At 40.7% G+C, this 72,089-nt stretch overlaps 1 protein-coding gene across 3 annotated transcripts; it reads left to right on the top strand.

Moving 5' to 3' along the window:
* Nucleotides 1-33,418: 33,418 nt before the first annotated feature.
* On the top strand, nucleotides 33,419-62,293 carry LOC131229146 (protein RER1A-like). 3 transcript variants are annotated; one of them, XR_009163188.1, is made up of 4 exons: nucleotides 33,419-33,877; nucleotides 61,377-61,557; nucleotides 61,665-61,799; nucleotides 61,924-62,293. XR_009163188.1 is itself a non-coding variant. In XM_058225030.1 (4 exons), exons 1-3 carry the CDS (start codon nucleotides 33,495-33,497, stop codon nucleotides 61,719-61,721), a joined length of 621 nt encoding a protein of 206 aa, XP_058081013.1. In that variant the 5' UTR covers nucleotides 33,419-33,494; the 3' UTR covers nucleotides 61,722-61,729; nucleotides 61,861-62,293. The 3 variants fall into 3 exon arrangements, 2 of the variants coding, with proteins under 2 accessions (XP_058081013.1, XP_058081012.1); XM_058225030.1 differs by having other exon boundaries at nucleotides 61,665-61,729; nucleotides 61,861-62,293; XM_058225029.1 differs by having other exon boundaries at nucleotides 61,665-61,733; nucleotides 61,861-62,293.
* Nucleotides 62,294-72,089: the final 9,796 nt, after the last annotated feature.

Raw genomic sequence — 72,089 nt, 5'->3', positions numbered from 1 at the left:
TACGGGCACACATCTCCTGGCCTAGGAATCGCCTTGGCACGCAAGACGCGGCATTAGGACCGCAGCAACAGCGTGGTCGCAATGATACAAGTCTTGGGTTGAGCCGACTCTAGAATACGGGACACGACTCAAGGTTACACGCAGCTGCCGATAATAGATCGCGAGTTGCCGAAATTTGACTGGGAGAATCGCAAACCTACGGAACAGTACAAGATAGGATACGGACCTTACAAAAATAACCTTGCTTTCACAGTAACACTGTGGCCACCGTGATATCCACGATGCCACCATGGGACTCTATTTTCTCCACGCTGGCACTGTCCACAACTAGAAAAAGGGCTAAAGGCCGTAACTAAAGACATATGGCTATGGATTATAACCGTAGCAAGGTCGTAGTCATGGATAGCATATCTATTGCATCATTAGACTCATAGCCACTAATCCGTAGCCATTGCTTCGGTAGTGAAAAGTACATACAACTACGGATAATTGAGCGAGCTTAACATGAAATTGAGCGAGCTTCAAATAAAATTGAACGAGCCTAACATGAAATTGAGTGAGCTTCAAAAGAAATTGAGAGAGCCTAACATAAAATTCAACGAGCCTAAAATGAAATTGAGCGAGCTTCACATGAAATTCAACGAGCATCACATGAAATTGAGCAAGCCTGACATGAAATTCAACCAGCCTCAAATGAAATTAAGTGATCTTCACATGAAATTCAACAAGCTTCAAATGAAATTCAACGAGCATCACTTGAAATTGAGTGAGCGTAACATAAAATTCAACGAGCCTCAAATGAAATTGAGCGAGCTTCACATGAAATTCAACGAGCTTAAAATGAAATTGAGTGAGCTTCACATGAAATTCAATGAGCATCACATGAAATTAGCAAGCTTCACATGAAATTTAACGAGCATCACATGAAATTCAACAAGCTTCAAATGAAATTGAGCGAGCTTCAAATGGAATTGGGTGAGCCTAACAAGAAATTAAGCAAGCCTAACATGAAATTGAGCGAGCTTCAAATGAAATTTATTGCCACCATGTTAAGGAAACCCCGCTCGATTTCATTTAAAGCTTGTTCAATTTCATGTTAGCCTCGCTCAATTTTTTGTTAGGCTCATTCAATTTTTTTTGAAGCTTACTCAATTCCATGTTAGGCTCGCTCAATTTCATTTAAAACATGCTCAATTTCATGTTAGGCTCGCTCAATTATCCATAGTTGTATGTACTTTTCGCTACAAAAGCAATGGGTACGGATTAGATTCGTAGTCATATAACTAATGGCTACGAATCTAATGAAGCAATGGCTACACACCAATGGCTACGGTCTTGCTACAATTATAATCTGTAGCCATATGTCTTTAGCTACAACCTTTGGCACTTTTACTGGTAGTGGATGGTGCCACCATGGAGAAGATAGAGTCCCACGGTGGAACCATGGATATCAAGGTGCCACTGTGAAAGCAATGGTATTTTCGTCTACAAATAGTGGGTCTGTACATAATGGTTTCGTCTTAGAAAGTAAAGTTTGGGAGCATTCAGAAAAGCCAGTGGGTAAAAGGTGAGATTTACAGTGATAAAAATCTATTTTTGGTGGTGTGTTTATCGGAAGTGGATTGTCTGGTGTGCACGCCACTGACCTAGATTGTGTATTTAGGTCACCAAGTTCTATGAGTCCCACCATAAGATATGTGTTATATCTAAATTGTCCGTTCAGTTGGTGCGCTTGTTTTAATGCTTGAGCCAAAAAATATGACAGATCTAAAGATTAAGTAGACCACACTGCAAAAAGCAGTGGAAGATTGGACATCTACTATTGAAACCTTTTTAAGGGTCACAGAAGTTTTGGATCAGTATGATATTTGTTTTTCCTTTTCATCCAGGTTTATGTGACCTTATGAACATATTGGAAGAAAAATAAACATTATGATGGGCCCTACAAATGTTTTAACGGTGAAAATCATTATCCCCACTTGCATTTGTGGTATGGTCCACTTGAGCTTTGGATATGACTCATTTTTGGAATCAAGATCTAAAATAACCTATCCAAATGGATGAATTGTGAGGATATAATAAATACATCATCATGGGGTCCCTTTAACTCTAATCTCCTTTGAACTGTTGGCACAGCCCAAAGTTCAAGGAGTGTATGCGCTTGTCTTTGCACCACATGGTGGTGTGTGGTACACCAGCCAATCTGGAAGCTTGTACCGATCCGGAAGCAAATTGGTTGGTGTACCACACACCACCAACCTGGCTAGTGTGCTAACATCATTAAGTTCTGTGGGTCCCATCTTGAGGTATAAGATATATCCAAACTGTTTGTCCACTTAAAGAGCCTGTCTTAAGGCTTGAGTCGAAAAATAAGACAAATCCAAAGATCAAGTGGACCACACTACAAAAAGTAGTAGGGAATTTAACGTTTACCATTGAAACCCTTCTGGGGGTCACATAAATTTTGGATCAATATGATATATTCTTTCCTCTTCATCTAGGTCTATATGACCTTATGAACAAATTGGATGGAAAATAAATATTATGGTGGGCCCTATAAATTTTTTAACAATGAGAATCATTGTCCCACTGCTATTTGTGGTGTGGTCCACTTGAGCTTTTGATATGACTTATTTTTTGGATTAAGATCTAAAATGATGTGTCCAAATGGATGAATTGTGTGATATAATAAATAGATCATTGTGGGGCCATGTAACTTTGATCTCCTTTGAACCATTCGTACAACTCGGAGCTCGAGGAGCGTCACCACTCGTCTTCACACGACACGTACCACACCAGCTAGGTTGGTGGTGTGTGGTACACCTATTGCTGTACATGAATTGAACCGAGTCAAGCTTGGTACAGCTTGGCCAGTAGCTAACCTTAGCTCGGTCCTTGAGCATATCTTACTAGCTCAGCTCGGTTCAATCAGCAGCTCGAGCCAGTTCGAGCCGAGTTTGAGCCTGTTGGGCATTTTCTCAAACAGGTAGAATGCATCTTCAATTTCTCACATATAGTAAAATAGTAACAATACTTCACAGGTATTTCATCAAACACCTAGAGAGCAGCATCAAAATCAAACACCCGAGCGAGCAGCATCAAAATCAAACAGCCGACATATCCATTCCTTCCTCGCCAACACTTCATTGAGTCATTTCATCAAACACTCGGTGAGTAGCATTCATATCAAAATAACCGAGTCACCGAGGTGATTCAATCTGAGTCAGTTCGAGTTGAGGTTCAATCTGAGTAAAGTCGAGATTTTTCAAGTAGAATCGAGCAAGTTGACCAAGCTAACTCGACTTGTGTACAACTCTAGGTACACTAGCCAATCGGCTTCCAAGTTTATCTCACATGACTTAGGGATGTGGATTAGCTACTAAACTCGACACTAGCAAGTTTCGTTGCTACTAAAGTGACGTCACCACGTGATGTAGGCCTTACTGTGATGTATTTGTTGTATCCACATCGTCCATCCATTTGGAGAGATCATTTTAAGACACGAGCCAAAGAATGAGGCTTATTCAAAGCTCAAGCAGACCCACTACGGAAAATAGTGGGGATCGAACGACTACCATTAAAAACTTCTTTGGGCCACAGAAGTTTTCAATCAAGTTGATATTTTTGTTTTCCCTCGTTCCATGTCTATGTTAACTTATAAACAAGTTAGATCTCAAATAAAAATCATGGTGAGCCATAGGAAGGTTTCAATGTTGGGCGTCACTATCCCTACTATTTTCTATGGTGGAGTCCACTTGAACTTTGGATGCCTCATCATTTGGGTCAAGCCCTAAAATCATCTCTCCAAATGAATGGATGGTGTGGATACAACACATACATAATGGTGGGGCCCAAAGAACGCGGTGACGTCACTTCAATAGCGAGAGTAGCGGGACTCACTACTACTGGGTTTAGTAGCTAATCCACTTACAAGATTGGGGTCTACTGTCATTTTCAAGTAATTGATTTTTGAGTCTTTTACATATACCATCCTTTCTTTATTGTATTTTTTAAATAACTCCCTTCCTTTTGAATATTTATAAATAAACCCTTTCTTTATACTCTCTGTGTATAACACTCCCTTCCCTTGTTACAGTAAGGATTTTAATTAATCTTAATCAAGTTAATTTCTTAAAATAATAATTTTACCCCTACCTAGTGATGTAGAGTGGGTCGCAGACACTTTTATGGGCAAGATGGACCAAAGAAGGCCCGATTTGAGGCAGAAGTGATTAGGACTATGATAACCCTAATGCAAGCATATCTTGCAAATCAGAATGAGTTATTTGGCATACAATATATGATTTTGGGGGTGGGAGAAGCCACTTTAACCAACCAACCCACTATGCCAAGTTGCCCAAGCTGAATTTGCGAGATTCTATTAGATCAACGGTTGCAAGTCCATTTTAATTTCATTTTTATTATTTATAGTAAGTTTTAGTTCGATAGTAACTCTTGATCCTTTGAGCTTTAGAAGTCATGCCCAACATGAAAAGGGCTTAGAAAATTTAGGAGAATAACGTGGTTAAGCCAAAATGGACACTATTTTTGGCCAAAAACCATGAAATCTAGTAGAAATCATGACCATCTATAAATAGTAAGTTCATTATTTATAGTAATTCACTATTTTTAGGGAGTTTGAGTAGGAGTTTGACTCTGAAACTTCTTCCTATATTTGATATCACTATTTAAAGGATTGTAAATTCATTTTTATCATCAATCAATTTATTTTCGAATTTATTAGAATGTATTTCTATTTTCCCTCGTGGTTTTGAGAAATCTCTATAAGGAGTCTAGAGAAACTCCGTGAATTCGAAGTAATTAACCCCTAAGGAAGACGGTGCTCGACCTCTTCACATCCTTCCCTGCCTCACCTAGAAAGTATCAATTTTCCTACATATCTCTCTCTTCAATGGAATATATGGGATAGGCATTTGTTATTGTTGTAGGAAATCCATGCAATAAAAGGATATGTGAGGGCCACTATGATAAGGTGAGAGAAGGAAGGAGGAAAGAGGGTGGGTGTTGATAATTTGTGTTTAGAGTCGCGCCCTGAGTTAAGCATCCATTCTCACTCCCATATTAACCTCTCACAACCCCATGATTATTCGGTCTAAGGCAACCATGGTGAATTAGGAAGAATAGCCTGAAAGTACCCTAGTTTGTCAAATTACATGAGTGTTGAGTCAGTCTTACAAGTGAGCCCCAAGCTGAAGATTACAAGACTATGAACTTAACTAAAAAGAAGTTCGAGCGCTCTGCATAGGTATACAAAATCTCACTTCTCTAACCAAACCCTAGAGGTATATGACCCCATTAAACTTAGTCTTACCTACAACGATTGTCAAAATATTCTTGGTAAGCTTAGCTTTGATCACCTAGAGTATTAGAGTTAAAAACATGAACTAAACAAGAAAAATCATGACTGCATTGATATGCAATCGAGGACATTTTCAATACTATCGAACATGATTCGATTGCATCGAAAAATAGGCCCATACAGTCCAGCAACAAAATTATCCGATTACATCGAATAGAGTTCGATGACATCGAAGTTCAAATTTCGATAACATCAAACCCACTTCGATTCAATTGACTAAGGGCACTCCCTCTACGAAGAAAATACTCTCTAAGTGATCATCGGTGTAATCGAAGCTTCTTCGATCACATCCAGAGTAAGTTATCGATGGCATCGAAGACTGTTTGATTACATCGAAATATACTCCAGTTTTGTCTAACAAGCTATCAAGGAATATCTAATTTTTTCGATTATAACGAAGACTCTTCGATGTCATCGAACTTCAAAATTCAATAGCATCAAAGGCTAATCTATTACATCAAAAAATGAGATAAAACCTTCCAAAAACCAAAGGGGAATTTCTCTAAAGAAAATCTGATGGATCGAAACACCCTTGATAACATTAAAGTGCGCATTGATGGAATCGAAGAGCGCTCGATAAGATTGAACAAAATTTGTTCTACATACAAATGAATCTCTTAGTGTAGGTAGTCGATGCAATCGAAGAAGGTCCAATAACATCGAACTTCAAATTTTGATGGAATCGAAGACCATTCGATAGCATCAACAATGTTAGATTTCTGCCCTTTTTTTACCGTTGGGATTCTAATTTATAAATAACCATGGGTTTCTTCTTGGTAAAGATAGCAAGAATTGAAGAGAATTTGAGAGAGTTATTGTGATTGTTAATACCCTCATCCTCACGCCCTCTTTCTCATAAGAGTTCATCATTCAATCCACAGCACTGGCATTTATTATTATCTTCTTTACTTGGATTGAATTATGAACTCTGGCATTCATTGAGTTTCCAGTAGCACTCTTTAAAGGTAAATCTTTGTGCTGATACTCTTAAATGCTAAGCTCATGGGAATTTTCTCTAAACTCTAAGGATAAATCATTTATTAGAGAAGATCAAACCTAACCCTAAACCAACAACCTCGGAGCATCGATTGAAGCATCAAGCGGGTGGTTGTAGTTCAAGGGAGCTGAAAACTCTTCACCAACAGGAAGATCATCTTCAACATGTGCTGACAAGAGGCTCACTCACTTACAAGTATAAGATTCCAAAGAATCTGAAGCATCTTCCTTATGTAGGATTTGGTTTCAAAGTTTCTTTTCAAACTCACTGAGACCTTTTATAGGCCTCCAACGGGAGAATACGTATAGTGTCCTTGTATAGGACATATTACCTTGTATAGGCATGTGTGTTTGCCTTGTGTAAGCATAGTAAGTAGCCTTGTGTAGGATCCTAAGGTTGTCTTGTGTAGACTCCTTAACTAACCTTGTGTAGGTTGTAAACGTTTGTGGTTAACACGATTTAAAACCATTGCATAGTGAAATCTGGCACACTCTAGGATAGAGTACGTAAGCCAGGAGTGGAGTAGGCAAGTAATCGAACTACTATATATTGTTACATTTGTGATGATTGATCTTGCTTATATGTATTGACTGTTTAAATGTTTATATTATGCACAATATATATTTGATCTAAGGAAGCATTTAGCTTTTCACTATCATAAAAGTTGAATATGTTTAATCTTTAGATAATCCTACTTAACTCAAACTAAAGATTGGTAGAACTTTCAGTTAAGAAGGATTAAAGTTTTAAAAGTCCTATTCACCCCCCTCCAGGACACTTAGACATATATTCATACTTCAAAAATAGTGGTTCTACAGCAATTTCAGAGCCCATAGCCTAGGCAACCCCCAAATTGCCAGAACCTACACCAAAGAATCTTATAGTCACTCTATCCATGGCCGATGTGGCCCAAGACCTCAAGATGTTGAAAGACTTGGCAAACCATCTTATGTAAGGTGGAGTTGCACAAATTGCGTAGACACGATCACATAATGCCCAAACCAGTTCAATCCCTTAGCACCTTCTTGCTTTCGCTCTCCCTCCTGTAGTAATTTCAGTTTCTTCCTTTACTTTGGGGCCTGCACAGGACACCCAACATCCTCCCATGAAGGAGAGTACTTTTCTAGTACAAGGCCGAGAACTTTAGTCAATTTCTAATATAGACTTCCCTTAATATAAGCCATAAATAAGAACCAGTGAATACCCATAGAGGGAGCCAATTTCAAGTCCAGTATACTCCCCCAAACGAGAGCTACGAACTGGTCTTAACTGATACCCCAAGTAGGAGCTATTCCTGAGTCTCTCAACATCCCCTTAACAGGAGCAATAGTCAATTCCAACAACCTCTTGAGATTTGTGGTTTTTTGAAAAAATTAAATATTCAAAACTTTGGGATTTTGCCGCCAAAATGCTTTTTGGGAATTTCAAATCGAAAAGTGTGGTGTGTGATTTTGTTCCACATCGGAAATGTAAAGAAGGAAATTATGGTTTATATGAAGATGTTCGTGTAGTATTCTTACTTGGAGCTTTGAAGATTGTGATGCTCGGGTTGTGTGTTCCAGTGTGTAGTACTGAAACACACGCACGCGCCCGCGCTCGGGCATGGGTGTGGGCGTGGGCAGTGTGGCTGTAATGGCGCTAGTTGGCGCACTTTGCACATGCGTATCGTGTGGTAGAGGGGTCGCTCCCTTGCTATCTTTCGCAAACCGTCGAGAGACAGTGCGATCACAGTACGAGTGGTCTAGTATGAGCCTAGGTGCGATGGTTCTGAAATGCGTCAGGGCTTTATAAGAGACTGAGAATGGTCAAATTAATAATCCGAAACAGTCAGCCGTTTTTTTTAAATGGTTAGTTGCCTTGAAAGCCACAACAGTCTGAAAACGGACGGTACAGAATGATCCAACGGTCAGATCTTCCGATCTGATGACCAGAAACGGATGAAATTAATGATCAACGGTCAAAAATATTTTTCAAACATTCTGAACCATTAATAGCCACCTAGCAACGGTCCACTCCCTGGTGCCTATATAAACTGGACCATTCCGGTTCAAATTTCATCATCTCAAACTCACATCTCTCCTCATACATAATATCCTCAGGATTACATCTCCATTCTAGAATACTGCTAACACATCCTCATTTTGATTCTGTCAGAAGATCTGTTGCGTTGAAATTGTTCCTAGGTAGATCCTTCGTGATTGCTGAACGCATGATCCAAACAGGCTTATCTTATCCTGAAAGCAATTCACCTGTTACCCATCAGCAATTTGATAAGAGGGCGAATAATGCTTTAAGGACAGCGTATATTTTATGTGATTTAGCCTAGTGAAAGAAAATAATTTATTTTATTTCATTTTATTTTATTTTATTTTATTTTATTTTTCAGTATTTCCAACACATTTTTCCAATAACAACCTCCCATAGTTGCGAGTCCAATTTCTTTCCAGTAGCCTACCCCTCACGAAAGCTATAAGGTTGACAAAATAGACCACAAGGGTAAATCCGTTTCAAATGAGTTGATGAGAAATTACTGAGTTACAAGGACAACTCCAATTAATGAAGAATAAGCTGCAAAGGAAGTAGGGCATAGATTTTCTATCCCCCAAATTCAAGGACTTGTGTTCCCTTTCAGATGTCAGGTACCTTAGAACTTTGAGGTAACTAAGTTTAAGGGGGTGTTTAATTTTTTAATTTCCATATATAAGTGATGGTAAATAAGCAATTATGATATTTTTCCCACGTTTGGTAGAGAGTGAAATGCCCGTTTAAATATACACCTTGAAAAATGTGATTGCATGCAAGAAATTGATTGGGGATTGTGGACCACACAATAAAGAATAGCGGACAAAATGACATCCATCCATATTGAAAGTTAAAACCTTCCTAAGGCCCATATGGTTGTGTATCTTACATCCAACATGTTCATGGGATCACACAAACATGGATGAAGGAATACACAAATATTAGCTTGATTTGAAACTTTTGTTGCCTCTGTTGAGGTGTGAAAAGTCATACTTTCGAAGTTGCTGAAAATTAAATAGCACATGTAGCCCGTGTTCGAGTCAACGGAAAGAGAGGCAAATGGCGTCCCAGCGATGTAATTTCTATACTATTAGAAATATCATCGACTCTAATTTCATTCAAAATTCGTTTCACTACAATCTGAGTTATAACGAAGGAGAATCGTTCTGAACAATGAAAATATATGCTACAGATCGAACTACAGAAAGTGATGGTGTTTCATTTGTGTTGTGAACTCCATTTGATGGACCAAATAATATTTAATTAACTTGATGTCAATATTGAACTGTGGCCTTTCTATTTAGCTCTTCGACGAGTACAAAATTGCTCCGAAGCAACCATCAGTGGCGAGATTCAGCTTTTTTACCAAAACCACTCCGTGTAAAAGAAAACAGAGCACGTCGATTAAGGAAATTATAAACAGAGCATGCCTGTTTAAATACAGTTCTCACCCCCAAATGTCAACAAGTGCCTATGCAAAACAACGAGCGAATGCCGCGCGTCTGTTCTCTCAGACACATTCAAAAGGAAGGTCTTCCTCCACATTTCCCTCTCCTTTTCATATCCATTCCCTCCAAATCTCTCTCCTTTCTGCTTCTTCCTTTTCTTCTTCTTCCTTTAGTTCCAGAATCTGAAAAGTCAGTACAGTTGCAGATTGCCAAATCCTAGCCGTCTATTATCAATTGCCCGCTTCCCTCCCCAATTTCCAGCAAGAGATCTTCAAGTTGCAGAAGATGCAGATCATCAGCTTGATCAGATCTTCATCTGATTCACCTCCAACACGTCATCCTAATCAAATCTTCATCTGATTCATCTCCGATGCGTCAGCTTGATCAGATCTTCTTCTACTTCATTAAAATTACATCGGTTTCATCAAATCAGCAGCTTCTTCGAATTAGCTCTTCCTCTTCTCCAATCACTCCACCTGCTGATCTACTTTTCTTTCTTTACCAAACTCTCTTTTCACATCTGGACCTGATCAGGTCAGATTCTCGATCATGGACAGATCAATGGTTGTTCGTTCAGATCATTGCTTATCCACAAACAACTGCGATTTCTAATGAGTTCGTGATCGAGATCTGATCGATTTTACAGATCTGATCAGATCTCAAGTCGAATTTGATAATTACTTAGAGAAGTAGCCTTTTTTAATAAAATTATAGCTGAAATTAGATGACAATTCGATTTGAATCTCTGTTTGCATCAGATTTCATTTCAATTTATAGCAGATCGACTACATGTTTTCCAGACCGTACATCAGAGGGCCAGATCAGAGATCCTCATCGTCATCACATGACCCTCATCACCACCATTCCACCATTACAGTACATCAGACGATCTGCACTTACACCTGGATTATCAATACAGCGGCTGAGATCGTTCATCAGTTGCACGTCATGCGAAGAATGTGAAGAAGTTACTCTGTGTTCATAGCATCAGCTGTCCAGATTCTTCAAAGCCCAACCTTATGAACGTCATGGGCTGTTTTAGTAGTTTGTGGCCCAGCTTGAGCTACGGTCCACCGATGGATTGGCCTACGGCCCGTTGGACTGACCCAAGGCCCATTTGAAGAATCTGGGCCCACTCAGGTAATCTAATGCCCAAAATATCGGCCGTACATTAAGGCCCAGTTACTATACACACCGTCTAAGGATACAGTGCTTAATGACGGTGATCATCAATCAGAAACCCACTCATTACTCTCCAATGATGTATGTGTTTTATCCACGCCGTCCATCAATTTTTCCAACTTATTTTAGGGCGTGAGCTCAAAAATGAGACCGATAAAAAATCACAGTTGGACCACACCACAAGAAAATAGCGTTGATTGAACATCCACCATTAAAAACGTCCTAGGGCCCACTGTGCTGTTTATTTTCCATCTAACTCGTTAATAAGTTCACAAAGATATAGATGAAGGAAAAACAAGAATATAAGCTTGATCCGAAACTTCTGTGGCCCCTAGAAAGTTTTCAACAGTAACCGTTCAATCCCCACGGTTTCTTGTGGTGTGGTCCAACTGAGAGTTTGAACTACCTAATTTTTGGGCTCATAGCCTAAAATGAACCGGAAAAATGAATGGACGGCGTGGATAAAACAGATACATCATGGTGCAGCCAACGGAGCTTCGACACCGACTAGTAGGTGGGTGCCGCGTCAGTCATGCATCAAACGGTTGTTTCGCCTTTGTAATGAACGTCCAACAGCCGTCCAGCTACATGTACACAGTCATCTATGACGTCTCCATGTCTAACCAGACGTGCAGATCTTCTCCACTAGGCCTGAGATCAAGTCCAATCGTATGGCCTTTGGCCAGTCCATTTCATACGCCATTTGGCCCACTCGCAGTCATAACACTCCACATGGTCAATTTCTTTGTCCATGGTCCGCCTCATATAGCCCTTGGCCCACTCACAGTCATAATACTCCACACGCCCACGGTCCACGGTTCTCAGCCCACTTGAGAGGCCAATGACCCATTTATACATGCTCACAGCTTAAGGCCCATTTAGACGACACAAGATCCCCGTTCTATTAGCTCATGGCTCATTCTATTAGCCCACGCCCGCGACTCATTTGATTAATCTACTGTCACGCCTCGGAATTCGGTGTTCGAGTTAGCTAGGCCAAATCTAAATTTTCAGACTATGAGTTAATCTAAACAAAATAATCACACGTTATTTTTATACATTTTCAAGGCAATCTGAGCAACTAAAAGAATAATAATTATTGTCATCAAATAACGTCCACTAATCAATCCTTGAATCTTTAATTAAATCAATATTCAAGTGTGTGTGTAACAAAATACATTGAATATTAATTACTTTTTAAATAAACAAAAGAAAAAGTCTTCAATCTTTCTCTTCTAGCTCTTCATACACAAATACTGCAAAACAATTTATACAGGTGTGAGCGCGATGGCTTGTAGGGTTACATCATTCTCAAAATTGAAATTTCTATGTTAGCACTAATATAATTCAATAAAATAAACATGATCAATTATGAATATTGAATCGGCATTATAATTGACAATAATAATAATTTGGTATTCATAATAACAAAATAAGATAAGATAATCATCTAAAATCTTCTTTTTTTGTTCTATCCAGGGTAAAGCACCAGTGTGTGCTAATCCTTTCAGGGGATGACCCTCAGCAAAGCACCAGTGTGTTGATCCTTTTAGGGAATGACCCTCGGTAGAGCACTGATGAATAAACTTTTAAGGTAAATACCTGGGGCAGAGCACCGGCGCCGATCCTTTCGGGAATGACCCTGAGCAGAGCACTCGTACCATGCCGATCCTTTCGGAAATAACCCTGTGTAAAACGCATATAACAGAATAAGACAGTGATCCTTTTCGACAGAGCACCCGTAACAAAATAATATTATGATCATTATATGGTAGAGCACCCATAACAAATAAATAAATGAAAACAATTTGCAACTCATAACAAAATTTTAATAAATGTAATATACAATATGTAAACAATAATAAAAAAAAAGATACAATCTGCAATGCATGACAAAATCAAACAGACTTAATATAAAATGAAATCATTATATGTCTCAACTTAATCTACAATAAGTAACAAATAATTAAATGAAACCAAATCAACATTTAATGAAAAAAAATTAAACGGGAAGATCACCTACCTGATTTAATGTGTTAGAATTTGATGTATGACTGGTCTTAACATTTTGACGATCCGATGTTGCTCCAGTTCAACTCAGTTGAATGCATTAAACGCTAAGCAACTTAGTGCGACTCTTTACAGTTTCTACGTAAGTCAATGAAGGCATCCGTCAGGGAATTACAATTGTTGGTCATACATATATTAAACTAGGGTTTCTATTCTCCAGCTGAAATTTAATTACCAACCTAATTACTCATTGAGTTGACTCAATGAGTCGATGAAATTGCGGTAAAGACCGCTTTAGTTGAAGTAGGAATATGTCAATATGTCCTAGAGGGGGGTGAATAGGACTTTTTAATAATTTTATGATAATTTAAAATATTATCACTCTAATCCTAACAACAAGCATATTTTAGGATTACTCAAGAGTAACTCTACTGGCTTCCAAGCCCAGTAGAGGATCCAATCACAAACTATTTGAGAGATGAACAATATGCAAACTAGTTTATGATGGATATGACTGTGCGTATGTGTGAAGTGTGATCTCAGATAATCAGATATGAATGTATTTAAGGAAATCACATAAATAAATGAAAGACAATAACAATCTCAAACACAGTCATTTTTATAGTGGTTCGACTACTTGTCTACTTCACTTCCGGTAACCGCACTCAACCCTTGAGTGTACTAGATTTCACTAAGGAGGTTTCACACGGTTCACCCCAAACCTAAGGTTTTAAATCAGGTTCACCTTTAACCTTTACAACCTACACCTAGGTTGATTGTTTATGCTTTCATAAGCAAGGGTCAACACAACGCACCCACTTTTAGACACACTGGCCAAGGATTTTCCATAAGACCCTAACTGTTTATGCTCTCCACAGAGCAAGGGTCAACACAACGCACCCACCACGTACACTCCCGTCGAAGGCCTCCTAGAAGACTTGCAAGGGGTGAGAAACACCTTAGACCCAATCCTACAAAGGAATGATCACAAGGGTCCTCTGGACTCTGATAACTTACAGATAAGCAGATGAGTCCCTTTTAGCTCGTTGACGAAGATCTCCTCATTTATCGATGAAGAGTCTTCTGCTTCCTTGAACCGCAACTCAGAAGATATACCAATGCATGGCGACGAGTTGGGTCAAGTTTATAATGAAATTTTACTCTTAAATGTTTTTCTATTAAGAAGATAAAGAGATTCCAATCATTTACGCATTCAAGGCATCCTAGCTTAATGATTTGCCATTAAGGTGGTAGTTGAAGGATCCTTGAATTCGAAGTTCATTCCCCCATCAACTCTATTGAATATCAATGATGAGGGTGGATTGAAGGATGAACTTCCCTGAGAGAAAGGGCTTTGGGTATATGATCTAAAGTTAAACACTCAAAAGCACTCTCTTTTTTCTCTACCAGCAACAAAAGACAAGCTCTCTATATATAGGCAAAAAGTTTCAACAGATATAAAACGGTCACATTTATAATAGAGTTCGATATCATCGAGCAGGGTCAATATCATCGAGCGTATACTCTCGATTGCATCGACTGACCGCTCGATAACACGAACTCAAATGTCTATGCTTTTGAAACCTTTTTCCAGCTGGTCGAGGGGATCGAAACATATGTCGAGGTCATCAATTTTCGAACTCTGATTTCATCAACACGAGGTTCGATTCCTCGACATTTGAAAACGAGAGAGACAAAGCCTTTGAAAATTTTCAGGTCAAGGATATGATCGAGGTACACTCGATACCATCAGAATTTGAATGCCGATTATATCGAAGGTCGTGTCTATGCATCGACAAATCCAAAGATTTTATCAGTGAGCTTGCTGGACAGTTTATGTCCTTTCTCGATGCCATCGATCCAGCCTCGATATCATCGATATTTGAATATCAATTATATCGAGTGACCCTCGATCCTATATAAAAACTACCTGAAAAATGTTGCTGGAAAAACTGTGTCCGATACCGATATCATCAAAGGCCTTCCGATATCATCGGTTTTTGAATTCCGAGGATATTGAGGAGTGTTTCGATTATCGAAGGTTTATATGATTTTCTTATAAAAAACAGGGACACATACACACTATTGTCGATTTTATCGAGTCAACTTCAATAGACTCGAGTTTCAAATATTGATGATATCGATAGGGGTATCGATACATCGATAATTCCGTCCAGATGAATATGTGGTTCCTGGACATCTTTGGTCCTCATTTCGATGGTATGGATTGATCATTGAGGACATCAACAGCACTTCTCGATTATATCGATAAGTCTATCGATAAATCGACAGAGGTAAAAAACTTAGAAAAACTTAGAGATTTTCTGATATTTAGAAAAGTTTTCTAACTCAAAAACCCTATGGTATTCTAATCAATTTTTAAGGGTTTTAATTCCTAGTGTTTTGGGACATGGGATGTGAGGCTTAGATTTACCTGTGGTGAGTTTGAGCACATATCCGGTTGAGGCAGATGGTTGATTGATCTTCCTATGGAGCTTCTCTGTCTTGCTGACTCAACACTCACACTAATTTACAAATTACAGTACTTTCAGTCGACTTAATGAATCGTTAGTATCAAACCCTAACTAGCTTACTATTTTGAATCACATGGGTTGGAAGAGATCTACCTGTCAGGGATCGCATACAAGGTCTACATTAAACTTGGAATTGGTTTGAATGTGAAGAGTTAGCGGGTCGACTCAATGAGTTGATACGGCAGTGATTCTCTCTCCTATCTTCTTCCTCATTTCTTATCTTCTTGTCCCTCTTTCTCCTTCTTTATATTATATTATTCTCTGATCTCTTCCTCCATAGGCTTCTAGTAAGCACGATGAACCATATTGAGTCAGCAACTCAAATTGGCAGTGTCGTAGCAAGTTGTGGGCTCAACTCTCCTCTCATTTCCAATTTCTCTCCATGTCTTGTTGAGATACATTTGAGACGCATGCCGATGCTTTTAAAGGCAAGCTCTGGAGTTAAAAACTGGCATGAAGGAGTTGTAGTTGTATAAGGAAGCTACGAACGAGTGTCGGCAAGTTTACATGCGGAATGAGTTGCATGCACACAGAATTTCCAACGCTATTTGATGGGATTCTCTGGATGTGATTTCATTAGAAAAGGAGTGATTCTACATGCATTAGGAGGGCCACATAATGAATGGTTTGGATTTTTGAATCGTTTCTACATAAGGATCGACGATGGTGATATTAATCGGAGAAGGTGGGTCGGCTTTAATGACATATTATAGTTCAAGGGGTTTTCCTTCATTCTGATCATCATGGATGGTTGTGATGTGTTGCAGGAAGCTTTTGGTTATCAAAGATCGAAGGTTGTGAAGGTTTTCCCTAGTGGATTCGAGAGTTAAAAGGTTTCAGCTACGCACGCTCGCTAATGTCGTTGTAAGGATAGCGATGCAGTTGAACCAGTTTTCTAGTCTTCTTAGGTTAGATCTATGGCTCTAAGATCTTCTGGATACTAATAGAATGGCCTAGATTGAATGATCAAACCTACAACTTTATAAGGAACTCGAAATGAAAGGGACGGGATCTGGTTCTCTCGGCATTGTGATATTGAAACATGTACGAAGAGAGCCTCGCACGTCTCTATGGATCATGTTGATTAAGGGATGGATGGTGAGGATTGGAGGATGGGATGGTGTTGCGTCAATTCCAAATATGAGGGAGAACAACTTGAGAGTTGGAGGAGAGGTTAGATGCGGTTTTAGTTCCGTGGAATACGGGTTGCTAATAGGAACCTTTCACAACTCTTCTACGATGAAATCATGTGGGGTCCACCATGATACTTGAGAGAAAGATCCAAGTCATTGATCAGTTTCCACAAATTATGAGTGTTGATGGTGTAAAATATGGGGCAGATTGGATGCTTTGGTGGGTTGCATGAATCATTGGACGATTAAAAACTTTCAACTAATGATGTTTCTCCGAGGTTTTGACCCAATAAATGGTTTAGATTGACGGTGGGGTACCACCAGGATGGATGTTTGGGAGGAAATGGTGGGTCCAGGACCCTCCCCTGACATTCGAAGAAGAAGGAAAGAAGATGAGAAGTCGAGGGTTTTGAATTTCCTAGACTTTTTTTTAAAACCATGGCTGAACCCACAGAGATGGCAACACAAATCCACTCTGTCCATCAATTGTGTCCACCCGTGATAGGGCATGGGCCCAAACATGAGGCCCATTCAAGGCTTAAGTGGGCCACACCAAAGGAAAGAGTGGGATTTAGTATCAACCGTTAAACTCAAAAATGGGTTGTTACATCTATAGTTGTTGATTTACTTATTTCAATTATTATTTAGATTGATATATCTAACCTTTAGATTAATATACATGTTTTCAAAATGCATATGTGGATACTGAATCCTAAGTGGATCTTGCTTTTTTCATTAGTTGTCTCTTCCAAGGGCTTTGTGTTATATGTAGAAGGGTGTTATATTAGACTGGAATCACCGCTAGCCAATTATTTCATATCTACAGTCAGCTAGACCTTATAGAAATATTAGGAAAGATAATCCGAGAATTCTTAATCCTAAAATGACTCCTTGATTTATGACTAAAGATTCAAGGTAAGGGACTACAATTATAGAGAGGGAAAGTGTTAAGTACTCACTATACCCGTACTAACATACGATCTGTACTTCACAAGATTAGACTAATTCTTGAGGGTTAGGATTTAGTTCTCACGCAAGGTATACGTAGCAGTGTGTGTAAAATGTCATGATAAATGTGGCGCTTATAGCAAGCTTTGGTTCGGGCTAGATAAATACACACTAATTTCTCCCCATGCCGAAGCAATAAACAAACTTGTCCAAAATTCTAATGAACATGATCCAAATACGTTAGCAAGCCGCAGAGCATGCGTTTGTACTAATTGAGTGTTGGATGCTATGGATGTGATGCGTATAATGTATATATGTGAGGTAATGTGTGATGTTGTGTTAAATGTAAAGCCTACGATAAGCTTTGGTTCAAGCTAAATAAATCCACCATAACTTCTCCACTTATCGTGCGTGAGCTGATCGACTAGGTTTTTAATGGGCAGGATCCGATTATATCGACAAGCCACAGAGCATATGCCTAAGTTGATCATGTGAGGGATGCTATGCGATTGATGGATGAGATGAGCGGGGGGTTTGGGAAGGAAATAAGTGTTGCACAATATTAATGTAAGGGTTAGTGAAACCGATTAGAAAACGAATGGTTTGATTGACAGTGATATCGCAGGGGTTGGATTGAGTGGTTCATATTGGGACTTAGATTGTTCAAGTGGCTATGGGTTAGACTAGGTTAGGCTCTCTTTCCTGGTCTTTCCTTTCCTTGGTGGAGGGATGGGATGGCCAAGATGGCTTAAGGATATATATGCAAGATGATTGGGGACTTGTGTGTTTTCTAAATGGATGAGGAATGGTTAGAATGGGAAGGGAAGGGGCTATTTATAGCTAGGAGTGTACACGAGTCGAACAAGTCGAGCTTGGCATAGCTCAACTCGGCTTGGCTAGTAGCTGACCCTAACTCGAACTCGGCTCGGCTCAGTCCTCAAGCTTGACTGGCCAGCTCGGCTCGGTTTTGTCAGCAGCTCGTGCCAGTTTGAGCCAAGATCGAGCCTCTGCAGCATTTTCTCAAACACGTGGAGTGCACCTTCAATTTCTCATGGAATGTAAAGCGGCAGCATCGGTTTACAGGTATTTCATCAAATACTCAGTAGACAACATAAAAATCAAGATACAAAGGTATTTGTTTCATATCCATACCTTCCTCGCCACCAGCCAATACTTCGTTGAGTTATTTCATCAAACACTTGCTAAGCAACATCAATATCAAAATAATCGAGTCATCGAACTGGTTCGATCCTAGTTGGGGTTCGATCTGAGTCGAGTCGAGCTCGAGCAAGCTCGAACTCGGCTTGAATTTTTTTTCCTCAAAAAATCAGCTCGACTCGGCTCGAACTCAATTTCGAATCGAGTTAAATCGAGCTTTTTCAAGTCGAGTTGAGTGAGTAAACCGAGCTAACTCGGCTCGTGTACACCCTTATTTATAGCCCCTAAATCCGATTTTCCTGTAATTTTAGGGAAGTTAAAGGTTTGAATAGAACTTGATGGCTAAGATTTTAGATTACCACGTGTCGAGATCTGGATGACTAGATTGGCTACTAAATCGATAATTTCAGGTCGGGGGAGGGTGAAGAAGACCTTCCATAGCCGTCACATGCTTATCGGTTAAAAAAGTGAGACTATGTATGCATTGGAGAACCCCTGCCAGGACAGGAGTTGTGACACGTGACGGGCGGTGGGTAACCTGTCGCCCAGGCTACTGCTCACCCCTTGCTTTGGCAGGTGGTCTCCCACAAGCGTATGAGAGCTCCGGCTTCTTTGTGGTTCGTTTGCTGCAGTTCCTACAGACCTCTAGTGGGCTTTTGCCCTTTGGGCTTGGACTTGGTTTGAGTTGGCTTAAAACTTGGTTTGACCAGGTGAGTTGATCAAGTTTAACTCAATGAGTTGACTCGGTATAACTCAATGAGTTAACTCGGCGAGTCAAGTTTCGAGATCTCTAGGGTTTAGGCTTTTATGACTTAGGCTTTAGATTAGGGTTATGACTAAGGTTTTAGGGTTTGGATTGAAGTTCAATCATCCATCAAGACAGTCCAATTTTAATAAGCTTATCAACTTGGAGTGGGGTGTTTACAGATGCCCCTCTTTGGCAGAGGTTGTATGCAGCCGAATGCCAAAGTGCCTTCACTACTCACTCTCGGATTGCGGTCTAGATTTGTTGCTTGCCTTTGTGTCCGCGTCAGCTGGTTGCTTGGAAATAGATAACTTTCACACGTCACGAGGATTTGGAGAAAATATTGTGATTGTCCCTACACTTTCTGTGACATTATGGATAACTAATTACAACCCTTTCACTCCTAATCAGTGCTAACATCAAAAGAGTTAATTACAGTAGCACCCCTTGTGCTTTCTGTAGCCTTACGGGGATCCCCTACTGACTGGAAATATAATGTCCGTTGTTTCCTAAATCACCTCAGGAGTATTTGTTTTGTTTTGATCATCAAAGTGGTTAGTGAAAATTCACCTATGGTATAATGAGATTACCACGGTTGTGCGTGCGTAAGCTTGGTGGAACTAAGGAAAGAAGGATATGTCTTAGCGAGGGAGGGGGGTGATTAGGACCAAATAAAATTTTCATCTTTTAACCTAATGTCTGCTTAAGCTAATATATAAATTAAGTTAAGTACGACAATTAACTCTAAGGCTTCCAAACTTATAGAGGGTCCAATCACATAGATAACAAATGATATGTCAATTAAGCAACTAGTTTATAAACACGATAGTGTATATATGTGTGGGATGTACTAACTATCAATTCCTAGCAATAATCTTATCATGTGTACATATAATTTAACATCCAATCACATAAACATAATTAAATAAGTGCACAAATACAATCTCAAACACAAGCATATATATGGTTCGATTTCTCTACTCCACTCCCGGTGGACGCACTCAACCCCACAAGTTTACCAGATCTCACTATCTGATGTTTTAAATCAAGTTAACATCTAATCTTTACAATCCTACAAAAGGAATGGCTCCCACAAGAGACTTTATGTGGTTTTTTATAGGCCCACCACAAACCTTAGTTTTACACAAGAACCTATTGACATAGATCCCCGTCAGAGGCTCCCACAAGAGACTTTCGTTACTTTTTCGTATGCTAACCAACAACCATGATTATAGACCAAGGATATTTACTCCCCCCGGAGGCTCCAATAGAGACTAACACATACGCACCTGTGTTCGGTGGCCTACGCAAGGATTTGATTTAGGCCCTACACAAGAGGCAATATCCTACATAAAAACTTAGGATTTAGGCCTTACATAAGAGTTAAGGTCTTACACAAGAACTTGAATTTAGACCTTACACAAGAGCCAAGGTCCTACACAAGAACTTGGATGTATGCCATATATAAGAGCTAAGGCCCTACATAAGAACCTGAATTTTAGCCCTAAACAAGAACCTAGGATTTAGGCCCTACACAAGAGCCAAGGTCCCACACAAGAACCTAATTGAGTTTGGATCACAAACTCTTACCTTCGATCCTACATAAGGAAAGAGAGTATACATACTCTTAAACTTGGCAATTTACTTGTCGGATTGAGTCCCTTTTATAGCGTCGTTTCATATTTCTTGATTGAAGCTCTCCCGTGCTTCAATCAGCTTCTTTTTGCTCCCCTGATCATAATGTCGATGCTTTGCTAAGGCTTCAGCTCCAAAATCAACCACCTTTCATATAGTGCTCCTTTGAGGTAACCAAGATGATGAGAGGTTGGTTGAATTTTTTACAACTAATAAGAAGTTGTATTTCTAGAGGATTTAAACAATATATGCCTGTAGAAGTTGAGTTTAATCTCCAGAAAATAGAGGAGTTCAAGCATATTTTCAAGGTGGAGGTTGGAATCTTCATTAGAGTGTTAATTTCAAGGAAGATGACTTAAAACTCTTTGGTTTAGAGGCTTGAGATGGAGGATGTGATCATGAAATTAACTAAGCTTCTATTGTACCAAATACACATTATAATGCTCAAGAACTGAATGCCCTTTATAAAAAGTTTGAGTCCAACGGCTAGAAAATTGACAAATAACGGCTCTGTTGATGCCATCGAAAGGTATTCGATGTCATTGAGATGAACTTCGATGCCATCAAGAAAATCAGATAACATGATATATTCCTTGCCGGACATATTTAAGTTACCTGTTCGATGTCATCGAGTGGTCTTCGATGTCATCGAGAAAATCAGATAAAATGATCAATTCTTGTTGAAAATATTTGATTCTCTGTTTGATGCCATCAAATGGGATCTTTGATGCTATCGAAGACACATCGAGGTTTGCTCAATGGGATCGAGCACCACTCGAAATCTGTTGTTTTAGGTGTATATTTTCATAACATCTTTGCACCTCTTCTAGATTTACTTATCATGTTCCAATTAGATTCCTAAAGTTAAAAGATGATTAACAAGGTTTACTTATTAAGCCAAGATCATTTAGAGGTTCAAAGGTTGTTTTGGATCAAGGATTAAGGTCACGAAAGCACCTCATTTATATGTTCTTTACTCTTTGATGCTCTTGTACTCTTTTGTCTTCGATTTTCAACTTCCAAAGGCTCAACCGACTACATGACAAAGGACTCACACGATTAACAAACAAGATGCAAAAATTTGTGTATTAATAATATCTTCATTTGTCAATTATGTGACAAAATCCTAACCTAGACCATGTCATAGTCCATAGCAATGACATACCCAAAAAACTCAAAATATTTGATGTCAAATATAAATGATTTACAAATCGATACATTAAGAAATGTAACACTTAAATTGCTCTCCTTATCTCATCCATCCCTGTAACAACAAACAAACCCTGTAAGATAGAATTTATTGCTTTGATAGGACTCGATTTTTCTCCTTCCTTTTGTCAATATTTGATAAAGAGTTAGTTTCAATAAATATACCAATAAAAATATATATGAAACAACGCTATAAGTAATAGATTTACCAGTTATGAGGCACATACTAACAAGGTTTTAAGAATATATATATTCATTAAAAACATAGAGTATACTAATTATAGTCATTCAAAAGATATTAATTATAATGAGAATGACTAATGATAGTCTAAGCTAAGAACATGTGATATTTAAAATTCATTAACTTTGAATCTTAAACTATTGATGCAAATGAGGCTCAATCCTCAGATTTACCAATATGCTTAATATGAGTTTGAATCCTCTGATTAACTATAGAGCACTAAGATGAGGTTGAAATCTTCTTATTTTTAATTAGGCTCATAAATGAGACTGAAAATCTTATATTTATCAATTGAGCTTAAAGATGAGGCTTGATCCTCTGATTTAACCATTCAACCCAAAGATACCTTCTAAGATTACTTTCTTGAGGTGTTATGGTCTCCCAAATCTTTAGGGATAAATGCTATGGTATGAGCCAATAAGACACATAAGTGACTAAGGTCTTCCACACTAGAGGAGTCTACTAAAGTGGATTCAGACTCCTCCATGTTACCACCATAGCCTTGCTTTAAATCTTATTTTACTATGGCAACCAAGGACAACGTGTCCATAACCTTCGCAGTTGTAACATTGGACTTATTTTGCTTAGGAGGCTGGACAGATTTACCTTTAATCTTATCAACTATCTTGTCCTTCTTGTCACAACCCTTCACTTAAATTTTTTTTTAAATTTTTTAAACAATTCCTCATCCTCATCATCACTATCACTCTCAAATTTAATCTCTTTATATTTATGCGGATGCATATGAGATGTTTTGAAAATGATTTTTTTCTGCTTTAGAGGGGGGCTTAAAGCGTAGTTCGAATATTTGTAGGAAGCATAAAAGTTCTTCTACTTTTATTTTATCTATATTTCTACACTCATCTATTGATGTTATCTTGGGAGTGAACCTATCTGGAAAGGATTTAAGTATTTTCATACATATACGCCCTTCTGGAATCTTCTCTCCTAAACCTCATATGAAATTACAGATATCATTCAATTTAGAGTAGAATTTTATAAAAGTTTCACTCTTTCATTTTAGTATTTTTGAAATGGGTCATTAAGAGTTGAAGCTTCGATCTCTTTACTGTGTTGTTCCCTCATGGAAGACTTCCAATATGTCACACGCTTCCTTCCCAGTTCACATATGTAAATGAGTTTAAATTTATTAGAAAAAACTGCACAGTAAGTAACATTGAGAGCTTTGGCATCATGGGTATACCACAATCTCTCATTGCTACTCCATTCAAATTTATCTTTAGGAGTGTTAATAGTTTTATCATCAATCACGACTTATTCCACTGACATTGTCCATACTTGTTCAACAATAGCCTAAACCATAGGGTCAATGAATTTTATAAAGACTCTTATCATAGCCTTCTAATAAGCGTAGTTAGACCAATCAAAATATAATGGTCGTGTGACAGCACATCCTTCTTGATTAGACGTCATTCATAAGCCCCTTGGATTAACTCAAGGCAGTTAAGCCCTTCAAGAGTTACCCGGTCTGATACCAATTGAAAATTTGCCTATGGTGTAATGGGATTACCACGACTGTGCATGCGAAAGCTTGGTGGAGCTAATGAATGAAGGCTATGTCCTAGAAGAGATGATTAAGACCAAATAAAAATTTTATCTTTTAAACTCAATTGCCAACTTAAACTAATATGTAAATTAAGCTAAGCAAGGTAATTAAATCTAAGGGTTCCAAGCCTATAGAGGGTCCAATCATATAAACTACAAATGATATGTCAATTAGACATTTGATAACAATCTCCGCCATGTCTTCAATTGTTACAAACCACAGCTGCAAGCTCTATATCTAATCACTTCTATCATAGCTTCACCATCACCATTGCTTCTCGTGTATACTCTGTTTTTATCAACCTTTCACCAGACCTAGAGAAGTTTAACAGAAACAAAACTTCTCCGTGATAACCACTTTAGTCAGCATGTCCACCGGATTCATGCTTGTGTGGATATTCTTTAGAGTCACACCGCCTTCCTCAAACACAAGTCGGATAAATGGTGACAAACATCAATATATTTAGTTCTATAATGGTAAACCGAATTCTTCGCCAAGTTAATCACACTTTTGCTATCACAATTAACCAGTATAACCTCTTTCTGAAGCCTAAGTTCATTTATCATTCCACCTAACCAAACGCCTGCCTTGCATGCTTCCATTATTGCCATATATTAAGCTTCTATTGTAGAAAAAACAACGACATAATAAAGCTTCGAATCCAACTGATCGCTCTACTTGTTAATGCAAATGAGTAACCAGAAGTCGACCTTCTGTTGTCCACATTCCCTATATAATCCAAATCAACATAGCCTACAAGTTTTCCCTCTACTTTCTTAATTGTTATTATACCAATTCAAACTCGAATCCCAATGTACGCTTTTGATATCACTTATTAGGAATCCATGAAAGCAAACCCCGAATTTGGATCACACAAGCTTAAGAAAACAAAATCAAGTAATCACAAAGCACACAGTATTTTTACGTGGAAAAACCCTTATGGAAAAAAATCACGGCACAAAGTGACAACGAATCACAATGAAAGCAAAAGTACAAGATATGTAATCACTTACCATAATTCGAAAACCCTCATTTTCACCTTACCTAAGCCCCAAAAAACATTTAGCCCTCCTTAGGTAGCATAGGAATACTTGGAATAAACCATAATCCCACAATTACAGTCATATATAGTGTCGCACCTATAATAGGAAACAAGTTATGCAATTCCACAAAAATGCACGCTTTTGTCGATGGGATATCGACAACTATCGAAGGCTCTTTGATGGGATCGAAGCCACCTTCGATCATATCAATTGAACCAAAAAACAGTCCAACGAGCAATTGGAATAAATTGGGATTTTCTTGATAATATCAAGTGGGCTACTCGATGGGATCGAGTGGTCTGTCAATGCCATTGACAGACCTAATTATAGACAAATTTAAGATATTTGATAACATTTCTTCAATGATAATTTATTTATTTATTCCAACTGTAACACTTTCCTTCTCATACACCCCTTGTATAATCTTTCCTTTTATATTGATTATCCAATGTATGCTTTATGTCTTACTGAGTGATTAAATCTTAATACTAGAAATTGAGAATCAATTTATTTATTTTTATTGCCACTTCCTCAATCATGATCAATGTCGAGCAACATCGTCTCCATAGTCATGATCACGGTTGAGTTAATAGTGACCTTTAGAGCTCAATAATCCTAACAAACCTATATAACCCACAAAGTAAAAATTGAGTAAATACAAGTGGAGAAGGGTGCCTAACCCCTTCCTTCTCTGTTATGAGGCCTATACTTGGTACCTTTGTTATAGACTAGTGGCATGAGTCACTAAGTCAATGAGCCTTTAATTTCTAAGTCATTGTGATTTTATGGTATCTTGCCGGTCATAGATTTCAAATTGATTGGACTTATGCTAACTCCAAGTCACATTGCATCCTCCAAAGAAACACCTACCATACACACTTCACACAGACTAATGGTATGAGTCACTCTAGTTGGGGAGTCTTTAATTCTCCAACACATTGTGCTTTTATGGTGTCTTATCAGTTGTAGATTTCAAATTTATTGAGTTAGTGTTGACTCCAACTCTCATTGTATCCTTTAAAGAAACATGTACAATATGCACCATTAAGCACAAAGCACGTTAGAGATTGTTGACAACTAAGCAAATAAGAGCAGAGAAAGAGATGAGAAGGGAACGGTCGGCGACCCAAGCTCACGGTTTTAATTATTGTGGCCCCCTCAATGCCCTAATCTGCTTAATTTTTAGGTTAACGTTCTAATATAAGCCAACGTAATAGATATAATAAGTAGATGTCACATAATCATAAGGGCAAGCACCACAAAGCCTTTGTTACTATATCTCTCTCATGAGCCAAGCATGTTACACATTAAAAAATGATTACAATATACGCCGGTGTTTATGTGGTAAAATCTCAACTATTTGTTGTAAGAATTCTATAAGGTGGGCCTTATCGATCAACGGTCTAGATTGTCCTAAGGGTTGGATAGTGTGATCGGGTATACCAGTGGGCCCCACTAAGTTGTGATACATTCAGAAATTCGTGTAAGGGGTGGAGTGCTACAACTGTGATGTACATAATGTTTTAGAGGAACTAGGATTGTCAAATTCGTGTGGAGCCATAGGGAGAAGAGTTTTGATAGGTTTCAAACTTCTCTACCCACTGCATTATAAAACCGGGCTGGGTCCCCAATCCAACACCACCGACAGAAGTCACAGCCCCATCTCAACTTCTCTAAAGGGTGTAAGGAGAGGAAGACCTCAGCGATCCTATCTGCAACAATGACATCTCAATCAGGTACGCCATGTATTCAATATTCTTGATCTCCATATCTGATGCATAGCTCGGTCCTTGATATTCCGCATTAAGAAAATTAACAGTTGGTATCAGAGCCACTATGCATCAGGTATGGAGGATCAATTAGAACTAGGGATGTTAATTCCCAATTTAGAAATCTGGGATTTTAATTCTCAGATTAGGGATTTCAAAAATCGAATCCCATATCAGTAATTAGGGACTTCGAAATTCGAATCCCATATCAGAATCAGGGATTTCGAAAATCAAATCCCATATCAGTAATCGGGGATTTTCGAATCCCTGAATCCAACAATCAGTGATTAGGGATTTCCATCCCAAATCAGGATTAGGGATTTGAAATTCCAAAATCCTCAATTAGGAATTTCGGTCTTTGGATTCCCAAATCCAGTTGTTGGGATTTCCGTCTCCAAATCCAAAATAATCACATTAGGGATTTTAACATCCAAATCCAAAATAAATTTGGGGATTTCAATCTCATTAGGACTTTCGCTATCATACCTGTGATTACTAGTGGCTGGCAGCCATTGTCGACATCCCGATGAGGAAGATGTAGGTGATGGCTTGCAGCTGCACTTCCCTACACTATCAGCCATTACCGACAAGGTAGACGTAGGTGAGGTGGTCACACCTTTTATTTCCGATGTTGCTAGGCCACATGCAATCATGGCAGAAGGCAGTCAGCACCTCTCCTCCTCCCATCGGGAAGACAACGAGAGTATCTCCCTCCCTTCAGTTGCTTCTTGCCATAGGTCAAAAATGACCTTATGTGACGCCGGGTCCGCGGACTCGATTTTTGTGTATTCGGGTCCACCTTTTGGACCCGCAAGCAGAATCCACTTGTATTTGGTTGGGCCTGACCGTATTTGTGGGCCCATTGTGTGTATCCTGAGCCATCTCCATACATCTAGTGGGCCACTGATCATTTCAAATCTGGCTACGAGCCTCAACCATTGGTTCTACATATAAGTCATTGGATTAAGGCCACACACGTTATGGGACTTATTAGGGCCAATCATTAAGATTCTGCATATTTAAAGTATAAAATGTTGAAACACTAGTTGTTGGATCTGATTCACCCATTTGTATGATGTGGAAATGTTAGTAGCAACCTTCACCAAATATGCGATTTGGAGTCTAGATACATTACCATGTGGACCCTTAGCATCAGATCCAAGTTGTCCAATGACATGGACCATAGTGGGCTTGTTTGAACACTTATCTAAGGGGCCACCCCATGGGCTAACTTTGATTTATTCTAAGCCCAATTAAGGCCTTGTGGGTGATCTAGTTAAATGCCTCATATTTGAGCTCATACCTTTTAATTTTTACAGCCCATTTTAAGGCCTGTTGGATACCGTATGGGTCCTCTCCTTTAAGTATGTTTATGGGCTTATACTTTGAATATGAACTGTCTATTTAGTTTAAAATGAGTATGTAATCTAGATCATTCACTAAATGAACAATATAGAATATGGACCTTTCATCATGTGGATCTTAAGTATTAGATCTTATCTGTCCATCTTATGTACACTAATGTAAGGATCTAACCATCTATCTGAATCATTCCATACCAACTGTCTATCATGTGAGTGTTAAGGCTGGACTTGTAGCGCTCATTAATGATGACTAGATCATATAGAGTCTTGATTTGGCTTAACCATGGGCCCATTACCCATCTTTTGGGAGTTGACGTAAACTGTTAAAATGAGGAAGGTGAAACCTACCTGTCTGTTTCTTTAAGGTTCCTCATTTTTCCTAACGATCAGTACCAACCGCATTTGTGGGTCAAATCAGACTAATTAATAGATAATCCGTTGAGGGCAGTATAAAATCGCAATCCTAAATCCTAAAGTCAAAATTCGTGGGATTGAATCCGATTATGTTAGTCACCACAGTGACCTCGATCGGTGAAAATTTTTACGAATCAGGACTCTTGATATTGAGATTTTAGTTAAAGGATTGCATTCGGTGGCGTTCACGTTCCATGCCAACGGTGATGAAAACACAGACGATCACCATTTGGCAGGAGCATGAACAGGATGGATCCTTTGAAGGTCAGTCTCTATCCCTTTTGGGATTTCCTAATGTGCCTACCCAATCTAAATGTACCTTAGTATCCCTTTAGCATACTAACTAGAGAACAACATCGGTTTTCCTCTAAAGGGGGACATATGTGGTATAGAGAACATCTTGATCGAAAGCTCCACTGCTCTGAATAGTGAGAAAGACTTTTCAAAATTCGATCAAATCGATCGAGAATCTCATCATCTGTTAGGTGGGCCAACTGCTTATAAGATAGGCCGATAAGGGCTGGGCGTCCATGTCACAAAACCTTTCTCTAGCCGACGAATCCAATTATTGATTGAATCGGAGTGGATCAAATTCATTGACAAATGAAAAATCTACCGTTTTCACACTCATAAAAAACAGCAGCCCCGATGCGGTGGCTAGGCGAGTCACTTTCCTCTGGATGTCGTTCTCTAGTTATGCGGGGGCTAGGCGACTATACCACATGTGTCCCCCTTTAGAGGAAAACCGATGTCGTTCTCTAGTTAATATGCCAGAGGGATACTTAGGTACATTTAGACTAGGTAGGCACATTAGGAAATCCCAAAAAGGATAGAGACTGACCTTCAAAGGATTCATCCTACCCGTAGGTGTTGAGTCTCTCAGATTTACATAATTGGCATCGCTTAGCTTCATGTTCAGGAGAGTTACTTGCATATTATCACTACCTCCCACAGGAGGAGTGACGACGATGTAACTGATTTTTATCAGGATCGAATGTTTGGGCCCATTTTCATCTTAGATAGTTCAGTTGAAAGCCCCAATCCATTGAATTGGTAAGTTTGCCTGATATTTGATTTTATTCAAGAATTGTTTTATGCAATAATGACGTCTCAATCAAGCACGTTATGTATTCAATATTCTTGATCTCCATATCCGATGCATAACTCGGTCCTGCATTAAGAAAATTAACACTTGTTACTAAGTAGCTATAATTTATGATGAATTTACTATCTCTTAAGGGCCTGTTTGGCTGGACCGATCCCACGGTATTAGGAAGGATGGGATCGCGATATCCCGGGATATGCATGACAAGCTAAATAGACCCGGTGAACTTGTCCCGGGATATAAGCAATCTCATGGATCTTAAATCAATCCACTGACATCACCATCATTACCTTAAAGTTGATCCCATCCCTTGGTTGGACGAATTGGAAGGTAAAATCCCGAGATATGTCGGGCGTGCCAAACAGACCCAGTAAACTTGTCCCGAGATATGGCAATCCCATGGATCTTAAATCAATCCACTGACACCACCATCATTACCTTAAAATCCATCCCATCCCTCCTAATCCCATGGGATTCACCCAGCCAAACAGGCCCTAACCAATGCGATATCATCCCTTGTGTGATAAAATCTCAACTATCTCTTAATTAATGCTCTACAGACTAATTCTAATGGCAAAAATGTCCAAAACTATTGTGATTAAACAATGGAAATGCAAGGAAGCATGCATTCGGTAGCAATTCACGTGAATCAATAAAGTTACTGCATTTGGGAGAGCGTATTTGGTGTGAATACACCAAAAAGCCTATTGTTTTGAAAATACACGAAGGCGTCGTGGCATCATAAATTGAATGCTTTTCCCAATTTAGGCTCAGTCCAAATAGGCTTTAAGTTATGATTTAAGGATTGTCCACATACAAAAATGTAACAGCCAAATGCAACTTTGATGATAGTTTTATTGATCTACCAAACGCATAAATTGCCAAAGTAAGATAACATTACGAAACAATATTTATATTGCTTGTCAATGCTTTGGGTAGACGTTACCTTCCAATCACCAACTTCAACTTTCAAAACTTTTATTCAAATCAAATACGTCAAAACAAGGGCCGTTAAAGTCGGGCTTGTCCAGGGAAAATCAATATCTTGAATACACCAAGCCCAGACACATCTTGTTCTAGGCATCTTCTAACACAGATGCGACTCGAGTGGTACCTGGCAGACATGGGGTCCACATAATGTGTGAGTCTACGCCTCCCTTGATTTGCATAAGGAGCCCTCCTGATTCCAAAACAGCATAATTTTTCATATGAACCTTCATGAAGATCAGATGAAGGGTCTAAATGGCCCGGATCTCACATATATTAGACTGTGGGCCCTCCACTAAAATCAAGGGTGACCGTCCCCTCTCACATTGTTCCATGTGATGTAGCTCATTTGACTGTTGGATCAGACTGATACTTAATACATAAAGGTAATATTAGGTGGGCCATCTGATGGATGGATTGGATGCCCAACATCTTGCCGGTACCATCGTAAGTGTACGGTGGTGCGAGTACCACTCGAGCGCGCCCCCTACCAAACTAGTTTAGGATTTTATTAATCCGAGGATTGGATATTCCAAAGGCTTTCAAACACGAGGGGGAGTGGATTAGGTGCGACCCATAGCCTTACCCAAAACAGTGCAGCCCTTACGGTGGGGCCCAACTTGATATATGTATGATAAATCGACTCCGTCCATCCGATTTTCCAGATCATTTTATGGCATGAGCGTAAAAATTAAGAAGATTTAAACCTCAGGTGGACCATACTGTAACAAACAGTGTTCAGTGAACGTTCCACCATTAAAATTTTCCTAGGGCTAACTATAATTTTTCCGAAAATTTTATTTCCCATCCAACCTTTTGATAAGGGTCAAAAAATCATAATGAAGGGAAAAAAATCAGCTTGATCAACATTCTTTTGGCCTACAAGAAGTTTTTAATGGTCAATCACCACTGTTTCTTACGGTACGGTCCAACTGAGATTTTGATATGTTTCAGTTTTGGGTTTATGTTCTGAAATGATCCGGAAAAACAGATGGACGAAGTGGATATATAGTAAATACATCAAGGTGGGCTCCATGGTAAGGGCCGCACCGTCTTGGGTGGGACGGGGGCCGTACCTAATCAGATCCCCAAACACGAGGAAGGGAATACTGTCAACATTTGATTCGCCAGTAGAAAAATATATGAAATAACGCGACACACGTGCAAGATCCAGCTAATCAATACGCCGGCCGGCATTTTTGCCCCCGGATGTAACACACGTGCAAGATCTCACATTGACGGTCAGATATAAATCACCGACGAACTACGTTGCATTGCTTGCGTGTCCGCCGCATGAGCAGGTTTGATTCCCACAAAAGAAAAAGGACGAAAAAGAGAGAGAGAGAGGGCCTGTACGAGTCCAACCCCACCTGACAAACGGCCTGGATGGACGGACGCGGATTGCCTCCTAACCCCGCCCGTCTCCAGCTGGCAACGAGCAGGAGATTTGAGTGGCCACCGCGATGTATGGGTCTTATCCAAACCGTTCATCCATTTTTTTTCATTTCATTTTAGGTTATAAGCCCAGTACTGAGACAGATCCAAGACATATGTGAACTAAACAAAGGATTAAACTCTTACCGTTGAAAACTTCTCGGGGCCACATAAGTATTGGATAGTGTTGATATTTGTATTTTCTCTTCGTCCAATATATGTAACTTTATGAATAGGTTGGATGGCAAATAAACATCAGGTGGGCCCTAGAAAAGTTTCAACCGTGAGAATCATTATCAACACTGCGTCCTGAGGTGTGGTCTACTTAAGCCTGGTAAACTACCTCAATTTTATAGACACAGCGTGGTCTTCTTAAGCCTTGTAACTCCCTCAATTTTATAGGTGAGCCTAAAATGATAGGAAAAAAAAATGAATGGACGGTGTGAATAAAAGCCATACATGACGGTGGCCACTCAAAAGCTCCTGCTTGTTCCCAGCTGGAGACGCCCGCCTGGACTGTAATCCGTTCGGGCAGGGATTTGCAGGGTCCACTGTGATATAAGGGTTTTATCCACGCTGTTAATTCCTTTTCCCAAATAATTTTACTGCATGAACTAGAAAATGAATCAGATCCAGATCTCCAGTGGACCACACAAAAGGAATCAGCGGTGATAATGACATCCACCGTTGAAATTTCTCTAAGGGGCCACTGTGATGTTTTTTTTACCATCAAACTTATTCATAAGGTCATTTAGACATGGATGAAGTGAAAACACAAATATCAGCTTGATCCAAAACTTATGAAGCTCCCGGGAAGTTTTTTATGGTGGTCGTTCAATCCCCACCCCGTGGTCCACTTAAGCCTTGGTTGTGCCTCAATTGGTTTTTTTAATGCCCTAAAAAGATCTTTAAATAGTGATGGAGGGAGTGGATAATACGTTTACATCACGGTGGCCCCCACCGGGACGGATTACCGTTAATCCGTCCGGACAGTGGGAGGACGAAATCCGCGGCCGGCCCGGATCTCGCACAAGCACGCCACGTCAGCACATGTGCCCCAGTTCAGAGAAAATCAATTGCCTCTCTCTCTCTCTCTCTCTCTCTCTTTCGGTCTCTCCCTTCCGTTATTATCAATAGAGAGAGAAGAGATATCGCAGAAGCCAAAGAAGATGGATTCTACAACAACCGCTGGTGTTGGTGGGGAAGATACAATCAGTGGGATCGATCTCTCTTCTTCGGTGGTCTCGCAATGGACGGCCACGATCTCCCGCCGCTACCAGCACCTCCTTGACAAGTCGACCCCTCACGTGCTCCGGCGGTGGACTGCATTCGGTGCAATCGCTCTTCTCTACGTCCTTCGCGTCTACCTCATCCAGGGCTTCTACATCGTCTCCTACGGCCTCGGCATCTACATCCTCAACCTCCTCATCGCCTTCCTCTCCCCGCAGGTGGACCCCGAGATCCAGGAGCTCGTCGACGGGCCCACCCTCCCCACGCGCGGCTCAGACGAATTCCGCCCGTTCGTTCGCCGCCTCCCTGAATTCAAGTTCTGGTGCGTGAATCCTCCGTCCATTTCTTCCTTCATTTGGTTATGATTCTTTTATCATCGCGTCTTTCTTTTATTTAAATTCAATCTTTTCGTAATGTATTTGATCGAGTCTGCATTTATAAAGACTGCCGTAATGTGTTGGGCCCGCATGATGAAATGGGCGCCATTTCAAACATTGGCAGCATGCTGTATGAGTTCTTTCCAGTCGAATCGGCCCCAAATTGCTGTTTAGGCGAGTTTCTGTCTGGCAAGAACTAGGGCCATGACAATTGGGTATGCTGCTCAATGGGGATTTTGAAAATTCCCAAAGGCATGCGTGGATCTTGATCCGTTCGCTGAGCAAAGGACATCCATTCAGTGTAGCTAGTGCGCTTTGTGTGGGCATATCAAATGAAACTTTTGAAATTTCGTGCAATATCCAAGTGGTTCAACATGTGGACCTTGCTTTTAACATGCAATGGCCCCAATTACAAGTGACAAGAATCTCAAGAGCCCTGAAAAAAGGTGGGCATGTCCTACAGGATGGCAGGAAACGCAAAAGCTGAAAAGCACCAAGGGCTATGGTTTATGAGCTTGGATCTCATAATCATCAAGCGTTCTGGTAGGTGTGTTTGAGCTCATAATGGCTTTCAATCTGTTTGGCTATGGTTGATGACATGAGTTGTTTGATTCAAAATATGAATAGCTGAATGAGAATAAAAGGGCTAGTGTTGATGTTGTTGTTTGGATTTTTGTCGGATTTAGTGGATGGGTCCTTTTCTGTATAGTATCTGTCTGTAGTAACCATTGGAGATGCTTTTGGGATACTTTCTTTAGAGTGTTTCCTATTTAGGTTGATGGTATGGATGTTAGGGCTTTCGTGCTTGTTTGGTTTATGAGTGTAAGAGAAATGGATGAATTCTTATAAGGAGGTGGCCATCTAGAAATGACATCACGCAAGTTGGAGTTGGGCCCAAGGTGTCCCGTATCGGTATCGGTTGGCGTAACGGTACCCTCCGAAACCGATACGGATACGGGGGCGTAACAGCGATACGGAGGCGTAACGGCCCGTAACGGCGCAAATTTTTTTTTTTGCCAAAAAAATATGAAAAAATATTGATTAAATGCGGAATATTCTAAGCATTCCAAATATGCATTCATTTATAAATTGGAACATGTTTATGGTGGTGTAACGGTCCACTATTTGGTGAGAAGTTGTATCGGACTGTCTGATTAATTTTTTAACTAGGTAACTTGAATTTGACTACAAAATTCATATATTTAATTTTTTTTTTAAATATGTAATTTATATACTTAACAACTTGATATTATTTCTCCCTATAGTTCTTTAAAAAAAAATGAAATTAAATTCAGGTAGATGGCGTTACCAATTTGGGGCTGACTTGGAGGACCAATCTATTCTCCAAATCAGCCTCAAATTCATGTCATTTATTGTCATTATCCCACTTATAAATTGGTGGACATTTATTGGATAGTGAATCATAAAAAAATAAAATAAAATCAAAAGGCCCTATTTTAAAAAATAAAAACTTACAAATTAATAATTAAAACTATTTAAGTAATTTGATTTTGGCATTGTGAGTTAGCAATTGCAGTCCATAATTTAATTGTCAAATTTTAAGTTAATATATGTCTCGTGTACAATTTTTTAAGGCTTGAATTAGGAGGGACTCAGATGTAAAGTGCAACACGTGTCAAAGTTTTTTGGGCCCCACCCGTGATGAATGTGTTATATCCATAACGTCCATTCATTTTGTCAAATAATTTTAAGGCATGAGCCCAAAAATGAGGCACATCCAAAGCTCAGGTGGATTGCACCATAAAAAACAACAATAATTAAATGTTCACCGTTAAAAATTTATTGAGGGCTAGAAAAGTTTTAGATCAAGCTGACATGTGTGTTTTCCCTTTATCCATGTCAATGTGACCCACTTAATAAGTTAGATTGAAAATAAACGTTACAGTGGACTTTAAGAAAATTTTAATAGTGAGCATTCTATAACCATTTTTTCCTATGGTGTGGTCCACCTAAGATTTGAATATTACTAATTTTTTGAATCCTAACATAAAATGATGTGGCAAAATGGATGGACGATATGGATAGAAAATATACATCATAGTGGGCCCACTCGGGTCTGATCACATTGGATGGAAAATAAACGTTACCGTGCGCGTACGAATTATTTAACGTGAAAATCATTATCTTTGTTGCTATTTTTGGTGTGGTCCAGATGATCTCTGGATATAAGTCATTTTTTGGGCGGTGCTCTAAAATGATCTCTGAAAATAGACGAACGGTGTAGATGTAATAAATACATCACTGTGGAGCCCATATAACTTTGATCTCCTTTTAACCGTTCGTACAACTCGGAGCTCGAGGAGTGTCAGCGCTCGTCTTTGCGTGACACGTTCCTACATCAGTATTAAAAAAAAAAAAGGGCAGAGAGGGAAACGAAAAGAAAAAAAGAGGGAAGGAAGAGAAAAGAAAAAAAGAGGGAAAGGGGAAGAGAAGAGATTGAGAGAGAGAGAGAGTGAGAGAGAGAGAGGAAGAAGAAGAAGAAGAAGAGGAAGAAGCAGCTGCAGCCGTCTCGAGAAGAAGAAGAAGAAGAAGAAGAAAGAGAAGAAGAAGAAGAAAAGAAAGGAAAAAAGGTGAGTTTTTTTTTTTTTAGGGCCCGTTACAGCCGTTACGGTTCCGTAACGGCCGTTACGCCCGTAACGGCCCCTAACAGCCGTTACGGTCACAGAATTCCGTAACGGCCGTTTCGACCCCGTATCGCGTAACGGGTCCCACCGTTACCGTTACGCATCGGCCATTACGGTCGATACGTAACCGATTTGGGATACCCTGGTTGGGCCCCATGAAGTGGCTGGAGGAATTGTAGAATTTTCATAGGTTATTTTGCAGGTAGATTTTGGTTGTTGAGTTTCTGTGGGTTTTGAGGGAATCAGCTCAAGTTTGCATCTGTGCGTCATACTTATAAATGCAATATCATGAGAATCTCTGTCTTTACATGAAAAGTATGTGCATTGTAACTAATTCTAGGTCATCTAGCCTAAAAAGTCAGTGCCTTTTCTAGCTTAAGTTAGTAATTCCTGAAAATAGAATTTCCAATTTCAATACGTTGATATTACAGCTACTCATAAGAAAAATCCTGGGCTTGCATTTTTGGAGTGCAAAGGATGGTGTCCAAACACCCCCTTTATGCTGTAAACTCTCTTTGGTCAACCCGATCTGTCATTCAATGTACACCACCATCCTCCAGCTTTGCAACCCCTAGTCATTTGTCATGTCATATCTTCCCATGAGTATCCATCAATGGGGAGATGAGTTTGTAGCTGAAATGGCAACCCTGCACTATAAGTATCCTGGACATGGGTTATGGCTTTAAAAACAAATTTTTTGAAAGGTTAAAAAGCAAAATTATTTTATTGTAAAACCAAATAGTGGAGGTCCCCGTGCTCATTCATCTTGTAAATGTAACAGCTCCCATCACAGTGTAGTCATTCATGTTTGAGAATGATATTAACTTTGTCTATTTTTTGTTTCAGCAACATATGATAATCTGGAGGCAAGAGTAATACAAGAAATTCGATGATCCGTCAGATTATGTTTCAATGCCTATTTATGGCTTTAAACAATCTTTGTGGTGCATCTAGGTCCCTGGTTGCACTTGTTCATCAAAGAAAGTTCAGATTGGGGTCCACTTGATCACAAATGTGGTTGTGTTCCTAGTTAATCTATTCGGTTTGCAGCAATTGCAGGAAATGCCAGAAATACCTGTGTTATCCCACTATTGGATATTATCCACAGCCAATAATTTTCCTTCTTTTCATCAATGTGAGTGGTATGTAAACTGAATCTAGCCTTTCCTATAACCCAAATCTTGCCAATAACCATAATCCGTAATCAAAATCAGTCACAACCCCCATAAAATCCCAAAGTACCCAGCCCTTCTCTTTTTCACCATCAAAGCCTAGCTGCAGGCCACCTTTAACCTTTTTTTTAAAAAAAAAAGGTAAAAGTACCGGGGATTGAACCCTGAATCACTCAATCACACACTACACTGCCTCTACCAGCTCATCTAATAAGCAGGCCACCTTTAACCTTCCCACAGCCATAACCACAATACAAATCCCCAAAACCAACCCTTTCCCTAACCTAAACCCTTGCAATCTCTAATTGGCCCATCATCCTAATCGCGGCCCTTAATCTTCATCGTCATCCAACAGAGGCTCTATTTTGCTTCCAAAATCTAAAGTTTCAGGTTTCAAAACCTAGCCTCTCCAAACATACACATTAAAAACTTCGTTTTCCGAACCCAAGGACACTCCTGACTCTAGATCTAGTGTTATTCCATAGCTGCAGCCCTTGTCTACACCTCTTATTTTGGGGTTAGTTAGAACTTAGTTTTGAGTTGAGAAATTTCTCTCCCTATTTCATCATTCACAGATAATTGTGCATTTTTCTTGGTATTTGGTTGCGGGAAATTGTTTTTAGGACTGTTTGGATTGAAGGAAATGAAAGGGAAGACAATCTTATGTTTGAGGGAAACGAAAGGAAATGAAAGGAAAGGAAAGGAAATTGCTGGAAAGGAAATGAAGTTTGTGCTGTTTGCTTTTTAATAAGATTTTCCTTTACAGTCTGTTTGGATTCTTAGAAAGGAAAGGTCTTTGTCATGAGACTACTTCCCTATGTTTGTGAAAGAGTTTTTGCAAGAAAGGCATTTTCCCACAATAGGATTTTTCTTGAAAAATGGACTACTTATTTTCTCACCTCCCACACTAAAGAGATTAAATCTCCCTGGCTTGTAGGAAAGATGATTTCCAATTTGCCACATATGCCAACATGCCATTGTGCCAATATTTCAAATGTGCCGTCCATCTCCAAGTGCTCCACATGTGCCATTGTCCACCTTAAAGCACTCCACAAATGTGCATAGTGCCAATGTCTGCAATGTGCCATATGTGCCTCTGTCCATCTTGAAACTCCCCACATGTACCACATGTGCCTCCATCTTCAAGTGTCCCAAGTGTGCCAATGTGCAATATGTGCCTCTATCCATTCTCAAGTGCTTTTAGTGTCCCAATGTGCAACATTTGTCAGTGCTCCACGTGCCACCGTGGCATAGATGGCTGATGGGAAGGATCCGCCCAAACGTAGGAACCTATTAAGCATAAGAATCACAAGCAAAGCAAAACAATAACTTGAAAATTTCATTCATTTCCATGGTGCCTTAATACTAACCATGCTAGGCCCTTAAATAAGTTTTCAGACGTACAAATAAAAAAGATTCATAATGTCATTAACAACCAATGACTTTTTATAGAATTGGAAAAGCAATAAAGAGATATCTAAGGGATAAGAATGCAATTAAGAAAATTTGACTGATTGATTATTGCATAGCTAGCTGATTGATTTTGCTTGCCAGGTACCTTAGTAGGAGGCTTGGGCCTCCTTATTGATAGTCCAATTGTGGGGCTAGTTCTTAGGCCTCGCCCATGGATCCCGAGCCTAGTTCAGCTTACATCAGTCCTCCCATGCTTGAAAGAACTTGACTCCAGCGACTTAATGACCTAATATTGCTCGTAGAGGTTAGGATTCAAACATTGAAAGTCTATTGTTGTGATTCATGTGGTATCGAAGAGAAGTCCTCATTGCCAACAAACGACAAACTTCTGATAACCACCTTAGCGTGTGGAAACAATCTGGTCGTTGAGAACATTGACGATCATGTCTATAGGTAGCAAAATGGTTGTATGATGGCTCGTTCTTCGATACCATCGTCAATATGGTGCCTATGATCAATGGAAAGATCTTCTACATTGAAAGTAGTACTGATAGGTAAATCTAGTGGGAGATCTAAAACATGAGCATTGGCACTATTCTTCTTCATGATTTTGAATTGTCCCGCATTGTGTGGATGGAGCTTCTTGAAGGTAAGACGAATATGGGCCATAACCATACCACCTTCTGTAAATTCAACAAAATGACATTTTATATCTACATATTACTTATAACTTTCATTATTTGCCGCGATATTGTGTCGAACTTCATCATGCACCTACTGCGTATGGTGGATGCTTTTGTGCTTGGTATCGACTCTATTGGTAGAGGAACCAAATCAACTAGAGGATGCAGTCATATACTAGTTATTGCTCCAAAATGTGACATTCCTGTGGACCTGTTGGCTGAGTTATTATAGGCAAATTCAACCACGGGTATTACTAGGTCCCACGTAGCTATATGATTGCGGACAAGACACCGTAATAACTTGCCCAAGGTACAGTTGACCACTTTCATTTGACCATCGGTTTGAGGTGATAGGCACTAGAGAATTGAAGCTTGGTTTTCATTGCTACCCAAAGAGTTTTCCAAAAATAACTAATTCCAAAAATATCTCATGAACTTGGTATTATGATTCGACACAATTGTCGTCGAAAGCCCATGAAGGCGAACAACCTCTCAAAAAAGTAATTGGGCAATCTTAAAAGTGTATTTTGTATTTGAGCATGGTATGAAATGAGCCATCTTTGAAAATCAGTCAACCACCACAAATACTGAATCAACATTCCAAGCGGTCTTTAGCAAACCTAGGATGAAGTCCATGCTCAATCTCCCCACAAAGCATGTGGGATCGGTAGTGGTTGATACAATCCACTGTCTTTCTCTTGACCCTTAGCAAGTTGGCAAATCCTGCATAACTGGCAAATCTTTGCAACATCTGATTTTAGACAAGGCCAAAAGTATCTATCTCCAACAAGGGCTAAGGTCTTAGGGTGCATTTGGTAAACTAAATAAAAAAAGTTTGAAATTACTTAAGTATTGGATCCATTGTGTACTAAATTTTAAGTATTGTTATAACGATGAGGACATCTGAACACCATACCAGAGGAGGGCTGAGCCAGTCTCCTTATGGCTAGACGACTATTACATGGGGGTGCGGCCCGCTTGGCCCAATTCACATTCTTAGCCACGTTGAAGACCCCACGTGCATGTTCGTCCATCTTTGAGGACCCAACACTAGGAAGATGCACGTAAGATGCATATAGGAGCTTGATGGACACATCGGACCATTAGATCGAGTGGATACGATGATCGGACCGTTGGATCATCATCATCGGACATCTTGATCGATGACTCCCATGGGCCACGAAATAGTTTAGTTGTTTAGTTTGTTTACATGTTTCGTTATTTTGGTATAGTTCATATTTGTATTGAGATTAGGGAGTTAGGAACAATTTTTAATTCATTAAGTGTTTTTATGTCAAGAATCTTATCTGAGAGCGCCTTTTTGCAAAAGTCTTTTCTGAGACTATAAAGGGTTGGACGTCCCCACCCTACCCGATATGCATGCTATGAATGAAAGAGATTTCTCTTTTTTTGCTTTAAGATTGAGCAAATTTCATCCTGTAATTGGATTGGTGGTGCAAAACCACAGGGAGCGATTCCCTTGTTATTTTTTTTTTTACTTTTCTCTCTCCTTAACAAGATATCATCTTCCCTCATCTTCTTCTTTTCTTCCTTCTTCATCTCTTCCTTTCTTTTTCTTCTTTGTTACCATCCAAAACCTAATCAACCCAATCCTAAGCCCAAACCAACCGCAACCGACCTTCCTTTGCTGTCTTTACGGACGTACAGACGCACGTACGTATGGTTGTTTGTATGGACAACCTTGTACAATGGCCCCCTTGTTTCGTCACGAACGCTCTTCCTTTCCCTTAGCTCTCCTCTTCAAAACCCCTAAACTCCCAAATTCCAAAATCCCAAAATTTTCCAAACTCAAAATTCAAATCCCCAAAATCTGAAAATCCCTTAGCCAAATCATAAATCCCTAATTCGCATTACCTGAAACCCATATTCTGAATTCTAGAAAATCCCTAAAATCTGAAAATCCCTTGGCCAAATCATAAATCCCTAATTCCCATAACTTGAAATCCATTTTCTCAATTTTAGAAACCCTAAATCTTAAACCTCTTAATCCAAAAATATGAAATCCTAACTCAAAACCTCCCAAAGTTTCAACCCCTAATGTTCCAAACCCTAATTCCCCTAAGCCTAAATACTCCAAACCCATTTCTCACATTTCCTAGCCTTTAAACAACCCTAACACGTCAAAACTCTTACAAGATACATGATTTCCATTGAATTCAGATTTAACCCTATGCTAAGATGTGGGTTCTATCTCCTAAAGGTCTCGGTTAATTAGTAATTTATGAGATTCGCATTGCAGGACTATCGTAGGCTTGGATTTGGACATTTCATGAATATGAAAATTTTGAATTTATGGTAAATTAGCTTTATTTTATTGTTCCATTGCTCTAGCCAATCTGTCTTTTAATTTTAGGGCATCATATTAGGTTAGATCATTCTGTCCTGCATCAAATTTTGGTATTAGAGCCTAGGTTTAGCATATGATTTTCATACTGCATTTAGAGTCTAGAGTTAGGAGTCTTTCCATTCTCATTACACTGCATTTGAGTTTTTAGATTTGAGGTTCCCCATTAGGTCCCTAAGTTTATGCCCACTGGTACTGGGCGTGTTTTTGGTCTACACCCCATAATGAACTTGGAACAACTTGCCGATGTAATCAATGCCATCAAACGCTCGTCTTGCAGCCATTGATGCCCAAGGTAGGACTATAAGTAACCAAGCAACCCTTAGGAAAGAGACCAATAATCGCATAACCTAGCTGTAGACTTCTCTCCAAGCAAACCCCGACAATGGGGAAGATGGCCAATCTCGAGTGGGAGGTCAAGTTGGAGGGCGTGAGAGAAATCATGGCCGAGGTATTGGCCATAGTGGAATGTGTACCTAGCCACCTCGTAAAGAGTATCATGACCACCATAATCTTAATGAACGTGTGATAAAGGTTGAGACCTCAAACTATGATGTCGCTTGGACCCCAATGCCTTTCTCAATTGGCTTGTAGATATGGATTACTATTTTGAGTAATATAACATGTCTGATAGATGTCAAGTGAGGTTCGCTAAGATGAAGTTGGTGGGCCAAACCAAATTGTTCTCGACGAATGTCAGGTAGAAGATGAACAGGTCTGGAGATGGCCCGATCGCATTGTGGGCTAAGATGAAAGGGATTTTTAGAGAAAAACATCTTCCCCTCCCGTACCGCTAGAGGCTCCGGGATCAGTGGCAATCCCGTCGCCAATGATTAATGCTCATGACAGATTACATCACCAAGTTCGATGAATACATGATGCGATGTAACGTAAAGGAAGACCCATTAGTGACACTTTCCCGTTTCAAGATGGGCCTCCAATTCGAGATTCAGCGTGAGCTCATCCCTTATGATGTCAGCACCTTAGAGCATGTCTATTAAGTGGTGCAAGACCTTATGATGCAGGACAATTAACCACTTGCTCTAAAAGCTCAAACTGTTAGAGCATGGCGAATTAATCCATTTATCTCATAGCCCAGGCCCCACATCGCATGAGTTAAGACCTTGGCCGAACCCCCTCGTGGGCCCCAAATCACATAGGTATCGCCTCACACGAGCCACCCGCCTCACATGGGCCGCCCACCCCGAGTGTGCCCCTGCATCCCACAGGGGACCCCACTCGAGCCCGGTGTGAAAATGCCCCTGCATTAATCACCCTCAGTGAGGAGTCTCAAACACGAGACCTCCCGCTCTGATACAAATTTGATGTAGGACAATTAACCACTTGCTCTAAAAGCTCTAACCATTAGAGCATGGCGAATTAATCCTTTTATCTCATAGCCCAGGCCCTACATCACATGGGTTAGGACCTCGGCCTAACCCCCCTCTTGGGCCCTAAATCACATGGGTACCGCCTCACACGAGTCACCCGCCTCACACGGGTGGGGCCCGCCTCACATGAGCCACCCGCCCTGAGTGTGCTCCTACATCCCACAGGGGACCCCACTCAAGCCCGGTGTGAAAACGCCCCTACATTACCTTAAGGGCCTATTTGATTTTTGAGGGAAGAGGTAATTACCTGGTAAATAAGTAATAATTACTTACCAGGTAATTACTGCATCGTTTCTTGTGTCGATGTTAACGGCTTAACTTTTCAGCGTTAAAACCAAGACGGCTTAACTTTTCAACGTTAAAACCGAGGATGGTTGCCAAATGAATACAGGGCCCGCTGTGATGTACGTGATGTATCAACACCGTTCATCCTATATGTTAGCCTCATTTAGGCCATGAACCCAAAAATGAGGCAGATCCAAAGCTCCAGTGGACCACACCACAAGAAACAGTGGAAATTGGATGCTTGCCGTATAAAAATTTATGTGGCCCTCAGATGTTTTGGATGAAGCTGATATTTGTGTTTACCCCTTATCAATGTTTTTATGACTTCATTAACAGATTAGATGACAAATAAACATTAATGTGGGCCCAATAAACAAAATAACTTTCAATGGCAGACGCTTAAGGCCATTATTTCCTGTGGTATGGGCCACTTGAGCATTGCATTTGTCTCAATTTTGGACCTAGGCCGTAAAATCTTCTGATAAAACAAATGGACGGTGTGGATAAGTCATGCACATCACAGTGGGGTCCACAAATATAAGTTAGATTTTTTGGATCAATTTTCGAGACGAAAATGCATTTGTAATTTCAAACACGGTGAAAAGGTAATAATGACCTTTTTCAAGGGTATTTCCCTGATGCACAAAAATCAAACACGCCCTAAGCGGTATTTGAAACCGCAATTTGTGAGGGGATTCAACCCTCATGAGTCCATTGTCAAGGCTAGTCCCCAAGGAACCAAGCCTAGTATTGGGGGTCAATCCAAAGCCCTCACTGGTATTCAATCCAATATTAGGAATGTGAAGGATAAAGGTCTAGCTAATACTAGTTCAAAGGGAGGTGAGTAAGTGCAGTGTTGTAGCTGCTAAGGATACAGGCATTTCGCGCATCAATGTTCTACAAAAGAGCGAAATAAGTCCCTCGTCATTGGCGATTTGCATAAAGATGTGGCTGGTCATGGCGATTGTGAAGAAGAAGAATATCAACCTGAAATTGGTACTAGTGATAAAGAAGATGAAGGAGTTGAGAAAGCGCTACTTGGAATTATTAGACACGCCTTAGGCCAAACTATCGAAAGTGATGATTGGTGCAAGAATTCAATTTTCCACACTTATGCCAAGTGTAGTGACAAAAACTTCAAGGTAATCATTAATAGTGGTAGTTGCACCAATGTGGTCTCTGCTAACACCGTGGATTACTTAGTTTTGATAGTCGTTACTCACCCTTAGCTCTATCGAGTTACATAGGTTGATGCGTCTTTGCGATGGGGACATCACGCGCGCGCGCACACGCATGCCGCCTCCCCTACGCACATACGCAAGGAGGAGGGCCCCACTGTCGATTTGGATCGATGACGACGTCCAGAAAGGGCCTCATAGTTAGAAGACGGAGTTTTGGTTCATTGGAGTGGGCTCGATAGTCAAGTAAAGCCCATCATGGGATCTCATGATCATGGACCACTAGTCTGATTAATCTCATATTTTAGGTTTTGCTTATTAATGTTATTTAAAATATCATGGACGGTTTAGATTTCTTTGATTAGTTTTTATTTTTGTTTACTTCATCGCCAAGTAATAGGTTGTGCACATGGCGCAAGTTTTTGGGTATAGGGTTTTCTTATAAATAGGCACCTCTTGTAGTTTTTTTTTAATTCATTGAAGATTAATAAAAATTCCTGCATTTTTCTACTCCTCTGAGTTCTTGAGTTGTGGAAATCCAATTGGGTGCAAAGCCCTCCCTTCATCGAATAACTAACTACTGTAGTACGAAACCACATCTCGATCCACCCCTATCTTCTATCATCTATACTTCTTACCTTCTACATCCATCCTATCTTCGAATCCGTTAACTTTTGCAACAGTTCTTCTCCCAACAGCCGATTTTCAGAATCTAGCCTTGCAGGAGGGCTGAAACTTTAGCGGAGCACCACACACAGACCGCGCATTCGATCGACACGAGACTCGGGGGTTTTGAAGCCCTCCCCTGGCCGACCAGAGCCAAAAAGGCGCTTTCCGCATTTAGCGCCCCCTCGCACGTGCGGCTAGGCCCCTGCGCACGTGCGACAGGCCTGACCCGCTGTCCGCGCGCGGGAACTGTCTCCATGTTCAGATTTCCTGCCTATTTTACTCCCCTCATACCTATTTTCCCTAACCCTAACCCTAGATTGCATTACTTTCAATTTGTTTGCCCCTTTTCTAATCATAGGGTACTCTAAATTAAAACTGGTGAATCCCTTGGATTAGGGACTGATTGCTGTGCACGTGTGGATGAGTTTTACTTCCCTTTGAGTATCATTTGACTCATAATTTTTATTGATCCAGCCCTAACATGTGTAGGCCTAGACCTGCACAGATTCCCCTTGCTTGAATGTTTGAACTTGTGTGGGATGTGGAAATTTTATGTAAATGTTTCTGAATTAATTTGATCTAAAGCCTGAGATCTTGCATATCAAAGTTAATTTTCATGTCCTGCACCAAATTTAGTATCAGAGCTTAGGATTCTTATAGGGGAATACATCACATGTTTAGGGTTTAGTTTGTTTATGTCCATCATACATCAAGTCTCATCACATATAGTTGTTTAGAGATCTATAAATCCTAATACAAGCTGCTGAAATTTTTGTTAACAGAAAGTTAGCAACTCACATTGCTGGAATTTTCTATTATCCCTTTATTTTAATAGCTATATTGTTGAGTTTTAGTGACGTTGTGTGGTTTTCTTTATATAAAGTCCCATAGGATCATTTAGTTTCTTTTAGACGCATATAGTCGTAGTAGAAGGTCCTTAGGTTGAGTTAGTAGTTGTATGCCCACGCGTACGGGTCATGGTTTTGGCTTGCACCCTACACTAAACATGGAGCAATTGCAAGAATCAGTGGACAAGTTGACCCACCAGGTTGATTCTTTGGGAAAACGCTTGGAACAACGTATGGACCAACGCCTCGAGCAGTTTAATGCGCGTGTTACCCAACTAGAGACCTCCCTCGGGGCAAACCCCACCATTGGAGAAGATGCTCAATCTCAGGCGGGGGGTCAGGAGGTTAGACCGAGGAATGGGGGTGGCTAAGGAATTGGTCATCGGCGCGCACCCGTGCACCCACCCCACGAGGGACATCATGATCAGTATGACCCAGATGCGCAACTCCTCAAGGGAGTTAGAGTAGATGCCCCTACACTTGATAGCCACTTGGACCCTAAAGCCTTTTTAGATTGGTTGGCGGATATGGACTATTATTTTGAATGGTATGACATGTCGGATGCTCATCGAGTCCGATTTGCCAAGATGAAACTTGTGGGCCAAGCAAAAGGTTTTAGGCGACAGTAAAGCGAAAGAAAGAAAGAGCGAGAGAGCTCCCAATAGTCCATTGGGGAGAAATGAAAGAAACGCTTAAAGAGAAGTACCTCCCTTTCTCTTATCGCTTGCGATTGATTGAGGAATGACAGTCTTTTCGATAGGGTTCCATGAGTGTTGCTGAGTATATCGAGAAGTTCGAAGAATACTTGACTCGTTGCGAGGTTGACGAGGACCCCGTACTCACCCTTGTTCGTTTTAAAACGGGCCTCCATCCTGACATTAGGAGAGAATTGCTCGCCAAATACATAGACACTATTGAACAATTGTATCAAGTAGTGTTAAACGTCGAACAATACCCCAAAGCATCTGTGGGAAGGTGGTTTGACTTTCGCGATTCTAGTGCTAAGGCCAACCCCTCTGGGGCTAAACCTAACACTAGGTACTAGAACAAACTTTACAACAGTTTTCAGCCCAGGCCCAAGGATGATAAGGGTAAAGAAATTGCCAGGTCTAGCTCGCGTGGAAGTGGGGCAACTAGGTGTTTTAAGTGTCAGGGGTTTGGTCACTTTGCCCACCAGTGCGGCACGAAAGAAGGCAACAAAATATTCTTTATTGATGGGCAAGTAGAAGTAGTGCCCCCAGAGAGTGACGGTGAAGAGGAAGAATATGAGCCAATAGAAACCCCTAGTTATGAGTAAGAGGGAGCGTAAGAATCTGCGACCCTCACAATTGTGCGTTGCATCTTGGCTCAGGCCAACAATACTGATGATTGGGGCCGCAACACGATCTTCTATACTTATGCAAAATGCGGGGAAAAGAGCTGTAAAATGATCGTGGATAGTGATAGTTATGCCAACGTGGCATCGACTAGCATTGTGAACCGTTTGGGCTTGAAGCTTGAAACCCATCTTCAACCTTATAGTCTCCTGGGTTGATGAAACGTCCATTCCAGTCTTGCACTATTGTCTTGCTCCTATTCAGTTTGGATTATATAAAGACACTTTGGTGTGATGTTGTTCCCATGGATGTTGGTCATATCATTCTGGGTAGACCGTGGCTCTATAACAGGGATGTTATCATATTTGGTCGTTTGAATGTGTGTACATTCTGGTTTGAGAGCAAGAAGGTCAAGCTAAATCCACTGCCACCCAAGAACACGATTGGAAAGGAGTCCACACAGAGTGGTGCGAGTGGCTCAAAAGAATTGAAGGAATCGAAGTCCAAGTCCAAACTGCTCTATATTCTAAATGCCAAGGATTTTGAGCGAGAAACGGAGGCAGACTCAATAGTATATGCCCTTGTGGCTAGGGAGAGTGTACCAGAGGCTAACGTAAAGTTACCCACTAAGGCCATTTAGGTAGTGCATGAGTTTCGTGATGTCCTTCCTGATGATCTACCGAATGAGCTTCCCCCTATGAGAGATATACAGCATGCCATTGATTTAATCCCTGAGGCGACTCTACCAAACCTCCCACATTACAGAATGAACCCAAAACAGCACGCTGAGTTGAAGAGGTAGATTGACGAACTCCTAGAGAAGGGTTTCATTCGAGAGAGCATGAGCCCGTGTGCTGTGCCCGCCCTTCTTACAACTAAGAAATGGCACATGGAGGATGTTTGTTGATAGTAGGGCCATCAACAAAATCACAGTCAAGTATCGGTTTCCCATACCGCGTCTTGATAATATGTTGGATATGATGGCCAATGCTATTATCTTTTAAAAAATTGACCTCGAAAGTGGTTATCACCAAATCCGTGTAAGCCCTGGTGATGAGTGGAAGATAGCCTTCAAGGCGAAGGACGGGCTATACGAGTGGCTAGTTATGCCTTTTGGGTTAACTAACGCCCCAAGCACCTTCATGAGTACACTTTTGTGCTTAAGCACAAGGCTTGTGTAGAGAATAAACCTGGCGATGCGTTGAGTCGTCGAGTCGCATTACTCAATTTTATGAGTGTCGAAGTCACGAGCCTCGAGCGTATCAAAGAAGAGTATTCTGAGTTTCCAGATTTTGGAGTTGTGTATGCGTCGTTGTTAGAGAGTCCGTCAGGAGCTAGCTGTGAGTACTTGATTTTAGACGGATACTTGTTTAGGAGTGACCGCTTGTGCATACCACGTACTTCCCTCCGTTATTTTCTTGTCTGGGAGTTACATTCGGAGGGGTCACGGGTCATTTCGATCGAGACAAGAGCATTGCCCTAGTGGAGGATAGGTTTCATTGGCCAAGCCTCAAGCGAGACGTGGCCAAAATTATAAGGCAATGTTGTACTTGTCAACTGGCAAAGCAAAGGAAACAAAACGCAGGATTATACACACCTTTGCTAGTTCCATTCATCCCTTAGCAGGACATTAGTATAGATTTTGTGCTTGGACTTCCTAAGATTATTCGGAAACACGATTCCATATTTGTTGTTGTGGACCGTTTTTCTAAAATGGCCCACTTCATTCATTGTTCTAAGACCTCCGACACATCTCATGTTGCCAAGCTGTTCTTTAGTGAGGTCGTCAAACTGCATGGGTTACTAAAAACCATAGTGTCTGACCGGGACGTGCGATTCATGAGTTACTTTTGGAAGACACTATGGCACATGATGAACACTAGACTCCAATTTTCTTCTGCTTACCACCCTCAGACCAATGGTCAGACTGAGGTGGTCAATAGGAGCCTAGGAAGTTTGCTCAGATGTTTAGTGGGGGAGCACACTAGGATGTGGGACACCGTACTACCCATAGCCGAGTTTGCGTTCAATAGTTCTGTTAATAGGTCCACAAGTCCAAGTCCTTTTTGTGGTCGTTACTGGTTATAAGCCTAGGAAGCCTATTGACCTTGTCCCTATGTTACTGTCCCATAGACCATCAGACTCTTTTGCGTATCACATTTATTCATTGCATCTAGAAATCAGGCGAAAGATCACTACTAACAATGAACATTACAACATTCATTCATTGCATCAAGAAATCAGGCGAAAGATCACTACTAGCAATGAACATTACAAATTTTCTGCAGACCAACGTGAACATTTCAAGGAATTCAATGTAGGGGACAGTGATGGTCCGCATTAGGCCCGAGCGATATCCTCAAGAGGCCGTTCGTAAATTACATGCGCGTAGCACTGGACCCTTCAAAATTATAAAGCGAAACGGTCTCAATGCGTATGTGGTAGATCTTCCACCTAACCTGATACTTTGTCCGGCCCTTCGCCCACCCATCCTAATTCCCCTGATCTGTCCCTTGACACATGACCTCTTCCCGACTTTTCTTCCCAGCCTTTACCTCCCATACCTAACCTTCACACACCCAGAGAGGAAATAGAGGATATTCTGGACTATTAGATAGTTTCAACGTCGAACGACGGGTTTCAGAAGTATCTGGTTAAATGGAAGTCACGACCAGCTTCAGACAGCATGTGGCTCACTGAGGAGCATCAAAGACTTGATCCTGACATCTTGGAGCGGTTCGGGAGTTTTGTTTCGCTAGTGGCGAAATCTTCGCGGCCGAGGAGAGTTGATGGGGACGTCACGCGCGCACTCACACACACGCCGCCCTCCCTACACACTTACGCGAGGAGGAGGGCCTTACCATTGATCTGGATCGATGACAACGTCCAGGGAGGGCCTCCTATTTAGAAGACGGAGTTTTGGCTCATTAGAGTGGGCCCGATAGTCATATAAAGCGCATCATGGGATCTCATGATCATGGCCTATTAGTCTAATTAATCTCATATTTTAGGTTTTGCTTGTTAATGTTATTTAGAATATCATGGACGGTTTAGATTTCTTTGATTAGTTTTTATTTTTGTTTACTTCATCGCCAAGTAATAAGTTGCGCACATGACGCGAGTTTTGGGGTATAGGGTTTTCTTATAAATAGATACCCCTTGTAGTTTTTTTTTAATTCATTGAAGATTAATAAAATTCCTGCGTTTTTCTACTCTGAGTTCTTGAGTTGTGGAAATCCAATTGGGTGCGAAGCCCTCCCTTCATTGAAGGGCTAACTACTGTGGTGCGAAGCCACATCTATCCCGATCCGCCCATCTTGTATCATCCATGCTTCTCACCTTCTACACCCATCCTAGCTTTGAATCTATCAGCTTTTGCAATAGTTCTTCTCCCTACAGTCGATTTTCAAAATCTGACCCTGCAAGGGGGCTGAAACTTCGGCGAAGCACCACGCACAGACCGCGTATCCAATTGATACGAGACTCAGGGGTTTTGAAGCCCTCCCCTGACCGACCAAAGCCAAGGAGGCGCTTTCCGCATTCAGCGCCCCCTCGCACGTGCGGCCAGGCCCCTGTGCACGTGCGACAGGCCTGGCCCGCTATCTGCGCGCGGGAACGGTCTCCAGGTTCAAATTTCCTACCTATTTTAATCCCCTCATACTTATTTTCTCTAACCCTAACCCTAGATTGCATTACTTTCAATTTATTTGCCCCTTTTCTAATCCTAGGGTACTCTGAATTGAAACTGGTGAATCCCTTGGATTAAGGACTAATTGTTGTGCACGTGTGGATGAGTCTTTGAGTATCGTTTGTCTCATAATTTTTATTGATCTAACCCTAACATGTGTAGGCTTGGACCCGCACAGATTCCCCTTGCTTGGATGTTTGAACTTTATGTGGGATGTGGAAATTTTATATGAATGTTTCTGAATTAGTTTGATCTAAAGCCTGAGATCTTGCATATCATAGTTAATTTTCATGTCCCGCATCACTTTGATTACGGTTTCTCAACGTTGTCCCATTCTCATCCAGTTTGGTTCCTATACGAACACGTTGTGGTGTGACGTTTTGCCTATGGATGTAGGTCGCATCATTTTGGACAGACCCTGGTTGTATAATCATGATGTGACACTATTCGGTCGCTCAAATATATGTTCATTTATGCATGAGGGTAAGAAGATAAAGTTGAATCCTCTTCCGCCCAAAAGCACACCAGAAAAGGAGGACGTCAAGAAACGTGATCATGAAGATGTGAGGAAATTCCAACTTCAGTCTCTCCCTAAGGTTAGTACGGAGATGTCACTTGAGGTTACACCCGAGGGTAGTGTAAAGTTATCACTTGAGGTGAGTCCGGTGTTGGAGAAGTCTAGTGATGTTATCCTGGAGGACATAACGGATGAGCTAACATCCGTGCGGGACATTCAACATGCCCTAGATCTTGTTGCCAGGTTGACTCTACTAAACCTTCCTCACGAACAAATGACTCTCGCAAAGGAAGCAAATCTAGAAAAGCAAGTAGATGAGCCTAAGAAGCCTATAGATCTTATTCCTACGTTAATCTGACAAAGGTCGTCAGAGTCCGCAGATGCATTTACACGTCATATCCATGATTCGCATGTTGAATTAGAAAATTAGAAAATGGATTAGCATGAGCAATGAAACGTACAAGATATATGTTGTCTCTCATCACAGGTTTGGAAAATTTCAAATAGGTGACTATGTGATGGTTCATATAAGGCCTGAACGGTGTCCGCAAGGGACTGTTAAGAAACTCCAAGCCCGTAGTGCATAAGCTTATAAGATACTAAATAATTTGGGACGTGATGCGTATGTTGTAGATCTTCCACCTGATATGAGTATTAAATATACGTTCAATGTGGAAGATCTTGTGTCTTTTAATGGTCCAACATTTACACCTACTAGCCTTTATTTAGTTTATTACCTTGATCTTAATGATATCCCTCCCGACATGTCCGATGACCCTTGGCCTATACCCGACTATTCTTCCCAACATTTACCTTTTTTGCCATACACACTTACCAATAAAGAAAAGATAGAGGATATCTAGGATGAGCGAATGGTTTCCACACGACATGGAGTTACCAGGAGTACCTCGTCAAGTGTAAGGGTAGACCAAAGTCAAGACAGTACATGAATCACAGAAGTAGAGCTTCAACGACGAGACCTAGATCTCCTCGAGTGTTACCGTAGCTTTATTTCACCAGAGGCGAAATTTCCTCAACCGAGGGGAATTGATGAGGACATCCGAGCACCATACTAGAGGAGGGCTGAGCCAATCTCCTTATGGCTAGATAACCATTACATTGGGCCCACTTGGCCCAATTCACATTCTTAGCCACGTTGAAGACCCCACGTGCATGTTCGTGTATATTTGAGGACCTCACACTGAGAAGATGCATGTTGGCTGCATATAGGAGCTTGATGGACACATCAGACCGTTATCAAGGACACGATGATCGGACCGTTGGATCATCATCATCGGACATCTTGATCGTGGATCCCAATGGGCCATGAAATAGTTTAGTTGTTTAGTTTGTTTACATCTTTTGTTATTTTGGTATAGCTCATATTTGTGTTGATATTAGGGAGTTAAGAACAACTTTTAATTCATTAAGCGTCTATATTGAGAATCTTATCTGAGAGTGCCTTTTTGTAAAAAGTTTGGACATCCCCACCCTATCCGATATACATGTTATGAATGAAAGAGATTTCTCTCATTTTGCTTTGGGATTGAGCAAAATTTCTTCCTGTGATTGGATTAGTGGTGCAAAAGCACGGGGAGCGATTTCCTAGTTACCTTTTCTTCTTCTCTCTCCTCAACAAGGTATCATCTTCTCCGATCTTCTTCTTTTCTTCCTTCTTCATCTCTTCCTTTATTTTCTTCTTTGTTACCATCCAAAACGTCAATCGACCCATCCCAAGCCCAAACCGACCAAAACCGACCTTCCTTTGCTATCCGTGCGGATGCACATACGTACGGTTGTCTCTATGAATGGCCTTGTACAATGGCCCCATTGTTTTCTCACGAATGCTCTTCCCTTCCCTTAACTTCTTTCTTCAAAACTCCTAAACTAATTTCACCAAACCTTAACCCTAACTCCCAAATTCCAAAATCCTCAAGTTTTCCACACCCAAATCTCCAAAATCTGAAAATCCCTTGACCAAATCATAAATCTCTAATTCTCATAACCTGAAACCCATATTCTCAATTCTAGAAACCCTAAATCCTAAATCCCTTAAATCCAAAATTTGAAATCCTAACATGAAACCTCCAAAAACCTCAACCGTAATGTTCCAAACCCTAATTCCTCAAAGCCTAGATACTGCAAACCTATTTCCCACATTCCTTAGCCTTTAAACAGGCCTAACACGTCAAAACTCTTACAAGACACGTGATTTCCATTGAATTCATATTTAACCCTATATTATGATGGGGGTTCTATCTCCCAAAGGTTCCGGTTAATCAGTAATTTATGAGATTTTTAGGCTTGGATTTGGACATGTCGATATGAAATTTATGAATTTATGGTAAATTAGCTTTATTTTATTGTTCCATTGCTCTAGTTAATCTGTCTTTTAATTTCATGGTATCATATTAGGTTAGATCATTTCGTCCTGCATCATATGTGCTGGAATGCCTGTTTGGTAAAACTGTATGAAAAAAAAATAATAATAATCATGAACACTAAAATTTAGTATTGAATCCAAAAATTTTTGCTTTGTAAAAATGTTTGAAATTTGGCAATTTTACCTAATGGGCCCATGCATGAACTGAGTGGATTTCTCACTTGAAATAAATGGAAGCGGATGGCGTCCTTCCCTACTGGACGGACCCAGTCCATGCAGGGTCAGAATTGTCCACTATGATGTATAAGTTTTATCCACGCAATCTCTCCATTTTTTTTCATATCATTTCAGGGTTTGGAGCTAAAAAATACGCAGATCCAAGGCCCAAGAGGTCTAAACTGTTGGAAGCAAAGGTGCTAATGATGCCCACCCTTAAAACCTCCTCAAGGCCTACCGTGATGTTTATTTGCCACCCAACCTGTTCATAAGGTCACATAGACCTGGATGAAGGGAAAACACAAATATCTGCTTGTAAAACTTCCACAGCTCTCAAGAAGTTTTCAATGGTGAGCGTTCATCCCCACTATGTGGTCCACTTGAGCCTTGGTTCTACCTCATTTTTGGGCTCATACCCTAAAATCATCTAGAAAAATGGATGGACGGTGTGGATAAAACCCTTACATGACGGTGGGCAATAAGGAGGTTGACCTGAACCTGAACCCGACCTGAATCCAACCAGTTCATAGTACAACCTCATAGCTCTAGGGGGCCTGCTGTTTGTGGAACACCCACGGTTTTTCTCAAACCTGTTGCGAAATAGATGGTTGGGATCTAACAACAAAGAGTCATATTTGACAAAAAGAAAGGAGAAACATCCAATGGTTAGGATCTTCTAGTCTAGCTGACTTTGGTGGATGAGCCGGCAGTGGCATGTCATTTCAACCATTAGGATAATTGAGCCATGGGCTCCACACATGTGGGCTATGGATTGCTTGATTAGATACGAGTGGTGGGCCCACCAATGGAAGTGTGCGAATCGGTTGTGTTGAAGGCACATGGAATTTCTGTATCGTAGCTTCTCATTGGTACACCTCAATTGCCGATGACACTAGCTCACAAAACACGCCAATTTTCTCTCCCTAATAAGATTGCGTAATACACAACACAACTTTTAACGTGTGGAACTTCTCGTCCCACCATGATTTATGTGTTAGATCCATACTGTCCATCCATTTTTTCATATCATTTTAGGGCATGCGCCTCCATCCGTGTTGTCTGATCATTTTAGGGCATGAGCCCAAAAATGAGATAGATCATCCAAAGCCCTGTGGTGTGGTCCACTTGAGCTTTGGATCTGCCCCATTTTTTAGCTCATGTCTTATAATGATTTGGCAAAATGGATGAACAGTGTGGATATAAAACATTCATCATGGTGGGGCCCACAGATTTGCCACATCAAAGCTTTCATCGGAGTCACTTGAAAAAGGGCGAAGTTGTCATTTAATAAATATTTCAAGGATATTTTAGTCAAAATAAGCAAAAACATTTAACGCAAATCACTTGCCGCTCTTGGCGCATACACCACTCCAGAAATCTAATTTTAAGATTTCGGTGACATGTAAACAAACAGCCCCTTACCACGGCCCAATTGACTACTACACCCACCAGCGTGTAACTCTCACAAAATACTCACGGATGGACATGCTAGATAGGCAAAGTTGCGTCCCTCGGAAGTAGTAGTCATTATGAATGCTGAAATGTGGGCGTCTCACATACCCTCCAATAAAAACGTCTGTATAAATACGTCTAAAATCCTTTTCGTTGGCTTACTGCAGGCTGTATCTTTTCAAATCACGGAACAATGACAGGCATTGATGACAATAAATGCGCATGTTGTATCTCTTCAAATCACACTATGTGAGTTCTTTCCAGTTGAGTCAGCCCCAAATCGCTGTTGAGGTGAGTTTCTGTCGGGCAAGAACTAGGGCTATGGCAATTGGGCATGCTGCCCAATGGGGATTTTGAAAATTCCCGAAGGCATGCATGGATCCTGATTCGTTCGATGAGCAAAGGATATCCATGCACTTTATCTCTTCCTACTTGGCATAATGGGCATCCATTCTGTGTACCTAGTGCTGAATGCACACGTGCATGTCACATGCAACTGTTGAAATTTTGTGCAGGATCCAAGTCGTTCAACACATGGACCTCGCTTTTAACATGCATTGGACCCAAAATCAAGTGAGGTTGTTGGAGATCCTGTGGACATTAATCTCACACGTGTATAGAGTTGAAGTGTATGCCTGCATAGTTAGAGTGTCATCTTTCAAGTAGTTCCTCTAACTGCCAAAACTCCAAAATGGTTACTTCCACAGTCCCAGGGCCTCTCAGGAGAGAGAAGCAGTTCTAACACAAAGAAAAGGGAAAAAAGGTGAAAATTGGAGAATATTGGAAAGCCCCAAGGAGAGGGCTGCCAGGTTCAAGCCCTGCCTCATGGGATCCTTACCTTCTTTTGTCTAAGAAATGTAAGTTAGAAGAGAAGCATTCACACACAATGATGAACCTTTTTTTCGGACCACAAGCAAGATTTTTATTACCAACCAAACGTTGAAAAGGCCAACTACAAGCTACAAGAAGCTCAAGAGCCCTGAAAAATAGGTGGGCATGTCCTACAGGATGGCACGAAATGCAAAAGCTGAAAAGCACCAACTAAGGGCTATGGTTTTAGAGCTTGGATCTCATAATCATCAAGCATTCTGGTAGAGTTGTATTTGAGCTGGTAATGGCTTTCAATCTGTTTATCTATGGTTGATGACATGAGTTGTTTGATCTAAAATATGAATAGCTGAATGAGAATGAAAGGGCTAGTGTTGGTGATATTGTTAGGATTTTTAATCATCAAGCATTCTGGTAGAGTTGTATTTGAGCTGGTAATGGCTTTCAATCTGTTTATCTATGGTTGATGACATGAGTTGTTTGATCTAAAATATGAATAGCTGAATGAGAATGAAAGGGCTAGTGTTGGTGATATTGTTAGGATTTTTGTCAGATTTAGTGGATGGGTCCATTTCTGGATATTATCCATATGTAGTAACCATCGGAGACGCTTTTGGGATAATTTCTTGAGTGTTACCTATCTAGGTTGAAGGTATAGGTGTTACGAAATGTTACCTATCTTGGGATAATTTCTTGAGTGTTACCTTTCGTCTAAGAAATGTAAGTTAGAAGAGAAGCATTCACACACAATGATGAACCTTTTTTTTGGACCACAAGCAAGTTTTTTTTTTTTTTTTTCTACCAACCAAACGTTGAAAAGGCCAATTACAAGCTACAAGAAGTTCAAGAGCCCTGAAAAAAAGGTGGGCATGTCCTACAGGATAGCACGAAATGCAAAAGCTGAAAAGCACCAACTAAGGGCTATGGTTTACGAGCTTGGATCTCATAATCATCAAGCATTCTGGTAGATGTATTTGAGCTGATAATGGCTTTCAATCTGTTTGGCTATGGTTGATGACATGAGTTGTTTGACCCAAAATATGAATAGCTGAATGAGAATAAAAGGGCTAGTGTTGGTGCTATTGTTAGGATTTTTGTCAGATTTAGTGGATGGGTCCATTTCTGGATATTATCCATCTTTAGTAACCATCGGAGGTGCGTTTGGGATAATTTCTTGAGTGTTACCTATCTAGGTTGAAGGTATAGATGTTAGGGCTTTGATACTTGTTTGGTTTATGAGTGTATTGTCCTCTGTTGGGAGTGGTGAGAGAAATGGATGAATTCTTATAAGGAGGTGGCCATCTAGAAACGACATAATGCAAGTTGGAGTTGGGCCCCACGAAGTGGTTGGAGGAATTGTAGAATTTCCATAGGTTATTTTGCTGGTATCTTTTGGTTGTTGAGTTTATGTGGGTTTTGAGGGAATCAGCTGAAATTAGTAATTCCTGAAAATAGAACTCCCAATTTCAATACGTTGATGTTATAGCTATGCATAAGAAAAAAAATCCCGCAGCTTGCATTTTTGGAGTGCAAAGGGTAGCGTCCAAACACCCCCTTCTGCTGTAAACTCTCTTTGGTCAACCTGATCTGTTATTCAATATACATCATCATCCTCCAGCTTTGCAACCTCTAGTCATTTGTCATATCTTCCAATGTGTATCCATCAATGGGAGACGAGTTTGTAGCGTAAGTAACAACCTTGCCCAGTAAGTATCCCGACACATGGATATTGGCCTAAAAATGTTTTTTCTTTTTTTTGGTAGAACCAAATATTTGAGGTCCCCTTGCTCATTCATCTTATGTAAATGTAACAGCTCCCATCAGAGTGCAGTCATTTATATGCTTGAGAATGATATTAACTTCGTCTATAGTTTATTTCAACAACATGTGATAATATGGAGGCAATAGTGGACACAAGAAATTCACTGATCTGTCAGGTCAGGCTTCAATGCCTATTTATGGCTTTAAAATCAATCTTTGTGGTGCATCTAGGTCCCTGGTTGCACTTGTTTGTCAAAAAAAGTTCAGATTGGGTCCCACTTGATCATACTATGATTGTGTTCCTAGTTAACTCATTGGGTTTGCAACAATTGCAGGAAGTACCAGAAATACCCCGTGTTCGCCCATGCATATGTATTGTAAGCACCACAGGTCCATATGGTTGTGCATAAATCACATAATAGGGTTATAGAAAGTGATTTAGAGTCCTTTAATTAGCTGTTCAGTTTCCTATTTAGATTGGTATGCCATGTTTACATTTTCTATTGGTTTTAGGTACTCGACATGTCATAGGATTGAAGAATGGTAATGACTCCAGATCTAATGCCATTTAGTCGGGTTTTTGTGTGTGGGGGGGGGGAGGGATCCACAACCCCCATAAAATCCCAAAATACCCAGCCCTTATCTTTTTCACCATCAAAACCTAGCTGCAGGCCACCTTTAACCCCTGTTTTTTTCAAGGTAAAAGTACCAGGGATTGAACCCCAGATCACTCACACACACTACACTGCCACTGCCAGCTCATCTAACGAGCATGCCACCTTTAACCTTCCCATAACCATAATCCAAATCCCCAAAACCAACCATTTCCCTTGCAATCCCCAATCGGCCCAACATCCTAATCGCAGTCCTTTATCTTCATGGATATCCAATAGAAGCCCAACTTTATGTTACGTGCCCAACCTATTCATGCATGTCCTGCATGCTGACGTGGCTAGTAGTTGTTGTTTTCAGTTCTCTAAAGTTTTACTTAGTTGTTAGTATTTGTGTTTGAATAGGAGATTTGCTTAGTTGTTAGTATTTGTGTTTATCTTGCCAATTAAGTAAGATTCATAACTCTATTTATGTAGTTCTTTCAAGAAATAATAAAATATCATATGATTTTTACCTTTCACCATGTTTTACGCAAGAGGACGCCCTTCCCCTCTTTCACGTGGGCTCGATAGGGCTTGGACCTTATCATTTAGTATCATAGCTGCCCTTCCTGGGGCATGCCAAAGGAGACAGAGGTAGCAGATGAAGCCAAGTCTAATGGAGCAACGTGTGGAGCACTTGGATGAAGCCTTAGATCAGATGAACACCAGGTTCAAGGATCGGAGAATCCAGCGCTGCGAATCCAAATGAACAGAGCGACGGAAGGATTCAACCGCATTTTGCTCGAGTTCATTTACAAATCTGAGCAATTTTTCCACCACCATTGGACAATAGAAAATGAGAAGGTTCTCCTTGCCTTGTTCCACATGGATGGACCTATGTTAACGTGGTTTCAATGGTATAGCCATGTGAACCCTAACACCTTGTGGAGGGGAATGACAGAAGCCATGTTGTTCCGTTTCGGGGCAAACCGATTACGAGAATCTTGATGGTATGTTGGCGAAGTTGCAGCAAGGAAGAGGGACCGTTCAAAGCTATCGAGACGAATTTGAGTGCTTTGCCAACCGCATTGAAGGATGGCCAAATCGGGCTCTAATGGGCACATTCATTCGAGGGTTGCATGATGAGGTTGGCCAATGTCTCGACTCTCTATTCTGCAGGAGCCAATTTGGCTGGCTTGTCGCTAGGAGGAGAAGCTTGCATGTTTGAAAAAATATTTACAACCAACACTTGGTCATGTGCCAATGTCGATAGATTCGAGAGGGTCTGTAAGTATAGGGTCAAATGTTGCACCCGCTCAATCCCACCCGAAAACCTAGCCTAGAATGGTCACGACTCCTATTAAAAAGATCACTCCCGAAGAAATGAGGATCAAGGGTGATCAAGGTCTGCTATTAATATGATGAACGCTTCACACCGGGCCATCCTTGTAAACAAATGTAGATGTTCATGATAGAGGAACCAGAACCACTCAATTTGTTGCTAGCAGAATCTGACCCTGATTTGACAATGGGGGTTTCCTGGCATGCCAAGTGAAGAGGCAACGTGGGAACTATGGAGTGATCCGTTTTTCATGCCATGAGGGCATATGCGAGCTTTAGAGGGGGGAAATATTATGTCCCCAACCTATTCATGCGAGTCTTGCATGCGGATGTGGCTACTGGCTAGTAGTTGCGGTTTTTACTATTCTAAAGTAGGAGATTTACTTAGTATTTGTGTTTAAATAGGTTATTAGTATTTGTGTTGTTTGCTGTTTCTTGCTTTTCTTTTTGCCTTTGGCTGAATAGAATGTTCATCTTTCAAAAAAAAGAAAAAGGAATAGATTATTAAAAAAAGAAAAGAAAAAGAAGAAGAAGAAGAAGAAGTAAAAGAACACCCAACTCAATTGCCTTTGATAAATAGAGAATTATCTCTGATATTTCCATTGCCAACTTCAACAATATGACCCCCCAACCTTGTTGGGGAACACTTGGAACACGATGGAATCATGGGACTGAGTGTCCTTTTGTTCTTGCATTGCAGGTACTCCATAACAAAAGCCTTCTGCATTGCTTTCGTGATGACTTTCTTCAGCGTGTTTGATGTGCCTGTATTTTGGCCAATCCTTCTCTTCTACTGGCTGATGCTGTTCATGCTCACAATGAAGAGACAGATCAAGCACATGATCAAATACAAATATGTCCCCTTCTCCTTTGGCAAACAGGTACATGTTTCGGGCCTGTTGCACTCAAACTTGTGGGATTTTCATTTCCTATATTTTTAGAACCTCTGAGATTGATATTCCATGATTTTTTATTCTCCTCTTTTCAGCGCTACACAGGGAAGAAACCAGCTTCACCCAACAATGCAAGCCTTCCTAGGGATTGAACTTTCGTGCAGGTTGACATAATGCTGATCATACACCTACATGCACATGGACACATCATACACCTACATGGACACATGGTAAATAAACCTATGCTGATTCTTTTTCTTTTCTTTTTTTTCTTTTTCTTTTTAAATATAGGAGCATGCTGGAAGTGGATTTTGCCTGAAAATCTGATCCTGGGTTCGCATTGGAATATTCTAGATCCATCTCATCAGGGTAAGTTGGAAGGTCCATGGTGAGATAAAGCATGGGGGAGAGGAGGTTTTTTATGCATTGTTCTTTATCTTTTCATTTTCTCTTCTTTTCTTTTCTTTTCTTTTCTTCTTCTTCTTCTTCTTCTTTTTTGGCTTAATTTAAGAATTTGTTAAATATCAAGTGCGACAGTGATAATTGTTTTGTAGCATGCACACACATTAACAACAGGGAATGCCTAGCAAGCAAAAAAAGAAAGAAGATGAACATAACCCTTGTTGTTGCTGAATGCCATGATATTAAGAACCATTGGCATTCTGAGGAACCAGTGGACTTACTGTAGAGGATTTCTAAACCTGTATAGGTGGAATTTTACTGACTTTGTTGTCATGCCAAACTACCCCTTAATAGGGGTGCAACTTGAGTTGGGTTGACTCAGAGTAGGGTCAACCAGAATTCGTTCCCAAAAAACACAGTTGTTGGCCCAAACTGCGCTGACCCAATTTTCATCCTGTCCTCACCAAGCTCGAGCCCAAATTGGTTTCATATAAACCAATCTGAACCCAACCTGAATCTCTTTTTTATTTTTTGGTGTAATGGTACTTGCTTCAGACAATTTATGTCAAGTTGCATGTAATGGGTGACTGAAACTCTGGTTGATTGGGGATGAGTTTACTTGGGTTGAATGTGCATCTTTGGATTGGCTGGGGTAATGAGTCTGGGTGACCCAAATTTAAATCCCTGGTTAAAGGACCTGGTGATTCAGATACACTAGTTCGGCTCTTAGTCAAGTAGGGAGTCACCCTAGTTGGGGCTGAATCGCCCGGTTCGTCCAAGTCAGGGTATCAAAATCAGTATATGCACTACTGAATACGAATCGGCTGGGACAAGTCTGTGTGAGTCTTAAAACCATGATTCACCATGCCTAACCTAACCTGACACAACACAAGTCGCATCACTAACCTTTAATATGATTAGAACTTAGAAGGCTTGCACAAAGTTATCAAAACCATGTTTTAAACTGTACATAACAGGAAAAAAAAAAAAAAGAAAGATGACATGCATAGTCATTTTAGTGTTTAAGATTCAATATATTTCAAAAAGAGGAAGGAGGTTTCATTGTTTTTATTTTTCAGGCACAGCTGAAATTTTCTCATGTTCTAACTTGTTTTTATTTGAAAAGATCTTTTATAAGGTGATTAAAGAAGAAATTGATTGAAAATTCAGTTGAGAGATGATGGATTTATATAGGGATTACGAGGTGCCTGTTTTTTTTTTTTTCGTTTCCTCTGGATTCTTAGAGTTGGTCCAGTATTTCCAAAGAAATACTTGGGAATTATTAAATTTTGCATGGTTGACACATCGGGTTTCCTAAGAACACCTTCTCAAGTTTTCATCCCCTGCAAGACATTGTTAGGGATTTTTATTTTTTATTTGGTGCCAAGCTAACATGATATGGATGACGTTGGTCAATCTAAATCCAAGGTGAGTGTGCCAATTGATACACAGGCAGTTTGAAATGGTACACTTTGTATGCATTAACTAAATGGACTAAATTCACCCACCCACGATTGCTGAGTTATATTTAAAATTAAAGTCCATGATTCAAATGTCAGGATCATCAATGGCGCATGATTATGAGTACATAGCTGGATAGACACGAACGCTGATTGGGGATAGGAACCGGCGGGGGCCATCAGGGGCCACCGTTATTTATGGGATTTATCGACACCGCCCATCTATTTTCCCATTTTATGTTAGGTTATTGTTTAAAAAAGGGGCAAATCCGAGGTTCAAGTGGACCACATCACAGGAAGCAGCTGTGATAATAACACCGACCGTTGAAACCCTTGTAGGGCCCACTGTAATGGTTAATTGCTATCCAACCTGCTGATGAGTTCACATAGACCTGGATGAAGGGAAAGCACAAATATCAGCTTGATCCAAAACTTCTGTCGCCCCCAAGAAGTTTTTAATGGTGTATGTTTAATCCTCACTGTATGTTCCACCTAAGCCTTAGATCTGCTTCACTTCATGGCTTACATCCCAAAATGATATGGAAAAATGGATGGACGGTGTGGATAAAACCCATGCATCACGGTGGGCCCCACAGCCCCTGTCCGTTCCTAGCCAGGGACGGGCAGGGGTAGTACCCAATCCACCTTTGATACACAGGCACTTCGAAACGGTACTTTGGGTGACCATGTTACTTGATACACAAGCACTAAGAAATGGTACACGTGGCATGTATAACTGAAATTAAATGGACTAAATTCACAAACCCATCATTGCTAAGTTAGATCCAAGATTTAAAGGTCAGGATCATCAATGGCCCATGATTACAAGAATATAGCTTTTACACGTCACTGATGTTCTCATGGACGGTTCAAATTAATCTGAGGGAGTAATCTAGTGGTGAAAACAAGCCATTCTATTAGTAAAAGTGGAAAAGACGGTCCCAAATCGTCCACAACACAGGCCGTAAAACACACAAACTGGACCCACCATATTGTATATGTAAAATCCGCTGTCCATCAGTTGAGAGCGATTGTTTTCAACCATACTTCGAAAAAAAAACACAAAACACGCAATAACCCCCACACACTCAGCACGGCCCATCGGAGGTTTTTTTTTTTTTTTTATTTCTTATCAGGCTGATTTTTGTATATTGCCTTCATCTTGGTTAGTTACGCCTCTTCATAGGTTTTATAAAAGATGCACACCATGTAGGCTGGCACACAAATCTATGGTCGGGCATCCCATCCTCATTGTTCCATGTGGTGTGTACCATCTTAACAGTGAATCTAGCTGAATTTTGCCACTGAGGCCTAACAACGAGTGGAGAAACTGATGGACGGAGTGGATTCTATACTTATAACACAACGAGTCTTCACGGAATGTTTTACCGAGCTTTTAAATGGTGAGAAAGTGGAACTGGCTCAGCCGGTTGCGTACAAGGATTGCCTGCACCTTCCTGCGGTCGGAAGCCAGGTGGGCCTCACCGTGATGTTTTCGAGAAATCCACGCGGTCATCCCCTGCCAGCCAAGCAGATTGCATAGTGACTACAACACCACTCAGCTATGTGCTGGACACTAGGGGACTGACCATGATGTATGTGTTTTATCCACTGAGCCAATAACTGAAGTAGATCAAAAGTTCAAGTGGTCCACACCACAATAAACATTGGTGATTGAATGGCCACCATTGAAAACTTCTTAAGGGTACAGAGGTTTTGGATCAAGCTAATATTTTTGTTTTCCCTTCACTCTTGCGTGACCTTATCAAAAAGTTGGATGGCAAGTAAACATTAAAGTGGCCCTTAGGAAGGTTTTAATAGTATGTGTCATTATTTTTGTTTCATATGGTGTGGTCCACTTGAACTTTAAACTATTTTATTATTTTGGCTCATGTACTAAAATGAGCAGGCAAAATAGATGGATGGTGTGGATATAAAATTCATACATAACGATGGGGTCAATAACCAATTCTCTTCCCCTCAGGCGTGGAAGCCAACGGAGTCGGTGGCACATTGTGATGTATGCGTTTTATTAAAGCTGTGTATCTGTTTTGCTTTATCAACTCATTTAAGCCATGAGGTAAAAAGTGATATTTCCAAATGTCAAGTGAGCCATATAACAAGAAGCACGGGTGATAAATATGTCTATTGAAACTTTTATACACGAGATATCATAATGTTTATTTGCTATTTTAACTTTTCTTTTAACACACTCATACCCTCGTTCACTCACACCATGATGTGATTTCATCACAATAGATTCTTGAACCCATGGCCTCGTTTTGAAACTTTTATGAGTCTATTGGTGAGGCATAAGTAAAGACCTAATTTGCTATCCAACTTGTTTATAAGGTCACATAGGCCTGGACCATGAAAAACACAAATATCAGCTATGGATAATGTTTTCATTATTTAGATGAGTTGGTAGAGACAGTGCAGTTTCTGTGAATAATCCAAGTTTAATCCCACTAACGTTTAGCTATAAAAAATAAAAAATCAATGACCAACGGTTTCTAAGAAGTGATCCACTTGAGCCTTGGATCTCTCTAATTTTGGGCTCATACCCTAAGGCCCTGTTTGGACGGGCGGATTGAGCGGGATTAGGAGGGATGGGATCAATTTTAAGGTAATCATGGTGATGTCAGGGGATTGTTGTAAGATCCATGGTATTGCCTAATCCTGGGACACATTCGCCGCGCATGTTTGGGACGTTAGGCATATCCCGTGGGACGTCTGGCATATCCTGAGATCACGGAAGTGAGTCCCGTTTGGTTGTGGCGTGGAATTGCATGAATCCCTTGGTTTAAGTGGTTCCACCCGTTTGGATTAGTATCAACATCCCGGGATTTGAAATTGGATTGGCTATTCCCTCTGCTTCCCACCAATGGCTGGTGGTCGGTGCTCTGTGGGCCCCATCATGAAATATGTGTTTCATCCATGCTGTCCCTCTATTTTTCTAGATCATTTTATGGTATGAGACCAGAACCGAGGTATATTCCAACCTCAAGTGGACCACATTACAGGAATTAGTGTTGAATGAACTTCAATCATTAAAAATTGTTTTGGTGGCTATAAAAGTTTTGGATCAAGCTAATCTTTGTTTTTTCCCTTCATCTGGGTCTGAATTACCTAATCAACAGATTGGATGTCAAATAAACAATACAGTGGGCTGTAGGAGGATTTCAATGGTAGATATCCAATCACTATTGCTTTCCTGTGGTTTGTTCCAATTGAGATTTATATTCCTATCATTTTTGGGATTAAGCCCTAAAATGATCTGTAAAAATGGATGAACGGAATGGATGAAGAAAATACATCATGGTGGGGCCCACAGAGCACCGACAACCAACCACGAGGGTGGTGGCAGGGGGAGTAGCCAATCCGTCCCCCCAGGATTTTCATTGGCTTGGACAAAACTACAATCAGCGCACAATCCATGCTGTACCCACCTGAAAGAGTGTCATCCAAGCCGTCCAATATATTAGATGCAAGAAGGAGTTGGCGTCTTACAAGTAAATGAATGTGGTCCAGATATCCAGTGGACCACACCATTCTCAATATGGGTCATTCTAATCATATGCAAGTGTAGCATGTCCAACAAAAGAGTGGCACACCAGGTGAAGATTACCTAATCTGGACCGTCCAATCTAAGTGTCCAGTCCAAATCCTAGGAAGAGGTAGGCAAAAAACATGTGTTGTCCAAATATTCAGTGGACCACACCAAATGATTTCGCCTCCAATAAGAAAAACCCCGACATCAATGTATCAGGTCCACATATCCAGTGGGCCACACCAATAGACGGTGGTTGGAGACAAAATTATCGACAAGGTGAAGCAGTCGATAATATACAGGTGACCAAGGCAATTGTCAGTGGCTGATGGTCTCCAAATCAGCAAAACCATACAATTATAGTTCAAAAAAATAATATTCATTCAGTTAAACAACCTCATATACCTAGAATTTAAAAATAATAAGTAACGCAAAGAAAAGAACGATGATGGCAATCAAAAGTACACAGAATCTCTGCTCAAATGATTGGGCAGCATCATCAGTCACCGTGGCCCTAGAAACCATGGCCCGAGTCGTCTGTTGGATAGACGAAGTTGACGAATGATGGATGTCAACCTGGTCTGAAAATGCGGCGACATGAACCACATGAGATTCTGTGGCAGGTCTCGACCGTGCACTGGTCCCACCGAAGTGACCCTCCTAGCATGCAACAACTTTCCTCCAATTCTTGAAAGCCTGGTGTCTCCCTCTGCTGTATCCCTCGACTTCCAACCTAACATTATCCCACGTCAGATAAATGCCCGATCGACGGCTCACGAGTACAACGTAGTACTTCTCTTTTGCCATCTGCATTGACATGTCCATTATTGGCATAAGATTCGTGTATTGGAATATAATCGCGTTTTAAAAATATGAAATATTGTCCGAGGAAAAAAATACATTGAAATGATCTGAATTTAAAATTTTGTTAGTACGTACCCTTTCTCCAAATGAAGTGTGTGGCCCTATTTGTCTTAATGTGCACACAACAAGCATGTGAAATCACATATATTAAATATATTAAAGCACAAAAGGTCCAGTATTGCCACACCATTCAAATTGGCATACACTATATGTTACGCCCCAAACTCGAAAACCGGGCTCACAAAATTTTCGATCACCGAATCCGGTGCCGATAACCTCCGTAATACCCCATTCTCGGCTCCCAGCGTCCATACGCCAGATTCCGATCCTAGGATCTTACAAGGAGAATTTTTCAATGTACATTTAACTCGCAATAAGCATAACCACAAGTTTACCCAAATCACAAAGGCAACATCATCATTACATATCCACTAATATAAACATTTGAATACAATGCTGAAAGGGAAATACATATGTTAAAAATCAAAGCCCCAGAAGACTGCTGCACGCTCTAAGCTCAATGCTGCTACAACCTAACATCACCTGCACGCATCTATCGTGCATAAGCTTAGAGGGTGGTGTAAGTGTGTGCACAAGATAAGTGTCAAGTATTCAATGCAATACCACAATCATACATTGTCAAAAATATTGGCAAGATCATGAATCATAAGATATCAAAGTACGCAATACAGATCAGTTATGCAAATGAGGAGTCATAGAGAGCCAAATATCAAATGTCGAGGATACAATGCAATATGTAAATCCTGCTAAGTCCGTTTAAGTCATATAAGTACAGAAAACATAACAACCCAAAATGTCATATGCCTGCGGATGCAATATGCGATGCGAATGAAATGACCAAGCTGGAGTATGAGGTCGGGATGATAGTACGTAGTATCGCAGGCTACAGGGTCTATCACAAGGGACTTTTATCCAAACCAGTCTCATACCTAAATTTGGATAATCAGACTCAATGTGGTAAACTTTTGATCTCAGGTTAGTCGCGCGCCCAACTGAAATCCTAGCCATGCGAAGGTACATGAACAAATAGTTACGCACCACCAGCTCGAGTGGATAGTGAATGAATGAATGAATGAGTATGCAATTCCTGCTCAATAAGTCCACATATCAGTACGGTTCCTCTCTAGGAAATCACCAGGGTCTATTACACTCCGAACCAGATTGCCGCCCCATCGCGCGCAGAAGGCGAGTGGAAGAGACCTTACTATCCTCCTGCCAATATCGGGCCCGGCTCGTCGATAGCGAACCCATTCCTCGAGTTGGTCAGACTCGGGCTATCATTATCCCCTCCTCTCAGGCAGGTAAGGCCGTACCCCCTTCCAACCGACCATGACACAGTGGGAGACGCGGCGTAACGGTATTCGACCCTCATGCGCTCATGCATCCACTCGGTCTAAACGTTGGAGCAACCTCTGGAACCAAGAGGGTTCTGGGACTTTCACCCAGGGATATCTATAGCACCCCATGTAGAACAGATTTTTGGTGTCCCATCTGATCATCCATGATATGCTTATGGAGGCTACGGCCCTGATGTCGCTAGGGCGTACAGTGGTCATATCACAAAATGTGAGATGCATGAGTCATACCATCCAGTCATGCATTAAACCTGCGCGTACCGCGCGATCATGTGGGGCAACTCTGCCTATCAGGGAGTCTCATTACAACCGGCACTATGGCATATGCAATGGTCAATCATATCTCACAACAAACATGCAGATGATGTGTATGGGCATGTATCATGATACTATGTTGTCACATACTCATAATCGATATCAATAATCGGCATCGACAATCGACCTCGATAATGTGGACATTTAACTAACATTGCCCTCAAAGAATGGCTCATATAGAGCCTAACATACAGTAGACCCATGGCCTCACACAAGGGCCAAATATAAAACACCATGGGCCTCACTCAAGAGTTTAATACACATCACGATGGGCGTTTCACATGGGCCTAACATACATCACAATGTACTCCATTGCTTGGCCTTCAAATGCATCATAATGGCCTCATCATATAGGCCTTATATACATCACATTAGGCCTTAAACATGGGCTGAATATACATCACAACAGGCCTCAAATACGGGCTGCATATACATCACATTGGGCCTCAAACACGGGCCGAAAGCACATCACAATGGGCCTCAAATATGGGCCGCATATACATCTCATTGGGCCTCGACAATCGGAATCAACAATCGGAATCGGTATCGACAATCAGAATCGGCCTCGACAATCGAAATCGAAATCGGCCTCGTCGTAATCGGATTACCCTCAACAATCGGCCTCGACAATCAGAATCAGCCTCGATAATCGGAATCGGTATCGACAATCAAAATCGACCTCGACAATCAGCCTTAACAATCAACCTCGACAATCGGAGTCGAAATCGATAATCAGAATCAGCCTCCATAATAGACCTCGACAATCGGAATCAGTATCAACAATAGAAATCGAAATTGAAATCGGCCTCAATAATCGGCCTCGACAATCAAAGTCGGAATCGGAATCGGCATCAACAATCGAAATCGGCCTCGACAACCGGAATCGGTATCGACAATCAAAATCGACCTCGACAATCGGAATCGAAATCGGCCTCACCAATCGGCTTCGACAATCGGAGTCAGAATCAACAATCAGAATTGGCCTCGACAATCGGAATCGGAATTGGCCTCAACAATCGGCCTCGACAATCGGAATTAGTATTGATAATCGGAATTGAAATCGGCCTCAATGATCGGAGTTAGAATCGACAATCGGAATCGGCTTCAACAATCAGAATCAGAATCGGCCTCGACAATCGAAAATTTCCCTCGACAATCGGAATCGGTATCAACAATCGAAATCGGCCTCGATAATCGAAATCAGAATCGATAATCGGCCTCGACAATCAGAATCGGCCTAACAAAGGGCCTAAGGGAAGGTCACAATGTGGACATTTAACCAACATTACTCTCAAGGAGTGGCCCACATAGGGCTAAACATACAGTGGGCCCACGGCCTCACACAAGGGCCTAATATACATCATCATGGGCCTCACTCAAGGGCCCCAAATACATCAAATGAGCTGAATCAAATGGGTCGTATCAAATGGGCCAGGTCAAATGGGTCGTATCAAATGGGCTGAATCAAATAGGCCGTATGAAATGGGCCGAATCATATGGACCAAGTCAAGTGGGCCATATCAAATGGGCCGGATCAAATGGACCGTATCAAATGGACCGAATCAAATGGGCCAAGTCGAATGGGCTCAGACCAACCACACCATTTATCTATGGCTAGAGATCACTTTATAACATTATCACAAAATGAATCATATCCTAAGGATCATCTAGACCATACCACAAATGGCAGTGGTGATAATGATTTCCACTGTTGAATTCCAGTGGGCCCCACCATAGGGTTTATTTCCCATCCAGCCTATTCATAAGGTCACAAAGACCTGGATTTAGAGGAAAAACAAATATCATGTTGGTCCAAACTCTGTAGCCCAAGGGTTTTATTGGTGGACGTTCAAACCCACTGTTTTCTGTAATGTGGTCCACTTGATAACTGGATCTGCCACCAAATGGATGGACGGTTTAGATGGAGCACATCCATCAACGATGGGTCCCACTATCTTGCCATTTGGGCAGTGTATATACAACACCAGTGTCATGGTGGGTTACTGCATCGATGGTGCAGATTGAAAACATCATAGTAGGTCGTACCTGACATCCATGCTACTGGACCGCTGGGTCAGCAGCCCAGCATCCAGCAGATGGATGGTATGGATACAACACATGCATCATGGTGGGGTCCAGGAGAGTGGCCCATAATAGATGAATGGTTGGATGGAATACACCATCAGCCATCAGGACGGTGTATATACAGCACCTCACGTGCTGATGGCAATACCGCTGATATAGAGTTGTTGTGGGTACGTTGGTCAGCCAACCAACAACAAAGGTGGGTCCCACGTGGGGCCCACAGAAATATTCTTTATATTATACTGTATAATATTATAATATATATATATAAAGAAGGGGGGTGAGGTTAGATCTACCGTCCAGACCTCTGGACGTCTGGACGGTGTGGATAATAATACACATATCAAGGTGGTCCACTGTAACATCCTGAATTTTCACTGTTTGGGATTTCCAAAAATCTATCAATTTTTATTTTTTTATTTTATTTAATTAACCTAAATATTACTTAATAACCATTAGCACTCAATG

The sequence above is a fragment of the Magnolia sinica genome, chromosome 16 (assembly GCF_029962835.1).
Source record: "Magnolia sinica isolate HGM2019 chromosome 16, MsV1, whole genome shotgun sequence".
Taxonomy (NCBI): domain Eukaryota; kingdom Viridiplantae; phylum Streptophyta; class Magnoliopsida; order Magnoliales; family Magnoliaceae; genus Magnolia; species Magnolia sinica.
The sequence above is the reverse complement of the archived record's forward strand: the minus strand, read 5'-3'. Positions and strand labels throughout refer to the sequence as shown.

Coding starts and splice junctions, on each gene's coding strand:
- LOC131229146 (XM_058225030.1), top strand. CDS start 33,495: ATGGATTCTACAACAACCGCTGGTGTTGGTGGGGAAGATACAATCAGT. Junction 33,878..61,376: donor CTCCCTGAATTCAAGTTCTG/GTGCGTGAATCC, acceptor CTTGCATTGCAG/GTACTCCATAACAAAAGCCT. Junction 61,558..61,664: donor CCTTCTCCTTTGGCAAACAG/GTACATGTTTCG, acceptor TCCTCTTTTCAG/CGCTACACAGGGAAGAAACC.